Source organism: Lytechinus pictus, chromosome 5 (genome assembly GCF_037042905.1).
Source record: "Lytechinus pictus isolate F3 Inbred chromosome 5, Lp3.0, whole genome shotgun sequence".
Taxonomy (NCBI): domain Eukaryota; kingdom Metazoa; phylum Echinodermata; class Echinoidea; order Temnopleuroida; family Toxopneustidae; genus Lytechinus; species Lytechinus pictus.
In genome coordinates this window covers 51,825,849-51,897,937 of record NC_087249.1, presented here as the reverse complement: position 1 = coordinate 51,897,937, position 72,089 = coordinate 51,825,849, and the positions used below count along the sequence as shown (strand labels likewise).

Sequence of the window (72,089 nt, the reverse complement as noted above, 5' to 3'; positions counted from 1 at the left end):
AACCTGCCCGAAATGTCTAGTCTAATCTCCTGCTCCTGCTACTACATGTACTCCATTCGCCGACTCAAGCCAGCCTTCTCTCACCTACTCAAGCCTCTACTCCTCATATCTCAGTCCCTCCAGGACTTTACACATGGTGTACCATATTACAAATCTGCTTCAAAAGTACATCTTAAAAATATTTATGACCAATTGAGGATACCTTCTCTTTCCATTTTCTTTCAGCTGGGGCTGCTCGTGTGAACCTTACTAGGAATATGACCAATATCTCAACAGAAATGCCAAAAGGAAACCCAACTGTCTACTTGATTGGTGGTGTTACCGCCTTTCTTGTTGCTGCTTCACTGGTAAGGAAAGTTCTTTTTTGCAATTGAATATCAGAAACGTTAAAATATGGTCAGTCAGTAGTGCATTTTATTCCTATTGGGATTTTCACAAATAGTACAATGATCTGACATGAAAAAGAATTTTGTTAGTTTTAAAAGTGTGACTAAACCCGCATGTTTGGCACTCGGATCAGGGGCCTGTTTCATAAAGGACTTGCAACTGTTGTAACTTTGCCATTATGTCAACTACCATGGAAACCTTGATTTTGATTGGCTGATGAGCCCTGTTACCATGGTAGTTATAAGTTTAAGTCCTTTATGAAAACGGGCCCCAGGAGTATGTTCATGACTTTATGAATGACTCGAACTCAATAGTTGAGATGAAACATGAGATTGGCAATTTTATTTCCAATCTGCTGAAGTTATATTATCTTTTTTGTTGTTGTTACCAAGTATTTTATTGGAAATTTCACCATTTTGCCAAAAATTTTAAATAATATCGTTTAAGGAAGGGATGTAGTCAAGACCGTAGGAGAAAACCTACCATAGACTTTGACAAGGCCGGCAAAACATAGCCTTGGGGCCGACCTCAACTACATCTCTGGGTATTAACCTTAAAAGAGCTGGGTTATTTGGACCCCTTTCACAGCGGGGGAGGGGGGGATGGATTCAGCCCCCTTCTGAGATCTCGGCCTTCAATCGCGCGAGCGCCGCAAAAATTTGCACAGTGGTAGTTTGCAATAAAATCTATAAGGCTGTATGGTTAATTTTTTTGAAATAATGAATATTTTATTTAATTAATTAATATGCTAATTTATACATGAAATAAAACATTTGCTCTAATCAAGTATCATACGGCCCCCAAAACTGCTAATTTTTTATTTACAGACTCTTTGTAGGATCCCGATCAAATCTACTTTTTAAAAATTGGTTTTTGCAATTTTTTCTTATAACTGTATTTTATTGTGATTTTAACTTATGTATTTCTTTGTTTTTCAACATTTTGTTTTATTGTTTTTTGATGGAAATTGTTGCAGACTTCAATCTGATCATAAACAAGAAAAAATTAATTAAATTTAATCAGTAAAAGTTGAAATAATGATACATTTATGAATTTTGGCTATATACACAATTTGCATTGGATTTGTACATGAATTCACGTTTTTGAGCAATTTTGGGTCTGATATGGATAGTCCATCATGGACTTACATAATGTTGCGTAATTTCATAAATAACAGCGGACCCGGGCATCGCAAATTTTGTCTCAAAAGTTGTGCCAGATTTGAAAGTAAAAATTGAAAGTAAACGATTGAAAATTTTCTTGTGGCAGATTTATCGTGAAAAGTAAAGGGGACCCGCCCCCTGGGCCTTTTACGGTAAAAAGGAAATTCAGTTCCATTTTACACCAGAGTAAATGCTGTATCTAGTTCAGAGAACCTTTCCAGTCATTTGTATTGGTGTAATCTACATGTGCTGACAGCTTAATGATACATCCGCCAGCTTGGTTACTCTATACACAGTACATTGTCATGGAAGATTATTTCACATACATGTGTGATCTTTGAGTTCTGGGATAAGTGAAATGAATCAGAGAAAAAGAAAAAGAAAGCTCTAAAATCCAAGCTTCCCAGAACTGTCTACCCTTTTCAAAATTTTGTCAAGTTTAAAAAAAAATGTTTCTGTCTGCGCTGGAAAGTGGAAAATCATTAAAAAGTCAACATTCTATTACGTGTAGCCTGTACATAAATAAAGAAATTAATAATGAACGGCATAGAGAGAATGCAGTAAATATTCTCTCTTTTTTTTGCATTTAATAATCAGTACATTGTCAGATTGTACCTGAAAGACTTTGTAAATTTCTCTGTGGACTTGATCATATCCATTTTACCTCAAGTTCAAAGAACACTCTTTTTTTCGAATTTGCTCCCTTATCTATTTAAATGCTTGCCAGCAAGATAAAGTATTTTCCTGTAATCTTCTTAAAATATACAATAGGAGGAGAAAAGATTTCACACAAAAGTTCATTTTACTTCTCAACTTTCCAAATGATTATCATTTTTCCCTTTCGAATCAGGTTCAAGCTAATGGACTTGTCGTATGGGGAACTGCTCCAGACAGGAATTCAGCTGTGAAGAACTAGAACACATTAGATGTCAATTTATCAGAGTTTCTCTCCATGTTTTATAGGTCAGTAGAACCTCAGCTTATGTTTTATTGACTTATTTCTTTGTTATTATTTTTTTTTTTTCATTTTTGTAATTATTTTTTCTTTATGTGCACAATAAATGTATGTAATATACAGATTTTCCAAGCTTTTTTTTTTAAAGTAAAAGTAAGATTTTCTGGTCTATTTGTATATCCATGATTAAAGCTAGAATTCAAGGGAATTTTCTTCTGTCAATGTATATATATAATGCCACTCTGTCAGCACATTAGCAGGGATTTAAGATGGCACTGTAGGACATACATATCCAATGGACGACGCCAGCTGCCCATTGACACCACCGTAATAAGACCCTTATACAGATGTTTCTATACATCTGCCAAATTGTAGCAAGATAGGTATTGTGGAACAGGGGTTTCATACCAAACTTGTTAGTTCCGTTTATGCACATGCTGTGTTTGTAAATGTTTTCACATGAAAATTTGATAATTTTTTTTAGCTTTATATCTCAATAACTCTCCTGCAAGTCCATTTTTATGCAGGGTTCATCAATACAGCACAAAGTAGTCAAATTAAAAGCAGCACCAAAAAATTCAAGGCCAATAATTAGGGCTTTATTAAATGAAGCCTGGTCAACGGGGCATCCACAGCCGTGGCCTTGGATTTAAAAGCATTCAAACTCATCAAAACGAGAGAAAGTTTACTTTGTCAATGTCACAATGTCATTACTGCTGTGAATGCTGGCGAGACTTTTATGATATGTCAGTATACATCCAGTTCCCCTTTTGGTTGTTTCAGTTGTTCAAACAATCATAGCTAGTTGCTATTGTGTATTGGATGAAAAGTAGGTCATCATTTAAAAGTGTTATGTTGTAAGTTGTCCATTAAATGCAAAGTCCACCTCATCACCAAGTTTAATACTGAAATGAATAAAATGTAGCATTTAACAATTTAATCAGATGTAGAACAAGAAAGTATAATCAAGCATTTTAAAAATGATAATTTGATTATTTTAGAAAATATTTTCCTGGGATTGGCATTATGCAAATAGGGAGCTGATGTTTTTATATACTTACTTTTTTATGACAACAGTGTATATTAAATTGAATAGTGCAAAAAAATATGATCTGTACAAAAGAAAACTACGATGTTCTGGGCCATGTTTTACAAAGAGTTACGATTGATCCTACGAACGTCAAGTATATGGAAATCCATCAATATAATTTTTTCTTTAGGAAGTTTGCACGTTGTCCTTTGAAAACAAAGAGAAGCATAATGAGTTGTCAAGAAAACAATGATTCTGTGAATATACATCATATCTAGAAAATATTTTGAACACATGTCCATTTTAGATGTTGACTTTGCTGGCTTTTTTTAGTTGTGGTTGATCAGATCAATCGCAACTCTTTGTAAGACGGGCCCCTGATGTATTAAGCATGGAATTAAGTGCTCTAAATAGGATATGTCATTATTATTATCTTAACATGTACTTGACAATCCTTCAGCAAGTGATCAATATATTGCAATATATGGCATGCACAATTTTAAAGTGTCTTGCTCACAGGTCAGCCTATATACATTGTACAATACAAGTAACATTTTATGTTGCCTTCAGTCCTGGGTAGGAAATATTTTTTCATTTTTTAGGGGCCAGCTTTTTTTCCACATTGGGGCAATTTCAGAATTTTTTGGGCTACAATGTATCTCTTTCATTTTAAGGGCTACTTTTTATGGGTAGCAAGTAATTATGAAGTAAAAGCAAATATCAAATGCTCCCATAGTTGGAATATTATTTTCGACATAATCTTGATTTTTTTTTTGCAACAGATCTTGGGGCGACTCTAGAAAGAATGGTCGCCCCTAAATATGCATTTGGGGGAATTTTTAGGAGCAATTTTTGGCTGTTGTGAGTGTGAAATCGCCCTCATGTATTTCCTATGCTACTTCAGTCTGTTTTCATATCTGCATAGCTTTTGACTGTATAAATCTGCTACCCTGGGCAGGTCAAATCTCAAAAGCTTGACGGCATTTATTTTCCAATTAAATTGGCCTGGTGATCTCTGTTCTCACTGGAGATTATCATCATCTTTTATTGAATTCAAAGGTGAAGTCCACCCAAACAAAAATTTGATGTGAAATAAAAGGAGAGAGAAAAAAAAATTCATTCAAATCAGATTTAAAATATGAATTGTATGAAATTAAGCGTATTTTTCACAGAATAGTTATATATGCACAACACAGTGATATATATGCAAATGAGGGAGTTGATGATGTCACTCGCTCACTATTTCGTTTGTATTTTATTGTGTGGATACTATATTTACATTTCATTTGTGCAGATTTGACAAAGTCCTGAGACTGTAACATCTCAATACATTTAGATTACAACAATGGCAATTCAATTTCAATTCATATTTCATACATACACTGTAGATGTATAAATAAGTAACAAAAAAAATGTCAAAGCAATTTTCATATCAGATTATGCAAATTTAAGTCGTTTATAGAGAGCCAAGAGTCTTTAACCTACATGGATAGAAAAAGATACCCCCATTGACAAAAAGTGTGTCTGGGTCTACAATCTAGGATGCACTACATATGAAGAAAATAAAGTTGCAGCTGCAGAAATAATGGGTTGAATATTAATAGGTATGTGTAACTGTAATTGCTGCATTTGCCCATTTATTCCCATTTGGTTATAGCTAATTTCACTTAGTATCATCTTTTAAAAACAATCTATGAATTTAATTGGCATATCAGCTGGCAGGAAATAACAAAATCTAAGAAAAGGGCACCTGCAAGTACATATACATTTAGTAACCTGTCAAAGATTGTTTTCTCTTTAGGCTAGAGTTATCCCCCCCCCCCCCCCCCCCGTCTCTCCCCCTCTCTCCCTTTCTCCCTATCTCTCCCTTTCTCTCTTCCTATATTTCTCTTCATTCCCCCATGCAACGTTTCTCTTTTCCAATATATTTCCACAATGTCCTTTCTTTCTTTCTTTTTTTCTCTATTTCTTTCTTTCTCTATTTTTTTTCTTTCTGTCTTTCTTAATTTCCTTTCCTTTCTGTTTTTTTTTCTGTCTTTCGTTCATCTTTTTGTTGTGTGCCTTTTCTGGTGCTTGATTTGCATACGAGTCTTTCCTTTTTTGTTGTTTGTTTTGTTTGGAGTATTTTCAATCTCAAGTTGATTAACACCAATTTCCTATTTATTTTGTGCTTCTCTCTAACAGGAACTATACAAGGGCAGAAAACAACACAGCGCACCAACTCCAAACAAACGCTAACATGCGATATGTTCCGGATGATAATAATAATGTTTCTTTACCAGGCATTCAATAGAAAACAAACGAATCATAACAATTTATTGTACTTAATCCTTGACATTGAATTATCAGGGTCAAAACGTTGCGCACAATATCACAAGAATCAGTATTCAAAAGTTGACTAAGTACAGTAACACTTTTGCAGGGTTTTTGTTGTTTTCTTTAATCTTGTTAAGAAAGAAAGTATTTTTAAAAAATGTACTGCCATTTGCCTAAAATCATTACACACAGGGTGCAGGTATTTCTCATAGTATATTCAAAGAAGTGTAAAGCAATATGTTATTTCATATTTGAAAAGCACAAATCATGCTTATCCAAGAAGCATGATGCCAGATATTTCAACATGTCAGGAGCAATGTATTTTACAATACGAGTTACAGTCAATGTCACCTAGTCCAGTGAACCTTGCTTAAATTTGGATGCTGCTTATTTAATATTTAGATTTTGATCATGACCCTCAATTCAATCATGTATACATATGCTGTGAAGTATTGGAGAGTAACAATGAATTTATAACTGTACAGCTAATAATGTGGAATTTACACAAATTTTGGGGCATATTTATAGAGGGCTACCCTCCTAATTCTCGTGCAGTAAGTCAAGATTTGTTTTACCTGAATCATGATGTTGTTTTAATTGGAATGAAATGGAATAAATTTATGATTGTTTAAAAATACGAAACTACTTTCTTTATTTACTTGTTGTTATATTCTGTATATAATCATGCCTGCCAACTATGGCAATCAAGATATATGAACAAATTACTAAGAAAATTCCTGAAATAGGAGCAGTATAAAATCTCTTATATAATGCTACAGAGGCAAAAAACACCCAATGAAGTATAGGAACATTGAAAAAAATACATTTTTTCTTTCCCCCAAATGGGAATATTCCTAATTTAGGTCCCCATTCCACAGAATGGAGACCATTGAAAGACCACTGAAAGACTTAAAATTGGTGAGGTCTTACAGCGGTTGTCAAGATCACTGAAATTTGTCATCTCTGTGGAATGGCTCAGAAAGACCCCTCAAAGAACTCTGAAAGACTCATGGATATTTCTTATCTTAATGGTCTTAGAGTAGTCCTATAGAGATCTTTCAATGGTCTTTCAGAGATCTTTTATGCAACAAGTGATCTATCAGAATTCTTTCCATGGACTTTGCCTGGTCTTTCAATGATCTCTCATGAGTCTTACAGTGAACTCCGCAAAAATCTTGAGAGACTGCCGGAAGATCATTGAAAGACTAATAAGACTTTTGAATGTTCACCGAAAGACCGTTGTAAGACTGTTTCGAACCGTTTCAAAAGTTTTGGAGCCCATGAAGACCACGAAGACCACTGAAAGATTGGTCAGGACTAGTGTGAGGCCTCAAAGACCATTGTAGGTTCATTGAGAGACCTCTGAAAGATCGACCAGAATTCATGGTCTTTCAGCGGTCTTGTTCTCTGTGGAATGGGGGTTTAAGAACAATTGGCAGGTATGTACTATGTATGATAAGTATGCAGCTAAATTAATGAACATTTCTGTAACAATAAGATATAACAATACGTCTTGGTTGGGTTGGGTAGTTAGATGAATTGTAACTTCTATCAAAACATTTTTTTAAGTGGCACTAAAATTCTCAGAGTAGTCCTTTGAAATAGAGACTTCAAAGCTCCAGATTTCATTTTCTCCAAATATTTTTTAGGCTAGTCGTTTCAGATACCATGGTAATCGAAGCAGGGAAAGGGGAAGACAGACACGAGAGAGAGGGGAGGGGGTGGGATGTGCCCAGTGAGAGGGGAAGGGAGCGAAGAGAAGTGGAGGGGGAGGAGAAGAGGAGGAAAAGGGTGAACGGGGAGCAAGGAAAGAAGATAGATAGGGATTTTGAAGACAAAAGGGGGAAAGAAATAAAAAGACGAGAAAGCAGCGAAAGACTGAGGAGAGAAGAAGGGGAAGAGATAAGGAAAAGAACGGAAATGAGCATTGAATATTGAAAAAAAAGAGCTGAAGCACAGATTGAGGAAGATTAAGGTGAAAATATTAAAGGGAAAGCCCACCCAAGAAAAGGTTGAATTTGATTAACAGAGAGAATCAAACAGGCCAATATGTGTAAAATGTCATAATTATCAGATGTAAAATAAAGTAATGTTTCAAATGTCACCTATTTCACTAAAAGAAGAGAAAATGCATAGTACGGGTGATATGCAAATTAGAAGGTTGATAATGTACACTGTTTCTTTTATATTTCATTATATGAATTTATGGAATTTTCATCTTTTTGACAAGAAGGCCAATTGAATCGCAGTAGGTTACAAAAGCGCATTTTCAATGTTTGCGGCGTAATCAAACTCTGTTTCATATGATGAATCAAACATTAAAATGTTCCTTGTTTCATAATAAAATACAGAAGAAATTGTGATATCATCGACTCTCGTTTGCGCACATCTTGTGCATTTCTACTTTGTGAAAATAATCCAAAACACGATGTCTTTACTTTCATAATATTTACATCCGATTTTGATGTTATTTTCAGCATTTTGCTCGTTTGATTTTTTTCTTCTTACTTTTAATCCAATTCAATTGTTTTTCCGGGGGTGGTGTTAGACTTCCCCTTTAAATGTGTTCAGAGAAACAGAGTTGAGCAATAGCAATGTGAAAAAAAAACAGTTGGTAATGTCTTTGAGATGTGGAGATTTGGCGAGGGGGGGGGGGGTAAGCCTACATGAAAAAGGGGTCGGTAACATTAAACTTGACACATATACAGTATAACTGCTATTAAGTAAATGCTATCGCTCAGCCCCCCCCCCCTCATGTGGAAGGAAATAACCAGATACAACCTAATTTTCAGCTTAAACTTTAATCCTACACTTGAACATCTCGTCGTAATACTCCATTATCTCATCGGCACATCTGATGACATCGGGAGTAAGCAGGTCACGTGATGGCATCTCGTTCGCCGGTAAAAACGCTCTGCTTTCCATCGCCTTACTCGAAAAGGACGATACTGTCATTCGGAGTTCTTCAACTCCAATGGGCGACTTCCAGATTTTAAAGACGTCGAGGTCAGCCGAACAGCCGAACGTCAGAAGCGACTCGTCGTAAGGCAATCCTACCGCTTGGCAGTACTTCGACAAAACTTCGGCCGGTTTCGTCAACAGATCGTCAGCATCGATCACGACCGGGTCATCTTCGTAATTCTGTCGGCAATGTTGCCAGAGGTCGTACAGGTCCTTGAAGAGCAGTCCAGGACCTACGTAGGGGTCGTCGCGCTGGAGATCGAATTTGTTTTCGTCGGCTGCGTCGCCTTCTAGGGCCCCGATCATAGAGAGCTGCTCGAACATCGCCTTTCGGTTAGAGTGAAGGACGCGAAGGGGGTGGCGAATTAAGAAAGTGTGTTTAAATCCCAGAGGAATGAAAGGGAAGACATCTTTGTTGACGGCGAATCCCATGTCTTTCACAAATACATGCTTATTAGTGCTAGAAGATAGGTTGGTCTTCACGGCGGCATATCTGTTTAGAAAAGAATTGGGAGAGAATTTTTAAAGCGTATTTCACTTGCATGTCTTTCAACTGTCCGATATTGTTCAAAGAATGAACTCGCTTGCTAACCTTTGAAATTAGGCCCCTGCATGTAATGACCGTCCAAGAAATTGCGCTAAATATACCTGGGTCATCTTGTTATAATAGCAAAGTCAAGATTTCTACAATAAGATTACTATCAGTCAATGAAATTGAATAATTTCATTTTTTTTTACTACTTTTGCAAATTTGTTATTACAACAAGTTTTATGAGACACTCCTGGTGGATGTTTCATAAAGCTGTTCGTAAGATACGAATGACTTTACGCACGACTGGTGATCCTTTCTTGCGATAAATGATATCCCTGTTATTAGTATATATCTCTATGCCCTGTATAATTGATATATGACCTAAGAACACGTTCCAGTCGTGGATAAAGTTGTCCGTAACTTTACGAACAGCTTTATGAAACACCACCTGATCAGAATTCATCTCACACTAAATTTGATGTACTTGGTGAGGTCAAGAAATTTGTTTTCATCTATACTCTGTATATATGCAGTGGTGTAACAGGCGGGGGGCAAGCTGCCCCCCCCCCCCCTGGCGGAGCTCACCGGGAAAATAAAAGAAACGGGAAAAGAAAAAAAGGGGGAAGAAACGGAAAGGGATAGGAAAGAAAAAAGGGGAAGGGGAAAGGGAAAGGAAAAGGGAAAAGAAAACTAAGAAAAAACATAAAAAACGGAAAACGGAAAGATAACGGGAAAAGGAAGGAAAAAAAAAAACAAGTGAGAAAGAACAATTCGCCCCGATATACAAATACATTAGCATGATTAGTAAGACAGGGAAATAAATTAAAGATGACAAAAAGGCAAACAAAAGCGGGAAATAAAGGCAGAATGGAATTAGCAAAAATCAAATTGGAAAATAAAGAATAGGGACAAGATAACGTACACTACCGGGCTGCCGAGGATTGAGATAACGAGCGGGAAGAAAAATGAATGGTATATAGCATAATGTCGTATGAAAGTCTATCATAAACTTGCTAAATCTCCAAAGGCTCTGTCCAATAGTCAAGACCCCGTGCAGTGGGGGCTCTTCATCTGTAACCTTTAATGGGTTCTATAACGGGCCCCTATGTGGACCCTTCCTGCATTAAGCTTTACGTTGAAGCACTGGCGTACCGCGGATGGTTCCACAGCCAAGGGGAAATAAAAGAAAATAAAGGAGGCAGCGAAATGAGATGAATGGAAAAAAATACATGACATGATATTTGCTATAATGATGTAAAAATCTATCACATAATTAGAATTTCATTTTAAAAGGCCATTTTTTCTGGCTCGTTTCGCTCGCTGGCGACTTTTTACAAATTTTCCCGCATTTGCTATGGTGTGCCCCTCACAATATTTGGATGATTACGATACACAACTGCATTGAATTTATGTGTTGTGTTAAAGCTATATAAATAAGCACGCAATTTGATTAAAATAAGTGGCCATCTGTAAGGTTTAAAATGGCTTTGATATCAAGAGGTTCCGGGGCTCTGCCCTGGACCCCAGTGCACCCATAAAGCACTGTTATATGGATGAGTTTGGACCATGGCCCCCAAATGTTCTACAACCAAACAAAAAAAAAAATGAGGAAAGAAAAGTAAATGTGTATTATATTTTTCTGAATATCACGTTAAAATCTATCTTCATGTTAGATTCTCATGAAAAGGTGATTTTTTTTATCTCGCTCGCTTCGCCCCTCGAGCATATAGAGCTTCGCCCAGATGCTCACAATCATAACAAAAATCCTGTTCACCGTGGCGTACAAAAAAGAGAGAAAAAAGGAAAGAGAGGAGGGTGAAATATGATATCATCTTTTTAACATTATGTCAAAATCTATCACAAATTTGGATTTTTGCAATAAAAATGTCAAAATATTTTGCTCGCTCGCTTCGCTCACTCGCTTTTATATACACACACACACACATATATATATATATATTTGCCCGATACGCCATATCGCCCCCTCAAAATTTTTGCCTTATGACGCCATTGCCTGTTCCATGATATATATATGACCGGGAAATTTTTGGCTCTTGCCCCCCCTGGCCACCGACCCCTGTTACGCCGCTGTCTATATGTTATCAATTTTATGGTAGTTTGTTATGATTTTCTACTTACGGCAGCTGATCTGCTTTGAAATTAAAATGCGACACACTTTTCAGCATATCGGCCACTTTCTGGAACGTTTCTTCGTTTCCATCGTACGATGTCGGAAGATCAATTCCCAAGCGTCTCTTCGAATCGAGCTCGGCGACGAAACTGAAGAAGAAGGGTTCGTACCAGACTTCGATTCCGCCGATGGCGCTGAGGGATCTGGTGAATGCACAGGCGGTGGAGCGAGGAACACACCATAGGAAAGTTCGCGTCGTACCATCTTCCATATTCTTTGCTAATAATTCTATATGCGACACAAGAAAAGTGATCAGCTTATCGTTCGATCCCGAGTTTGATCAAGGCTTATGTCCAAAGTAAAAATGAATTTTAACAGCGATAGGTATGAATAAGCAAACTCTGGAATTGAATTAGTGACATGCAAATTGGGGCATCCAGCCGAAGAGGGATCCCAAATTCTCAAACATCAAAGTAGAAACCGATCATTTGCAATCTTTAGAAATATATAGGGCAGGTTAGATAATGTTTATTATCTTGAGTCGTATATGGTTATCTTGTTTTCTTAATATGAAAACACACGTTTAATTAGGGAAATGTCTAGATTGTCTTGCGTTTCCCGATGCTCTGCACTTTAAAACTAACTTTTACTTTGCTTTCTATTGGAATTCGGCCAATATGGCCAATGTAGTTATTTCTGCCCTCCCCCCAATAAAAATATTCTCTCGACGCCCCTGGGATGGCCATTAATCCGGAGATTGTTTAGCCCCCAAGAATAAATTTTACCCATTTTTCCCCTGTAAAGAGAGGACGCAAAATGGCCGCGTTCTGGCAAGGGTTGGAGCGCGTGAACATCACCATGAAATTTTGTCGATCTGTAGTGAATTCAGACCATTACTCGACAATAAAAATAATGACAGTTTGATGGTTGCGGTGGGAGGGGTTTTGGGAGAAGGTGGAGGTTTCTGTTGGCGTTGTCAATGATGAAGATGATGATGGTGTTGTTGATGACGATGGTGATGATGGTGGAGATAGTGATGATGATGGTTATGGCCTATAGCGATGATGATGATGGTGATGATGATGTTGATGATGATCCGCATAGGCGGATCCAGGGGGGCGAGGGGCCCGGGCCCCGGCCCCCCAATTGGCACCGCATTTATGACAGTTTATATAAAAAAAATCTGCTCGCGATTTGCGCTCGCTTTATTTGTTAAAAATATATCAACCCATGAATCCTTTTCATGATTACAAAAGTGCTTGAAATGTTCAGTTTTTAGGCCTCAATGTCAACAAATTTCACGCACTCATTATAGGCTTATTATTATAGATTGATAAATATAATTACATTTTTATGAAAAATTCCTAAACACTAAATTGTTTTTTTTCAGAAAGGAATATCGACAAGTTTCATATCAAGCTTAGGAAGAGAAATAGGAAGATATATAGATGATTACTTTTATATGATGGCAAAATGTCCTTACGCCTAGAATGTCCCGATCGTAGGTCAAAATGATTATAAAATATCAGCTCGCGCTTCGCGCTCGCATCATGTATTGAGTGCTATATCCACATCCACCTCACAATTTCCCTACACAGTGCTTTAAATAGTGATTAAATTTACCCTTTTCATATCGGAATATCAAATATTGGTTTTCATAATAAAAAAATATAATATATTCAGATACTAACACGCGAAAACAGTCACGTTTATTGAAATACGCAGCTTGATATTCATTCAAAATGTGCTAAAATTATCCAGTTTCAGATCAGAATAACAAAAATTTTCTGCTTGCACTTTGCGCTCGCATTATTAATGTAAAAATTATACTCATCCTTTTTCATGATTTACAAAACATGAATAGAGTGTTCCGTTTTTAGGTTTGAAATCTCAATTTTTCCGCTCGCGCTCGCGTCAATTGTTTTGTTATATACCAATAGCGTTCATGATTACAAAAAGTGCATAGAACGTCAATTTTGTTTAGGTCGGAATGTCAAAAATTTTCAGCTCGCGCTTCGCACTCGCATTTTATTCGGCTATCGTCTTAATTGCTAACTGCAAAACGTCCTTAACAGGTCCCTTTCCGGCAGGGCCAGAACGCATATTAAAAATTTCTGCTCGCGCTCCGCGCTCGCAGTAATACGCATTGTTCGAGTTCACAAACATTGCCCAGAATGTTCAATTTTTAGGACTAAAATACATGAAATTTCACTTTTTTTTTGCTCGCGCTATTTAAATAGGGCTTATATGTTGTTGATAAGAATAAAACTAAGAAATGGCTGTTAGGACATGGGTGTTTGCCCCCCCCCCCTCCCAATTTTTTACGACGAAGAAAAAAAAAGAGAAAAGGAAAAGGATGAGGGATGATAATATCATATTCCAAATATCATTTCAAAATCTATCACGAACTTGGATTTTTGTAATAAAACTGTCAAATTTTTTGCTCGCTCGTTTCGCTTGCTCGCAACTTCTTATTAATTTTACATGATACGCCATATTGAGCCCCCTCAAAATTGTAGGCTCATTACGCCACTGAGACAACCCCTTCAAAGAATCAAACAAAAATCAACTATAGGCCCTATATGAGCTATGAAAAAAAAATTCGCCCCCCCCCCCCTAATGGAGGAAGCTGGATCTGCCCCTGGCTATGGTGGTGCGTGACGATAATGATGATGATGACGCTAATGATGGTGATGATGACGACGATGAGGATGATGACGGTGATGATGATGATGATGACGACAATGATGATGATGCATGGTGGTGATTTGTAGTGGTGGTAACCTGTGGTGAAGATGCATGGTGATAAGAAGGATATCGAAGCAGAAAAGCGGATCTTGCATGTTTATGAATATTGTGGTCACGGTAAGTAAGACAATTAATAGTTGAGTTGGTGATGAAGACGAAGAGAGGATCGAGGATAAAGGATGTGATCTGGCGAGCGAGTAAGAGGAAAAGACTTGTCGGTATTATATCCGCCAGTACCATAGGCCCTTTGCTTCTCAGCCATTCAAAATTATGGAAATTTTTCGGGTTCGACTAAGTATTGATGAATTACCAATTGATGCGCTCTCATCTCGCTCTGGTTATATTTATTTACTTATTTTATTTTGTTTTGTTTAGGGGGTGCACCTCACGACCCAGATCGGCCTTTTGATACTCGAATTTCTTATTCTATCTTTCTTTTTCTCCTTTTTTTTTCTAGACTTTATAGATCTTTTTTTCTACTGGAAAACATTGCAACTATTACGCACGCTAGATGGCGCTGTTAATGAAAACATTTTCGCTGCACCGTACCAGTACCAGTGGTTGCAACAAACTCTGTAATCACTGTCACTCTATCGACCATCTGATCCTGACTGAAACTTCAATTTTGAAGGGCTGCCTTCGTTCGCTAAAGAGTCCAGGGACGGCAACTCTTTAATTTGGATTTCGAAAGAAGGTATGTAAGTATAATCGACTGAGTGGACGCTTCATTGACAAGTATGATACTGTTTGGGAGGTTGCCCTCCCAAAGGCAAAGCTAAGCCTAAGCAAGGCTAAGCTCAGTCGTATAAAATTAGGGGATCATTCATTATTTTTGAATGAGTGGGACTGAAGGAAGCTTGCAGTAGATCTAAATTCTAATTTAATTCATCAGCCTTGTGAGTGGATGTTGAACTTAATCTTATTTCATCTGTTATAGTGAGTGATTGTATTACTGACCGGCATTGTATTATCGAACGGGCGCATCATACGCCTCAGAAAATACGCTCAAAACTTTGCAACATCCTTCCAAAGCAAAGCCAAAGGCAAAGCAATTATACCCAGTTGTTGTGTGTCCGGACAGGTTGTGTGTCCGGACGATCAATTTTAGAAAGTCATTTGGAAAAAATTACAAGCGAAGTTTCATCCATTTTAGTACAAAATGTTAGGAAATATTATAAAGAACAAAACAGAAGATGATTACAAGTATTGAATTAATATTTTTAGTGTAAAGAAAAAGTGTCTGGACACCCGACCCCCCATCCTACCACTCATTCAATGAACAAGGTTATGATATAACTATTATTATTAGCAAAGGAAACTTGAAATAGAAAGATGATGAAAAATTGTCCAAAATACATTTTCAAAGTCTTTATATTCTCAAAATAATAAAATATTGTAAAAATAGCTTGTCATTGATTTTGTGTTTTCTCAACTTTTCCCATAGAAAACACACGTTCGCTAATCAGTGATCAAAATATTCACATGCGAAGAGGGGTCCAAGTTTACGAGTATGTTGGGTTCGATATGATTGAATTCATGAAAAGCGTTTAGTAATATATGATCCACTACCATACGTTGATCGACTTTGACTTTGTCATGTTTGTGCATGTCTTAATTTGAAAGTAGGATGGGGGTGGGGTGTGTGGACACTTTAAAACTTTGAAACCTTTTGTCTTTGGATTGCACAAAACTGATAATATGAATTCAGTAGACACTTGTTGTAATTTTCTTCAGTTTTTGCCTAACATTTTGTTCTAAAAAATGATGAAACCTTGCATTTTGCTCATTGATTTTTCCAAATGGCTGTAGTTTTCTTTTAACCACACAACCAGTAGATCTATATAGCACTTTTTGTTCCCTACCCTCTGTGTTATAACTGTTGTAGGGCAAACACATTCATCCAGTAATGAATTGAAATAGATGGTATGCACGAGAGTTTTGGGGTTTTACCAAATTTTAAAGTAGGCTGTAAGCTGAATTCCAGCATATACCATACCAGGATAGACGTACAAGTCTTGAAATATACTCCGTACACTTCAGATGGAAAGTAGGAAACATGATGAGGTCTTCAAAATTGTTGTAACACATTTGCCAATGCAGTCCCCAGTGCACATCTCGTCCCTGCTGTTCTTGTCTTAGAAAAGGACACCATCCAAATATGTGCGAGCAAAGATCTATCTATTTATATAGGTCTATAGATGCTGCCGATGCTGATGAGGATGATGATGATGGTGAATTTTGGTGATGGTGATGATGTTGATGATGATGATGATGATTATTATGATGATGATTATTATGATGATGATAATGATGATGATGATGATGATGATGATGATGATGATGATGATGATGATGATGGTGATGATGATGATGATGATGATGATGATGATGATGATGATGATGATGATGATGATGATGATGATGATGATGATGATGGTGGTGATGATGATGATGATTAAATTCATAAAAATATTGTAGGCTATAGAGTACCGAAGTGTGATTTTCACTTTTTGCATATCAGCGTTTTTGATACCACATTGTGATAGAGCATGATGAAAAAACCCTGCAACCCAAATTTGGTGGGAATCGGTCCATGGGGCCCCAAGATATGACCTCATGAATACATTATTAGCCCCATTGAAGTCAATGTATTATTGGCCTGGTTCCTAATATTTAGAACCAGGCCAATAATACATTGACTTCAATGGGGCTAATTACATGTATGTATTCATGAGTCATAATCTCAGGCCCCCATGGACCGATTCCAACCAAATTTTGGTAGTGGAGGTTTATCATCATGCTCTACCAAAATATGGTATCAAAATGCTGAAATGCTAAAAAGGTTTTTTGTGACATCATCACTTCAGTACTCTATAAACTAAGTAACCTAAGTAATTGCTGGTTTTGTTTCAGTTTGTTATAGATTTTGAAGATATTACTATTTACTAAGTACTTTTTATAAACATGCATAAAATATAGAGCCTTTTATTACATGATAGGTTTTGCTATTGTTCCTTTGGCTAGTGTTCGTTAGTGATAGCATGAGGTGATATCAAGCTGGACATCATTGATGAGGAACTAGCATGGACGAGGATCAGGAGAACCAGGGGAACGAGCTGCTAGCACTCGGCAGTATCTTTGAAGATGAGGAAACTTTTATGGCTCACGAGGACAAGTCTGGAGGTAGCTTCTATGCTGATGTAGAGCTTCCGTCTATCTTTGAAATTAAACTTGGTGGACAAATGTTACAGCAAGCGAGAACATTAGGTCAGTTCTATGATGACTGATTCTTTAGATAAAGTTAATTTTTAAGATGGATTATCGTGATTAGGGTATATTGATCACCGAAGACTAGTGCTTAAGTACTGTTAGTAGAGCAATTGCCTTGGAAACAGTCAAATAAGGTGTCACTTTTTCCGCACAAGAAATGCACAAGTTTGACCTGTTTTGTGTTCGTCTGTAGGTTAAAACATGCCTTTCAAATTTAGATAATGAGAAAATTAAGAGTTTCAGGGCCAAGAAAAGAGGAAACGAAAGGAAAAAAAGGATGAAGTATAAAATCGTTTTTCTGAACATAATGCCCAAATTTATTTCAAATTTTGTATCGAAAAGGTCCTAATTTTGCCCCGTATGCTACTAGTATATGGCACATCCAATCTGTGTGTGCAAATTGTTCATTGTGTGTTCTTTGATTGAATCATCTTTGTCCGAATCATTTGAAGAAAAAAAAAATGCAAATGTTATACTGCAACATAACTTTGAAAATCAACATCGTAGGGAATATTGAAAAAAATAGAAAAAGCAGCCCTTTCATATGTGATCTGTGTCTAAAGACTATTACGCACTAATAATTTGTATAATAATTTATTGCATTATTAGGAGCATTGATCCACGGTGAAGATGATGAAGAGAACCCGGCAAGGTTCATGCCAGTTAATTGGCTTCCACCGATAGAACTCAACTTCAAGTATCCCAGGGACTATCCTTCCAAGACTGCTCCTACCTTTACACTCTCCTGCAAGTGGCTCTCTGTAAAGCAGGTGAGAACAAAGGGACTTAATGTCTTTGCTTTTAGTGATTTGATATAATTTTGAAATATGGACTGAGTGCTCTGAAAACATGTACATGTACTTCAAAGTTGATGCTCTAAAGAAATTCATGTCAGAAGAATCATTGAGTGTTTCAAAGGATGTAAAGAAAAATGTGCAAGTGACGGGAACATCCAGTTAATTTTCCCTCTTTCTGTTTTCATTTTTTTTTAACAATCTTAAGGGTTGCAATGTTTTGAAGATGATTTTTCAAGTGTTTATACACTTCCATGAAAACTCATCACACACACGTACGTTGTCAGTTTAGCTGTTTTAATGCTAAATAATGTGTTAATGATGATCTACCTTTATATGGTTAAATGAATGTAAACCTACATTGAGTAGAGAATCATGTTTACGTTTTTAATGGTGTACTGTGTTATTTTCTCTTCTTTTTTTTGTTGATACAGCTGAATAGATTATGTGAAAAGCTTGATGAAATATGGACAGAAAATGAAGGTGAAGTTGTGGTGTTCTCTTGGGCCGAGTTCCTTAAGAACGCGACTTTCCCCTTCCTCAAACTCAGCTCACCATTAACCTTGGATACTTCTGATCTTCCCCGTACTCTAAGGATGAGGTCCACCCAACCGGGACCTGGAGGCGACGATGGCGGGAACCATCAAGGGGCTACGGGAGGCGTTGCTAGGTCGGATGCGGGCGTGGCCCATGACAGAGCGGTGCAGGACATCGCAGCGTTGCCAAACCTCATCCCAACAATCGTGCAGTACGACCATGAGCGGAGAGAGCATGCATTCAACACGTCTCCCAATTCCTGTGAAGTGTGCTATGAGGAGAAGTTTGGGACGGACTGTGTCAAGTTTAGCCCCTGTGGACATGTTTACTGCAAGGGGTGTATGAAAGAACATTTTAGGACAAAGATCAAGGATGGTGATGTTAAAGGATTGGCATGTCCAGAGACAAATTGTGAGACAATGGCTCAGCCAGGACAGGTTAGATTCCAACACAAGTTGGAAAATATATTGGAGCATATTTTGAACTAATTAGCTTTGGGAGATGTTTAATGATGTGAATTACATGTATGTTTGAGTTGGAGTATCATCAACATTCTAATCATGAAAACAAGTTTAAAGATCATTATCTTTTTTGTTCTGTGATATCTTGTTATAATTTTAATTTTATATTTTATGATATAATTTCTATTTTATTCCTGTTTCTACCCCACACATCCCCCTCCCCCTCTTTCTCACTGTAAGCTTCATTTGATAACTCCAAATCACAAAATTCATTTTGCGACAACCTTTTCAGACTTTTTCTTTGGAGGTTTGCACAACTTTTGATATGAAATTTGTGACACCCTAATAAACATTGTGACAGTTCTGAAGTTTTGTTAGTGCATGCCAGACTCAAAGGCCCGAATTCACAAAGGTGGTTTTGAAAACCCACGGTTAAATCCATGGTTTATGCAGATTTCCTGTATAAATTACGCTTAATTTATCGCGTATCGGGCGCGTGTATAAAAAATGTCCAATGCTGATGCGCGCTTTTGTCACAGTGCGCCAAGTTGACGCCTGTTGCCGTGGTTATCCACGCTATTTTATTCATGAGTCCACTGTTTTTATTCATGAGTCCACTCTTCAAACAGTGGACTCATGAATAAAATAGCTTATCTAACCATGGTAACAGGCGTCAATTTGGCGCACTGTGACAAAAGCGCGCATCAGCATTGGACATTTTTCATACACACGCCTGATACGCGCTAAATTAAGCGTAATTTATACAGGAAATCTGCATAAACCATGGATTCAACCATGGGTTTTCAAACCCACCTTTGTGAATTCGGGCCAAAATTGCCCAAAACATGATTTCTTCTTCAAATCCAGTGCAAATTCTGTTTCTATCCAACATCTTTGAATATTATTTTTACTTTTACTGACTAAAGTCAATTTGCTTCATGTTGTTTATGATTGGAACAGTGTTGCCAATAATTTCCATTATAAAGAAAATAGATAACGTAAAAGTTTAAAACAAAGAAACGCATACAAAATTTATAATATATTAGTCTTTTTTTTTTAATCAGAAAATGACAAGTAATGTATTGTTATTTACTTATTTTGTCAAATGGAAATTAATAGAACATTAATTATGTTATTTATCTACAGGTGAGGGAGCTTGTTGAGCCTGAATTGTTTGAGAAATACGACAAGGCCTTGCTAGATCTTTCATTGAGTGAGATGGGAGATATAGTCTACTGCCCTCGTGTGATTTGCCAGACCCCCGTTGTGAGGGAAGGGAATATGGGACAATGTGCTGCTTGTAGACTAGCTTTCTGTATCCTCTGCAAAAACACGTACCATGGATTAGCACCGTGCAAGGTTACAAGTGGTAGGTGATGTATGAGCATCTATCAATGCTTCCTTAAAGGGATGCTCCGGGCTGAAAATAGTTTTATCTATTTAAATAGAGTAAAATTCACAGAGCAAAATGCTGAAAATTTCATCAAAATTGGATGAAAAAAAAGTTATGGCATTTTAAAGATTTGCATTATTCTGGTAAAACAATTCCAGGCATGTCTTCATGAATATTCAATGAGCAAACTGATGATGTCATATCCCCACTTGTTCTTTTGTATTGTAATAACATAAGAAAAGGGAAAGTGGGGATGTGACATCATCAACCCATCTAATGAATATTCATGACAACGTGCATATAACTGTTTTCACAATATATTGCTAAACTTTAAAATTCAATATTTTTGCTATTTGTCATCAGATTTTGATGAAATTTTCAGCATTTTGCTTTGTGAATTTTACTCTATTTATTTAGATGTAAATATTTTCAGCCTGGACCATCCCTTTAAATTGGCAATAATGAGATACAAATGTGTAATATGTAGTACATATAAATTTTTTGACTCACTATTACCCGTTTCAACCAGAGAACAATAGATTCAGTCCACTTTTAATCTATTGTTCTCTGGTTTTAACAGGTAATAGTGATTCAGAGAATTGTGACTGGTAATGTACACATTTTAAAAAGTGTGTTCTATGGGCTTAAGAGCAGTGCGAGGTTTATGAAGGGTTGGTGACTTATCAACACTTCCTCAAAATGGCAATACGGAGGTCTGTATGTATAAACATTTTCATCATCTTAGAAATTTTATCCTATGGTTTAGTACTATGTAAGGTTATAATGGTAGGTGATGAATTGGTGCAAATCAAGTGCCAATCAGCACTTCAAAACTTCAAATTGGCAATAGGGCCGACTGAGTGTCTTATCAACACTTATGTATGAATCCTACATCCTACATAGTACACATTCAAAATCATTGAATGAATAATTGCTGGGCATTTGGAAAGTCGGGGGAGAGGGTAAATTTGGCCTCTTACTAAAAATCCTAAATAAGTGTTCTGCAAAATAAAATTTTGACTTGTCTATTACCTCATGATTTCTTGTCTACCAGAGCGATATAAGGAGATCATGGATGACTACGACAACGCCACTGATGACGAGAGAGCTCTAATGGAACAGCGGTATGGCAAGCACACCCTACGTCAGGTCATTGAAAACTGCAATAGTGAGGCATGGATCAATAAACACAGCAAGAAATGTCCAAATTGCCAGCGACCTATACAGGTATGTGAACACAGCATTTGACTGATGAATAGAGCAGTGCTATTGTAAAATCCTCCATTACTATTGGTTATCACAGATTTACAATTGACATTCCTAATCTACTGCAAATAAGCTTCTTGCAAAGCCCCACTGGTAATAATAATCATTTGTCCATTATTGCATTTTTGACAGAAATCTGATGGTTGTAACAAAATGACCTGCAGGAAATGTCGCTGTTACTTCTGCTGGCTGTGCCATGCGATTCTACCAAGATCGGACCCTTACAGCCATTATAGGAACACAGGAAGCTGTGCCAATCGTCTGTTTCAAGGCATGGATGGAGAGGAGGATGAAGAGGGTGATGATGTTCCAGTGGATGTTGTGAACATTGAAAATTGGTGGGAATTTGTTTGATAGATTGAATCATATGCTACAGTCCCACTCTCCAGACTGACATAAGCTTAAAGTTCTTTACCAACGACACACCATCGATCGCATTGGGATTCATTTCTTTAATGGGACTGTTGCGTAAGTCAATTGAGCCAGCCAATGAGAAGAAATTTAGGACAAATACGATGGCTGCATATACTTCATCAAAAGCCTATTTCATCCCATTTCGTTTTCGAAATAATGCATCTACAAGCCAAAGATGTTGTGTGAGATGGACAATGTGAGGGTTGAGCAATGTTCTCTGTTCTAACGTGATTGCAATCTTACAATTTTTTTATAACAGTATTTATGTGTATATGTGATATATAATGCTTTTATGATGAAAGTATGGGATTGAGTAAGGTAAGGTATTTCATATGTGACAGTAAGTACTTATTTTAAGAAAGATTTAAAATGTGTATGATCTCTTGCAATATTGGCCACCTGGAATAGTACCTGTAGAGTTTTAAAGGGGAAGTTTACCTGATAAATTGGTTTTGATAAAAGCAGAAAAAAAAAAAAAGGATTTGAGGGAAATGAGCCAAATATTTAATATTGATATAATTTTGCGATGTATTTTCCCCCTTCCAAAAATCTTTGGATATAACTTTTGTGCTAATATTAAGAGAAAGCTATTATTATTATTATGTTTTTTAATATGTTTCTCCTACAGCACAATACAGCATGAAATGGGGAATTATTAATTTATTTTGTTTACTTTTCTTTTATCAGCTTTTGCATTGTCATGTATGTAGTATACATGTACATGTACCGGTATATTGTAATATGTATAGTATTCATATTGCACAGTAGGTTAGCACTGGTAGAACTTGTTTCTTAGATGGCATCAGGAAATAATATACTGTATCACATTGAAAAAGAGTGTGTATACAGCAAGTGTTAAAATAGCATTTCCTCGTCATTCAGGAGTATGTAGCACTGAAAAATCAATGACACAAAACTTGAAAGTACTGTACTAATATTAGAGAAAGTAATTCTTCAAAGAATGGTGAGCACCGGAATTGGTAGACTAGCTTAGCCGGGGTAATATTGGAGCGCCTTGACCACCTAAAAAGGTGGATATATGTGCATTATACAAATTCCCTATGTTATTATATTGTTACCGGTACATGTATATTTAGAAATCTTTTGCATTTGATTATCTTTTTATAACATACATTACTATTTTTATAATCTGCTGTGATTCCCTTTTTTAACCCAAATGAATGAAGCCTGAAAAAATGAGTCTTTCATTATAATTTACATCCAGGCATAGCTACGGCAATGTTAAATGATCTGTTAGGTTCGGAGAGTACCTTTTTTTTATGAAATCACGGCAGATTATTCTTAATGGCAGTACTTTGGCAAACTTGGAATTATTTTTAAAAGAGAAAATAGTTTTATTCAAGAAGTACATGTAAAAAGCAATATGTTACATATGACATAGTATATTAAGCGTGTTATAGAACCATGAAGACAATGTTCCCACTTCATAGTATTTTTTAATATTTTGTTTTTATCAATATTGTTATTCAAATACATGTTTTATCATAATGATATTGCACATGAGTAATGCTTGACAACTTACTCTCCAAAAATTGGAGAAAAAATACGACAAGCTTCATGAATTGTTAATGTCCATCTCATCTCTGTTTGAAGTTCAAAAAGACAAATTTGTTTATATTTGTGAAATTTTGTAGAGAAATCTGTGCCTTTTTGTTCACAAATTCTTTGCTGTATAATCTGAATGTTTTGATGTTTTTCCCATGTCCTCGGATATGCTTACTCCTCAAAATGTGGAGATGATCAACTATCCATACCTAGTCATCTGGTCAAAGGTCAGAGCAGCATATTTCCTGTAGGAATCATGCAAGTAGCTTTCCATTACACATCATCACAGACACCATAGACAAAACAATGGAGACGACTTGAAAGCTGCGATGAAAAGACGCAAAGCATCCTTATACCTAGGATTTCTAGTATAGTGACACGACATTTGCTCTTATGACAGTTTTCTCCGAGCCTTAATTTCGTCTAATATGTAGGGTTAGGTTTGCAATAGGGCAATTCAGTAAAATAACCTTTTTGTACATTCGACCCCCCCCCCCCCCATTTTTTTCAAGTTTTTCTTTACTTCAAAAACTGACCAAGTCATGGTCATTTGAGAGCATTACAGACTGTCAAAAGAACCAGAAATCAGAGACAGTAAATTTCATGAAGGTCCCACATATATGGGGTCGGACATAGATATTTTTGGACTTGCACTGCAGGGTTTTATGTTAGGTTTAGGATAGGGTATAGTGTCAAACCCAGGGTTGAATTGGTCATTTGATTAGTGGGTGGAATAGAGTGGAGCAATGGTCGCCGGAGCAAATGTCATGGAACCTCCGAGTAAATGCAGCACAGACTTTTGATAACTTGCCTTAACTGCATGTAGGTGTGCTATACCATTGTGTGATTTCAAGTTTAGTGTTGACCTTTTGGTGTTTGTGTTGGGTCAATTTTTACAGGAGTACAACACCAAACATAAAATGAACATGGTCCTGAAAAGTCACTCACTAGTTGTTGAGGTGTCAATAATGTGATCTGGATCAGTTTTACAGACTCTGAATAGGTTTTCGAGCTAGGGGAAGCAATCCAAATTTTAACACCAACACCAAGGCCAACACCGGACTTGAAATCACCCATTGTCTATATTAGATGACAATGGGTAGCCAAGTGTTGCACAATTCTCTTAAACAGTAGATGTTCACTTTAGCAGTATTTACAAGTACCCACTGTTCTCGTCACCATTGACCCATGGTATGCTACACATATTTTATTAGGTCTAGATTAATGATTTGTGTTTGCTCCTCAAATTGGCAACTCAAAATTGGCAACAACCATGTTTCTTTGACAAACTTAATTGATATACTCTGTAATATGAGCCAGATGTATCATGATAGAAACGTAATGACAAATTGCCAATTTGCATTTTCCAAAAGTGATTTTTATTGTTTGTTCATCACATTGCCAATTTAGAGTATGTAATGATTAACACAAGTGATTGGCAGTGGGTGACCATTGCTCTGTGGAATGTGCTCACAACCAAACGCCCCAACATCTGTTGTTGAGACTTAGTAACCTTTTTTGACAGGGTATTCATTTTTTGTGATTAAGCAACTTAACAACTTATTGGAGAAAAGGAGATTTTGGGAGCACCTTATGAGACAAATAGTGATTTTCACTAACTATGTGTTTTAAGCTACTGAAATCCTGCATCTGATTGGCTCAGTGTGATGTAGTCAGCGAAAATCTTTTGTTCTGTTTCATGAAATGCATGGCCTCACTTTTAGTCATATTTCAGTGTGTGTTTCTTATGACTATGTCACACATGTTAGTTGTATCATTTCTTAGGAAATTCATCGCCAAAGCAAGTTGTCTAGGACTCAAAGATTGTATTGCATGTCATAAAACCTTTGTATTGCTTATCAATAGCAAGAAGGAACTTAGCTCATGTAAAGGTAGAAGTTTGTTTCCATCAATTACATTCAAAGGAATCATGTGTCTTAATTTTGTTTTGCATTGTTAATATGGGGGGGGGGGGGGTGTTGGAACTGAAAATATGCAAATGAGTATTCATCTCCTTTGGTTAAAAAAAAAAAACACAATTTGCTAATGTAGTGCCTTTTTAAGTTTACTATTTTCTTATTTAACTGTCTCTTTATTTGATTATTTGAGCTGTTCCTTTATTTGATAGTAACCTTCAGGAAGAAAATATTAATGATTTTTTCTTTGTTTACAACTCCTTATGATGTTCATATATTATTATTATTTAAAATGTTTATCACTTTTGTGAATAAGAGCTTCAGATATTATGATGGAAATAATATATCAATGATTATATACAATATGATGTATTCTCTTGTGTCTTGATGTGTTTTTTTTTTTACTATCTTTCAAAACATTTTCTTATCACTTTCCTTGATTATTTACATTTATCACTCATACATGATCACAGGTCCTGTTGCATTCATGATAGGTCATCACTATCATTGTTGCAATGATACAATATCATCCTGTTCCGTGTAGGCCGCCATATTTTATTTACAACTTTGCCTCTCCCCCAAGATAGCACTAAACTTAAAGTGTCATCGTATATGGCGTGGGGCTAAATTGTAAAAGCCTACGGATGATATCGGGTTTGCAAAGTCTGATTGTCTTCAGTTTAGTTTAATTTCTTTAATTCCAGGTGGCCATTTCATAAAGAATTATAAGTTGTAACTATACCATTATGGCAACTACCATGGTAACCTTGATTTTGATTGGCTGCTGAGCCCTATTGCCAAGGTAGTTGCCATGAATGGCCAAGTTACCATCATAGTTGTAATGCTTTATGATATGGAGCCCCAGGTTTGAAATTTAATTTTATGTGAAAATTGTAAATATGAATAGTAAAATCTATTGGTTTTTACCAGGTTTATAATTTTCAATTATATTTCTTTGATGCACTGGTTCTGACAAAGTCAAATTGCGTTCCGGTGTGTTTAACCATATCGACTTGGATCCGATGGCAAAATTATGTAAGTGTAATGCAACAGACCCATGTTCATAACACTCATCACATGCATTACTAACTTCACTAACAGAAAGTACTAACGTCTTAAACAAGTAGAGTTGACAAACAGAAGGACATAACTCAATTTTTTACGATTTTGAGACATAGGTACCAAAATATTCATTAACACCTACAGACTTTGAAAACTATTTAACTTTTTTCTTTTAAACTTTATCCATAAAGCAAAATAACACCAAACATCTCAATAGATATGCATTAAAAATATGTTGATGATTTTCTAACATATTTTTCCTTGAAAAAAAAGGTTTTCAGTTAGGTCTCTGTTTGTCAATCCTGAATGTATGTATCTAAGGAAGGGGAGCATTTCATGATACAAATGGAGGGTTGGATTTTCACTGACAACTGTTATAAGTTACTGAAATCCTTGCATCTGATTGGCTCATAGCAAATTATTCAGTGAAAACCGTCCGACAAGGGTCCTTAATGAAACATTCTCCAAAACTCTGCAAAAAAATGATGAAAGAGAAACAAGTCTGCAATGTACGTGTACACGTTATTGTATTTATTGGACACATCTCAGTATCTACAATGAAATGAACAAAATACAATAGTGCTACACAAAACCTTGCAAGAACAGAACATGTTTGGCGATATTTCAATAATAAAAAAACAAAAGAGAAACAAATGCTTCATACAATAAATCACAATTTCTGATGACATAAAACTATGCAAAAACTTTCATTTTTATTAAAAACACTGATTGTTTTTCACTTAAATTCATAAAGAAATTAGTGCTAAATGAGCCATACATACAACACAAAGGCAAAAATACATAATAAATTAAGGTACTTTTTTTCAACAAAAGGCTTAAATGTCTGAAGTATTCTTTTTAAATTTATTCTTATGCATATCGATATCTTAATTGCAGAAGTATAAATTACAATGGTAATGTACAATGAATAATGCATGCAATATCATGGAGTGGTAAAAAATGGAATCTCATTTACACCAGTTTGATACGTCAAATTTATTGAAGAAATTTGAAAATTTACTTTAAAGCAGATGCAAGATATAAACAGATCATTAATTTTGAGAGGAATGAATGACAAGCTAATCACTCCTTAACTCTGCAATACCTCTCTTGATACCAATCTCTTAATATATTGTCTTTATTGGATAAAGGTAAAATTGTAATATCCCTGAAGACTAAAAATAGAGGGATGCATTACGCTGAGAAGTACTGTAGGGAAGAATAACATTATTTCTCAAGACCAATAATATCTCGAGGAAAATGACTATATAAATAGATTGGAATATACAAGACAGACAAGCCTATTTGTAAGTACTATTGCAAACAATCAATACAAACTTATCACCATCATCATCATTATCATCCTACATTAAAAAATAAATCACATAAAGTAAGAAACGCTTTGGTGAAAATTTTCACAGCAGCAGAAAGCCGGTTCTGCCGATGCACATTTATAAAGACAGAGTTATCTACATGTTTTCAAAATGAAGAAAAAAAACCGGAGCCAGTAATCTGGAAGCATTTTTTTTTTGGTTGAACAATGAAAAAAAAAACACAAATTGTTAAAATGAATGATTTAACAATTATAGGAAAATAAGAATGATTGCCTTAAAAATCCAAAAAGGCTATTTCAAAAAAGGTGAGATTCACTTAAAAATAACTTAAGCTTAAAGAAGGTCCATGTCAAATGGATTTTGTGCAGTCGTATTCAAATAACAGGCATGATTAGGAGTTAAACAGAATACACACATTTTATAAGTTGATACTTGTGCATTGAAATGGCTAAGCTATTTGTCAATATCTCTTTTTCAGAGGAAAAAAAGATAAGGAGTCAAAAAGAATGGTGCGCAAGCTGATGACTAGAATGGTCCGGCCATAGAAGAACCATGTTAAAAGGGAAACAAAAAACACAGACGACTGTCCAGATTCAGGCATGGAAGAAAATGCTCAGTGAGAAAAATCAGTCAGCAGTCATAACTGTTCCCATGAATGCCCTCTTTAAGAAATTGCTATCGTCTCGAACAGATACTTTAAGCCAAACGCTTTATCTTGTAAGATATGTGACCTGTAAAATCGATGGAATACAACTGACATCAACAACTTTAGTACATGGTTTGCAAGGGCTTGCATTTATTCTAAAGTTTATTGTATGATTGATTGCAACATTTATGTTACAAGGCCTCCATACATAATACGCTTCAATTCCTTGAGCCCTATATTCACAAATCTTTAAGAGAAAAATACAGGTTGATTATCATGCAGATGACCTGATCACGATTCTCCGTTATTAAAACCCAAATGAATTTCAAATCTAAATAAGTCCCCCTAGTGAGTTAAGACAGGACAAGCAATTGACGTACCACTGCACTGTATATTGTTAGCTGTAACATTAGACATTAATAATCAAGTAGTTTGTTTGCATCCGCCATTTTTTATTGCTATGGCAACCAGCTGATTTGGAAGTGAAAATCTTGAAGCTTTCAAATGAATTTACAGGCAGAAGGGCACTACTGCTGGAATCTTGAGAGTTTTTTTTTTGCTGACTAGATATCTGAGGTATTTGTAACGTGAGCAGTGACGTCCCGAGGTGTAGCTGAGGGAAGAAAGCTAAAGAATGGAAGATTCGGTTGGTCAACCAAGCTGGGAAGCAATCTTGAATACTCTAATACTGAGTAAATAAAAACAAGCCATTGTGTTGGATAACAAAATATTGCTTCTATACAAATGAGATTATCACTAGTCTAGTTCAAGATATACCATAATGGCTCTCCATAAAATGTTCAAAATGAATACAATTTTCATGAATGATTATATATATCTTTTTATCTCCCAAATCCTGAATACAATAAGTGAAATGTGATTGTGGACATCAATCGTCACTTTGAATTGTCATTACCGCTGAATACAATTATTTCCTGATATATATTTTTTTATATTTTATACATAAACACTGGTGGCAGCTATTTTATAATTGTGACTACTTAAGACTTCAGTATTGGCCCCGTTCTCTACTTACACATGTACATGTATTAAACTAATGGACTATTCATACAGCAATATCATTCAAGTTAAAACAAATCACCAAGTAGTTTTTTTTTCTGAAATTATGCAATCATCAATAAAATCAATAACATGACAATTCAAGATGAATAAAATGCTGCTGGGTTAATAATCTGATAATGAAACAGGATGAATGCTGCTTGGTTTGACAAAAAAAAGAAGAAAGTATGGAAAATGCAAACTCAGGAATAGATGGGGGTATATATTGCATCCTTTTTTTTAATGAAAATGCTTCATACATTACACCATCAAAAAAGTGTAAAATTATTTTATTTTACTGGTATATATACCCAACATCCAGGTGACATCAATATAATAGAATGTATGAAATAAGGGAAAGTTTCAAATATTTGAATGAGAAAAAATATAGAATCAGTGACAATATAAATCACATCACTTCAAAATACAACTGAAAAACCAGCATTTGAATGATAACCTGATATGCTTCTAGGACCAAGTATCACTGAACACCACTTTGTTCTTAAAATACAAAAATAGCAAAATGTAGTACAACCTTGCGGGTGATTCACTTCCATGGTAAATTGAAGAGGTGTATTGTGAGAATGTGGCTGTGTATGCTGCCATTGTGAACAATGCTATTAACCTTGTTCAAGATGTGCTTTTAATTAAGATTTACTACTTTATTCAGAGCAGGAGGTCCATACATGTACATGTAGATGACAACCAAATTGGAGATAAAAGGAACTACACCTGCCGCGAGTTCCTATGTTCATGATGACCGAAATAGTTAGCAAGCAAAAGAGACAACAGCAATTTTTGCATAACATTTTCAGAGTGACTGTGCTATTGATGTATGGTCCACAAAATCTAACCAAGTACTATCCAAATGGATATATTAAGAAGTAGTTTCAAGTGATGTCATTTTATCGTCACTAAGTTTATCTTTAACCGATAAAAAGTTGCGCTTCCCCTGTTCCTATAAACTCAAATGACATAAAGTTGCCAAGTCACTGGAGCAAGTTCTTTCTTCACATTCAAAAATAATATTCTCAGATTAAAGGAAGTACATGGTATGTGTTAAAAAAAAAAAAATTTGAGGGGGAAAGAACTCCTTTCCTGAAAAAAAAGTATGAAGTTTGAGAACAAAATAGAATGATAGTCACGCTTTAAATCACATCCCTGAACAAAAAAAATATAGAATGTTCTGAAGGTGATGAAAATCGGCTCAAAAACATTAAAAAATCTACTACACAGTATCGAGACTAAACATGAACATCTGCTATACATTGCTCTAACAATACAAAGAAGCCCTATTCCAAATACTCACATTACAATATAGCCACCATTATTTCAATAAATCATTAGAAAAGTAGTCATTATCATGCACCCACGATTGTCATTATTTGCATAAGATTAAAAACAAAATAAATCATCATGATTATGTCTTCTCAGAAAACAGAGAAGGAAATTATAAAAGATAAATCATCCTAAAAAGTGAAAACAATCAGTGTACGCTCCTTGCCACAACAGAGGCAATCGCTGGTAAAAACAAATATTAAAAGAGACAAACCTGCTTTTAAGCTGAATTTGACTTGGTATCATACATCCCATAGCAGATATATACATACAGCAGTCAGAATTTCATCCTGAACAGAGAGTACTAGAGAAGAATCACATCAAAAACAATAATAATAATCTTTTATTCATCATTCAAGAAATAAGTGAATTTTTAGATCACAAAGTTGTACTGAGAGCTTATATATACAAAAACATAACATAAGAAAAACAAAATTGTACTATGTTCTTTCTTGCATATACACAAGCAAGGTACTGAGAGTGTTTGTGTGTGTTATAAACATGCAGATAAGCATGATTAAAGATATTTTCTTCATATTTAAAGAAAATATAAAAAAACAAAATGTATATATTTTCTTTTTTTTTAACAAATAATATAAATATACTTCAAATGAGGAATAAATTGTCAAAGTAACAATCTGATGCAATTCCAGTACAAGACTGTATCATATAACTTTACCATCAATATCCTACGTTACGGTTCTACAACAAATATGTTCTCAGCCAATTGGATGGCACGATTTCAGTAGCTTGTAACGTGCAATTGATAATGGGTTCCATGGAACAGGACCTAATTCTGTTCTAATGCTTAATCTTCTAATTTGTTGTCAATTCTTACGAGTGGTGAATTCATATATGAAATCGGTTTCAAAATTACTAAATAGTCTTGACACAACATTTCAGCTCATCTCTATATCAATACAATACAATATACATCATCCTATAACATATTGAACACTAATTCGAACGTGCAAGTATTTTTTGTATCTTTTTCATATAAATATATATGTCAATACCTTGTTTTGTGATACAAGATTAAGTATGTAAAATCATTGAATACTTTGAGCCGTCTGTACATTTTTTTTTTTACTAAATAATATCCAAATATACATACATATCTTACGAGCTTTCATGTACATGAATTTCTAGACAAATTTTGAAAGTATTTAAATTTGGGGTTTCACTTTTTGAAGATCAGTGATATTCCAGTGACTAGAATCCCCAAGTATTTTATGAAACATTAAGCAGCGGAAGTACCGTTGACATGAATCTAAAGTCTGATAAATCTTAATGGTATTTCATTGATCAAGTCATCACGAGATATGCAAAGAAGACAAGAAAAGGATGCAAGCTCATAATGCACTACAAAATGTTAGTATGCAAATGGTATTGGATGTTACTTCCAGTAAGCTTCGTGTATAACACTGTCTCCATAGCCTTGTATATGATCACATGGTCTTGAGAAGCATAGGCCAATGCATTCCTTCAGTTTTAGTCTTTAGATAATTCCCCGTCAATCAGCTTCATCCTACACATCAGTACTTGTTTGTAGATTTGTCAAATGGTCCTCAATGTCAAACTCAAATTCACTTAAATTAATCTCACTGTCCGGCTCTAGAGCCGACACGTCGGAGCAAGACGCGTTTGTCGACGTGTACATCGACATGGAGAGCGCATCTTGCGAAATGTCACTGATTGGTCGGCGGTAGTCCGGCCCCCTTGCCAGGTGATTCCTCTGCGGGACTAAGAACGGGGTGGTCTCGTGGTCCAGTGAGCCTCCGGTGCCCTCGTAGTCCGGCGGGACCTCCAAAGTGCTACCTCCGTGGGATGGCAAGTAATGACCCGGGTGCATGTTGATGGCGTTCAACGGCAACCCGTTGTAATCGTCCATTGGTGGGTAGTTCTCCAGCTCGCGCCGGAAGTGCTGGGCCGCTCTGGCGATGGGCATGTCGTCGTTTTCCGGTGGGTAGTCGGTGTCGTCCCCGCCCACGTACTCGTCTTCATCGTCCTCTGTCTCGTAGTCATCGTCTTCGTTGATGTGGGATGTGGTGGTGGAGACGTTGGTGGGGCTGTCTCTGGGAGCTCTAGGGGGGATCTCAGGAATGTTGTTGAGGGCTTCAGGATGCTGAACCCAGTCACTGTAATCCCACTGAAATCCTGAAGAAATAATCAAAATACAAAACAATTAACAATCCTGTTCTATGCTCCAGGTCAAATACATATGTGATATTAGAGCAGATATGAATATCAAACAAACGCAAGCAACAGAACGGAATACTAAACCCTGCCAGCAGCCATACCAATAATGATATACGAACATTCATTACGATAAATAATTAATCACAATTGACAGGATAAGAGTACCAAATTTTGTTCTTGGTTTTTCAAATATTTTCAAAGATACATAAACTGATGCCTTTGTACTAAAAGCAATAGAACAAAAAAAAACAGGATTCTGAAGTAGATCATAAAAGGGCATCCAAAATAGATTTACCAATTCTGTAAGAAAAAGATCTTATTCATTTTTAAATGTGTAGGGTGGGGAAGGGGTGCAGATATTAAGCAAGTATTTAATGCTATCCTCCTATGTTCCTTTTTCAATAAATGATAAAAATAACATCAGGTGGTAAATTCTATCTATGGAATATCCTGTAGAAATTTCAAATAAAACAATAATACATCCTAAAGTACAATACAATTAGACATTGAAAACTCACAAATCTTAGGAGTTTAAAACTCAAAATGGGTATACAGATACTACTAACGGTCACAGATAAAGCTAAATTATACAAAATTTCTAGGATCTATTGCATCTCTAACTCAATAACTGAGTAGCATTAGTGCATTGACAAATATTGCACTGACATTAAACCACCCCAACACAAAGATTACTACAATACCCAAGACACAAATCAGGCATGTGTTCAAATTTCAATTCGGATTGGCTGGGGTTAGGAAGTCTTTACAACTAGGAGGCGCCGATATGAAAATGAATCCAGGGCATTATGTAATAGTTTAATTTGAATTCTTCCGAAATTATCAGAGTTTAATATTATTAACTAAAATGACCACTTTTAAATTGCCCCATCACCATTGTTTTATTAATAGTATACTGCCCCCTTGTGCTTAGGAGTGCTGTTGCATTAATGAAAGCAATATGCCAGTGTCCTGTATTTAAAGGCATCTGTACCTATAGATTATTTCACAGTTCAAGAAACTGACTAAGTCAGATACAACAACAAAATTCCCTGCAACATTTTTTCAAAGAATTAAAATGAAAAATCAGTATCGAAATTGCATATCATACCCACAAATAATCATTTTAAAAATAAATGAATGACACGTTTCAAAATATGAATTCATAAATTTGAATTGAAGTTAGTAAATATGCCGGGGTGGGGGGGGGATATGTAAGGAAAGGATCATGTGCTTGGAAGTTTGGATTTCTAATTTGGTAGTGCTAAGATCTGAAATGGGGGTCATTTTCTTGAGCTTAGTTGTCATTCTTGCATCCCCTTTAAAATGAACAACACTCTTCTATATCACACAAAATATGTGTTATTAATAATAAGAGTTGAAAGAGAATAACCATTGAAAAGTTTCATAACCACAAGATCTAGAACATACAGAATATATCAATCGATCATACTTCATTTCATATATCAATAAAACCATGCAATATTATGAACATTCATCATCATGCATGTAAGTTATGATTAATTCACGAGACAAGAATAATGGTGTCAGCAGGCCCAGGACTCCCAGTTGCAAAATACTGAAATTTTTCTTCAAATATGTTTTTTTTTTTCCCAAATGTTTTGGGGTAAAAATATCAACATTGACAAAATGTGAAACATGGCATCGAATAACCATATCACCCAATTTTCTTCTTGATATCATTAAATAAAAATATGTTGTACAGTTGTTGAATCAGAGGATTTTTTTTTTTTGCATTTTGGTAATAAAAAATTCAAAAGTTCAGAACTTATTATATCATTTGATCATTCTAAAAGTAAAACATATGTAGAAATACATGTAAGTTTTCATTACAATCCATACAAGTATGAATTAAAAGAAAAGAAACATTTTTTAATCATTTTTTAAACATTCAATATATACATGTATACATACATATGTACATGTACAATAAATATATATATACCACGCAAGATGCACAATCTAATGGTATAGAACATATCAACCATACCAAATGTAAATTGTTGCATCTAACCTGTGACGAAGTCTAATTAACTTCATCAATCTTTGTGCAATGCAATGCAAAAGAGAGATGGAAAATAAAAACAAGTCAGATGGAATGAAAAAAATAAACATTGCATCGTCATGGAGAAATCGAGAGATACCACAGGCACAAGCTGGATGATTGTAAGCAAATTAATATCAGATCTCATGCTCGATTGTTAGAATGGCATCATGTTAATGGTCAGTTAACAACAGAAATCATATCTATTCTTCAAGAAAATGTGTTTGCAATCTCATACATTCTTTAATTGCATGCAATACATTACAGCTCCATACATTTAGTAAAACTCAAAGTCATACAGTAATAAAAATAAATCAGCCTGAAAAAAATTAAATTGCTAGCAGCTTAAAATAAGGGCCGTATATTGTGATACAGAGGAAAAAAACTGTACATACAAGTGTACTGTATATATAGTGTTTTCTGAAAATGATATGTTATTCTACTAGGAAGGATAAACCATGTAGGTATTGATGGGTTCTATCTATTCGTGTAGTGTGAATGTGAGCAATAAATTGAATATAAGGAGACAGTCTGAGTATAGGGTTCCTGAAAAGACAATAGTCTACAAATTGTCATAATGTGTAAGATATTCAAGCAGAAGAACACTACTTGAAATGGACAAGGAATAGAAAATTGTGGTGATTGATAGTAAGACAATGCCGGAGAGAGAGTGTGTGTGGGGAGTGGGGGAGACATATAATAGATATGATGTAATTGGGTCAGAAAATAAAAAGAACAAAAACTTATTACAGATGATTAGTAGGGTCAAGAAAAATATGCCCCAAGACAGTAGGTTAAAACATGAAAGGTATATACAATTTAAACATGAAAAGTAGGGGTGGGTTATCTTATGAGAGACCATAAAGACCAAAATATAAAATGCTGGGGAATTTTATTCCAAGAAAAAAAACAACCCAATATGAGAAATACATGGGACAAGAGACATTGAAGATGGGAAGAAAAGAAATAAAAAGTTTGATGATAAAAGAAATAATAGGTGACATGGGAAGGGTCTGTGTCATTCCTATATTGAGACTGTGTACTCGGGAATTCACACTGTGAAATATGCATGTGTGTGAAATGTACATGTCCAGATGTTCATTTACAGTGCAAAATAAAATAGTACAATCATTTTCAATACACAAATTTAAAGCAAATCTTGTCTTTCTCTCTAAATTGGAAAAAAAAACTAAAGCTCTAAACTATCAATAGTTTGATTTTATTTTTGCATTCAGAAGTGATGATAAAAGAATTTCATATTCATAAAATTCTGCCCATATTTATTAGCATGCTTTAGACTTGCTTCATTCACCAGGATTGAAATAGAAAATAATGAAAGATTCTATAAAAAAAAAATCTAATCTAGTACCACTGATTCAAGCAGATCCGACTTAAAAAAAAATAATCTCAATTTTGTTAATTTCAAATCAGTGACACTTTGGAATGAGAAAGAGAAGATCCAATGGATGGAATGTGAACTTAAGTTAAAGCTGATTTACTTTCTGCAGCAAAATAATAAGTCAAAATGCATTCAAAAAGATGATTTAGGGTTTTGTGCATTTTCTTACATTATTTTTTTTTTGGGGGGGGGGGGTGGCGGGGTCACTTTTTACTGGATAATCCCTTCTCAAATCATATTCAACTTCCAGTACAACCATGATATTAGCTGCATCTCATAAGAGAGGGGAAAAAATCTAAAATCATAGCTTTGCAGAAGTTGCCATCATGCCTGCATGCACCAAGTAGCCTACTCCCTGTGAAATGTCTGAAACTAGATGGCATCTGTGAAGGCATCCCCACCAAAAGCTTGCAAAGAATCTACCAAAGTGTTTATATTTGCTGTTTGAAACAATAAAAATAGAATACTATACATGGTACCTGCGAGTGAATGTAAGTTTAACTAGACTTGACTGAATAACTATACTAGCATATATATACTTTCATTTAATACTACAGACTTTCCATTTTTGTAAATTTTGTTTTCTATTGAAGCAAACATATCCAACTGAAAATATCTAGCAGAGTACTTGATGGCATTCTCCACCATACTAAGCTTTCTTTCTTAATTTTTTATTTTATTTTTTATTTTACTGTAGTGGGCGCACTGTAAACAAACCCTGATAATTAAACCAATGCTGATGTATGCAAGTATTAAACTGGTGATATGTTGGTGTATGTGTGTAACTCGTTATCATACTGTATATTAAAGAGTTTCATACAAAGCGGCTCAAATAAGAATCCAAAATACCTTTCTTTCCCCGCTGCGGACCATGGGCTGTAGGATATAAATACAATACGCAAAAGATGAAATAACATGGAGATTAAAGGTCAAGGCATAGCGAATAGACAGAGGGGGCGCTTTTCAACACCCGATAGTTTATTTGATTCATGCCGTGCATCTTGGGATATCCGAGAGGGGGAAAGAGAGCATGTAAGAGCTCAGAACACGATGGCACATTATCATCAGCCTTTATGCATGCAGAATATAAATATTCAACAACAGTGCGATCTGAAATTGAGTGAAATGCAATTTGTTGCCAACAAGAGCAGCAAAGTTGCTCCAAAGTGGGTCCTAACTAGAGCCCGTTATTTGAAGGCATGACGTTGAAGATATTAAGCAGCTATAAAACAGAATGCAAGGCAGGACAGCCATCTTGAAATATCCCATGATGCATTGCATTCAAAACAATTCTATAAAGCAGAAACAAGCACTGTGAATAATATACCTTGAACAATATAGAAGTAAATGTATGAATAAGATAAAACTATACAAGGGGGAGTCCAATAGTAGTTTGGTTGACTGGCATTAACAAAGCAGAAAAAACAGGAGAAACATGTTCCCAAAAGTTACAGTAACATTCATCAAAAAGTAGAAAAGTTTATAAATTTCAAAAGTTGTTGTTACCGGTACTGAAAATTGAATATACATGTAGCTCTATCAGCTTTCTCTATATATTACCGTTCCATACAGGACTTGCAAAGAAATAAATTAACTAGAGTGCATTTAAGATTGTAGTCTGTAAACGAGGAAATATAGGAAAAAGTTCATGATTTTAGTTCAAATCGATCACAAGGAATGTGGACAAGATATGTCAAAATAGTTTACATTTTTTTCTGATATCCTCTTTGGTCTGTTTAATGTCATATACCACAAAACTTTTTACCAGTTCCTTTATATTTCTGCTTTGATTAATACCAGATTAATATTAAGGCTAGTTCCCTTTTACTACAAAGTATGAACACAAGACTTCTACAAAAGTAGAAAATGAACATGTCCAAATGATAGCATCAGCAATAATCCTATGCTGATCAGAAGTAAATTGGAGTTCAGAAATGGACAAGCATGTCATACAATATGATAAGTATAAAACAATTCTAACATTTTCACCCCCCCCCCTCCTTCATATCAAAGAGAATATATTTTCATTTCTACTTGCCAACTTCATAATTGATTGATAACCCAAGTGGGATTGCATAAGGAAAAATAGAACAACAAAAAAACATTTTAAATAACTACAACATTAGACACAAGAACAAACACTTATAATAGATAACTGAAAATATATCAAAGTCTTAATTGACGTTTCTTCAATGAAGATAAATGGCAATATGAGAAAATTCATAATCATGCAGACACAGAATACAGAATTCACACTTTAAGGTAATAGTGAATTTGTTCATGGAAAATACAATTTACCAAGCCTTCCTCCTTGGCAAAATAAAACTTGAAAAACCTTGAAGGATCTTTAATTTAATTATTTAGTTTCTATACTGATTAATTGGATCATGAATGCCAAGTGATTTGAATGTTGAATTGGGAGAGTAGAAGTGTTGTTGTTTTTATTTGACAACAAATAATAAAGTGGTACAAATTCTTCATTTCCCACCAATCAATTATTCATTTTCTTGTATAATGTAAACTAATCAATTTACTTTTTTTTCAATTCTTCTTTATCACCAAAGTGTCAATTCTGCACAGATGTCAACCATTTAAGTATATCAGGATATGAAATTATATACCAAACAAACATATACATTGTTATGAATGAATCATGTGAAATATGAAAATATATACATCATAGATACAATATAAATACTTGATTCATGCAATTTTACAGACATTTAACTGTTCACAAGTTGTTACATGATATATGTAGATTTCAAACACTATTACAAATGACCATTCAGGTAGTAAATGAGAATATAGTCATGACAAAAATAATAATAACCCATGCAGACTACAAAAGATAAATATATCACATTTATCACACATGAAGTACCATGTTTTTCTAGAGTATGATGACGTTATGTTCAGATGAATGTAGTTCAGTCTACTATACATGTAGGCAAGAATACATGATTGTGATAATCTTATAACTCTCAAGGATATTAGCTTGTCTTAATTAGGTTTGTGGAATATGAATATGAACTTAGAGTTAATAATAAATAAATAAATTTGAATAGACATCTTACAAAATTGGGAATGGATATTATTCAACATAACTCATTTGGGTGATGAATTATTTGAAAATTTATCTAATCATATTTACTCATAAAATTGGCAACCTAGGTATTTTCTTGCATTGCTAAATTGTTCCCTTAATAGTTTTATCCATCAGAAAAGAATATACATTGAGAAAGAATATCTTTTGAAGGGTAAAATATTGCCTATAAACATTGAAAACCATTAATTTTCAAGTTTCAGCCGTGTTGCCAATTTAGGGACTTGGTGATTATTTTTGTTCAATTTTCTTTAAGCATTGAACAAGATACTGATGCAATATAGATGTCGAACTTTTATTTCTTCTTCTGATGAAAATGTATTTTTTTTTCGATTTCTTGGGTGTTATTGGGCCTAACCAAAACATATTGTCAATTTTTGCTGAATGAGGCCAAAGCAGTAACTTAACTCAAAATATTAATTCTATTCATTAATGACCTGCACCAAATGACTTCAACTGAACATACCCTTGACACAGAGATAATCATTAATGTATGTTGAGGCGAGTTTAGACATGGGATAATGTACCAAATGACTTCATCTGAACACACCCTTGACACAGAAATAACCATTAATGTGTGTTGAAGTTTAAACAAGGGGTAATGTACCAAACAATTTCATCGACACAGAAGTTAACTATTAATGTGTTGAACTGGGTTAAGACAAGAGGTAGATGTACGATTTGATAAAATTACAAGATGTTACATGTTGGTATGTTAGGTTCACACTTGAAAGGGGAAAAGAAAACTGATGAAAGGAAAAGGGGCTTTTGAAATAGATGATGTTTACACATAAGCTCACATGTTCTGAAATATATATCTATTATCTTTATGACTGAATAATATTTTGTTAAATACATAAGCCCTTACAGTTGTGATAAAATAATGCATTTATGACACTTACATGTAAGTCAATACTTCTACTTTATATGATTTTGGTAAACTTGCAAATACATGAACTATTCAGAGGAAATAGGTTATATAATATGATATCAACTTATTTCTAAAAGGGATAATAAGGGAGGGGTGTATTTTTTCTAACAGGGATTTGTTTTGATGGAAACGGAAATGAAAAGAAAACAGGGTGATAGCTATAAGAACTCTTGTATTGGGGGTGTTAACAATACATTCAGTTTGGACTAACTTGACTGACTACAGTTTGATAAAAATTATCATTTAAGAACTCAAATATAGAGTATGTAGTTTACTTTGACCTTATATGATGTCTCAAATATTTTTCCACTGACTGGATGTTGTCATGTTGTTTATCAACTGAATCAAATTAGTAATGTACTGAATTGTTTAAATCTAAAAATGCAGAAAAATTATTCAAGATTTTCCCCACTTTAAACACAGGAGACAATAGCATGCAATCGGAAGAGGAAGAGAAAACAAGATTTATTTTCTTCTAATTACAATAAAATTGTTTCTATTTCTACAAAAATAACTCTAGATATTGAAAAAAATCTTAAGCAAAACATAATTATCATAACTGAGTGGCTGTGTGTGTGACATGTATATGAAGTGCACTACAGTATAATTCCTTCATTAAAAATATACTAAGGTTTGTGAACAATCACTGAAAGATGCAAATGTAAACATAAAACTGACAATGGTGCAGTGAGTGAAATTTCATCGCAAATAGGGCTGTTATGTTTCATTTATAGCAAGATCATTTTTTTTAATGTTCTTGTCTTGTACCCTTCTCCATGTCTGGCTATTATATATATATAAATACAAAGGATATTTTGTCTAATACCAATTGCACTTCCATCTTATTGCATTGTTTTCTTTTACTAGAAATGAAATGTGTAAAATAAAATAAATGAAAAAGACCAACATACTTGACTATAGAGTAGTGATAAAATAAAGAATAGTGTTGACAGTACACATAAGTAAATTCAGGAACAAAAAAAAAATGCACTGACATTCTCTACGAATACACTATGTGCAAGACAATACACAAAAAATACTGAAGGAATATATTTATATGGACAAGGGTCTATTGATATGGCATGCTTCCTCACTATGTGGTTGCGGATGCGTTTGAGTATTGATAGAATGATTGCCTCCTCTCTCTTCTTCTGGAGAACTCTGAGGTGATCTATGGATGTAAACTGTCTGATGGGTGTCGTGAAACTCTGTGGTGGTCTCCAGAGGGCTTCCTGCTGGTAGGAAAGGATCATTCTCCCCAGCTTCATCGTCATCGTCAAGTTCATCGTCCGTCTGGCAGCTTACATCAGCGACAACAAGGACAGGTCCATCCACGCCAAACTCCGTAGGATCTACATTAGTGTTCATATCAACCGGCTGCTGCTCAACCTCCATGGGTCCACCGCTTCGTCGCAGCGACTGATCACGTTCCACATACGGACGCTCACTTTCCGAATCTGTAGGTGCTTCAGACTGCGAGCTTAGAACTTCAAACTGGTTTATCTCCGGTTCCATGTTGAAGCGCACGCACTTGACGCTGGTCGTGACTACGGGCTCAGGCTCGCCTCCCTCCGAATGCTGCGAGTTACGCTTCGACGAGTTCTCATCCTCCATGGAGAAGGTGGAGTTTCGCTTTGACGCCAGAGCAGCCATCTGCTCCAGGTCATTGAGTCCGATGATCTCGCCCTCGTTGCTTGTATTGTGAACATCCTCCGATCCATCAGTGTCATTGTCTGTGCTTATGTCCTTCTCGGTGACCTTATCAGGGTTCTTGTCATCTTTGATCACCTTCGTCTTACCTGGCTTCACCAAGGCGGATCCCTTGGGTTTATTGCTTGATTTTAACCCTCCTACACATTCCAAACAGTACACATAATAATTACCAGTATGATTTCATATTTATTTGTATGTTCATTCAGACCATTCCGTCATGCGAGCAATAGGAGATAGAAAAAAAAATGTTAGATGAGAAGAAAAAAAGATGAAAGATGTCATTAGTATTTAGGTGTGAACATTCAGAGAATATGGTGCAGGAATGGAGGGTGGTTAAAAGGATCAAAAGTTTGGTATCACTATGTAATGGAACACATGGATATGGATATGTATGAATCCATGCAAAATATGATTGTGGGTTAGAATATAATTCGAAAGCAGATTATGATCCTCAAACATTAGGTATTTTTTCAATATATGTATATATAATATATGCATTGGAGTAATACTGTATTGTAATGTGCTTCATTAAATGAAAATTTACACACAGAACATGCAATAATATGCTCCCCAACACCAAATCTACAGATGAAAAAAAAAATCAATTCAATTTCAGCAATCGTGATGAGTGATAACTATATGGTGATTGAATATTATACTTTAAAATAAATCTATTTATATAATTATCCACAAGGACCCAATAATAATTTTTTCTTGATAATGGTGCAACTGCATGACATACATGCTTCAATAAAAAAAATTGAGTATAGAAATAGCATATTTGGTTAATTTAAGATAAATTGGTTTGTAACTGATCTTTAGATTAAATTGATTGTCCATTGTATGTTAAATAGCTAAATTATCAAAGATTCTATAATCCTCGTTTAAGACACTAATGAAAATGTTTATTTCAGAATATCTTATATGATAACCTATTACATTTAATCAGAATGAGAATATCTTATATTTATTATACCCGAGTATATATATCTTAAAATAACATCATTGATCTCAATTTTCAGTATGCATTTTTTTATACAATTCAACAGTCTGCTCATTTTGGGGAAACATGACTGTGCTCCTTCAAAAGATGACTTAGTTATAGAGTTAAGTGCTCCACCAAATATGTAGACAAAAGGGTGCTTTGACAGTTAAAGAAATACCACACTCCAACTCCCAAATTGCCAAATCATTACATTTTTTCATCTTTTCTGTTGCAAAAGAAAGGGTGAATCATACCTCTAAGGCCGTCATCTTCATTCTCTGTATTAACGGAGCTCATAGAGACCATATCAGCCTGGTTGGGATTGACGGCCCGGTAGGCAGGGGGGCTCTCCACCGGTGGATGACGGATGTTCATGGGCGTATTCAGGCCACGCCTAACAGGTGGTAGTATGCTAGGTTGAGAATGCTGCATGGGGTGGGGGCTAAGACCCTTATTGCTGTCACGCCCTGAAAGGAAAGGAAAACAGCAGAAATTGATTTTAATTGGGAAGACAACTTGGCTTCAGTCTTACCAATTACAACTACAAGACCAGTGATTACGAGTTCTAAATTTAATGTTACTTTCCCCATTTTTACATAAAATTTGACCAGAGGAACCAAAGAAAAACTTTCTACCATGAATCAGAAAATAAAGGATGCAATTAACTTTGGCGATGTAAAAAAGTTGAAAATGTGCCAATATTACAACAATCTGATATCACAGGAGTGAAAAAGAGACATTAACATCTTAGGCGCCTACATTCACGATTTTTTTTCCCAAAACTATTCACAAAAGGAGATGTCATCTTGAACTCACCATCGATAAAACTATTGTGCGTACTTGGAGTATCAAACTCCCATGTCGGTTTGGCAATGGAGTCACTGTCCGAAGCAGAGTTTGATGGAACAGGAGCTAGAGAGGGCGGCATACTGATTGGCTGTCCATGGTAAGGTATGTCATCATGACGGTCACGATCCAGATTGTTCAATGAATTATGGTTGCTACGGGTGTACGATGCTGGGCGTGTAGGTAGCGGAGGAGGCGTTGGACTTGGTGGGGTGGCGATCGGGTTGAGCGGCAAATTCAGTGGGTAATCCGAATCCGACAGCTTACTGTCCCGCTTGTAATCATCATCATAACTCCGGCCCATTCCGTCACGAGGCGGGTAACGTGATCGTCTCCTCTTATTGCGATGATAACGGCAGGCAGCAAGGATGAAGACGATGATGATTATAGCAACCAGGACACTAATGATAATGATGATAAGGTGCAAGGGGAACCCACTGGTGATTGTTGGATACTCTTCACAGTCGACATCATCTTGGCAATTCTTGATCTCACATCTCTCTCCGGACCAGTTATGAAGGCAATCACAGGTGATACTGTACCCATAGTCCAGACAGTTCCCGTCGTTCTCACAAGGATTTGGGCTACAGTCCATAGGCCACCTACGCTGGCACTTGCCAATGTTGTGCGGTTGGACGGAATCACCCAGGAGGGGTAACGGGGAATTGTCAAGACTCAGCCCACCCATGCATCCAGTAAAGCCAACATCTGCGGAACGGCGAGCCCTACCCTTGGCAGGTGGAGTGGAGCCGATGCTGATGGTGTCAATGTTCAGGTCTTGGTTTTCACCAGGTGCTGTGCCTTCCGCTGTGTACTGACCATCGAGGGTTAGCACAGCATGGTTTTTCTCCCGGTTGATTGAGATCTTGTGCCAGCCAAAGTCATTGACCTTCTTCTGAGTGATGCGAATCTTTGCTTCTCCTGTACCACAGTTCAAACGATACGTCAGGTATCCATTCTCAATCTACATAAGGAAAGAAAGAATCAAACAGACATGATAAAAAGATATCAATATAATTTGTATTGATCTAAACTCCACACACACATTAGCGGAAATTCAACATACACTGTAATACCCATGACCAACTCGACCAAGCAACTGCTATCAGGCACATAAAACAAGATAGACCTCAAAATGAAGAGGTTTTTTTTACACATTTGTAGTGCCCCTTATGGTTACGTATGCAAGTCTAAATCATTAGCACATGCAATCCAATACAAAAGTTTAATGTAAAAAAAGACAGATTAAAAGTCTATCACTTCTTTAGTGATGAAATCATGTAAAACATATAAGAAGTGGCACAATTTAACATTTCATTCAAAACTGTGATTTTAACTGCAGGACATGAATTTACAGCAGAAAAGTTTCCCAGGGGTAATACAGTATTATCACATGCTCTTTATGTTCTTTGACTAGCTTTCTGACAAGGAATATGAACATACCTCTAGAACGCTGTAGTCAAATTCACCAGCACCGTCCATGATGACACCATTGGGACGATCAGTGTTGATACTTGCTGAGAACAGAGTGGACGATGTAGACAGTACGAGGTCGGTGTAGGTCACATAGCTCTGGCCATTGAAATTCATTGCCTCGTCAGGTCCAGCTAAAGAAAGAGGGAGGAGAATAATTGAGGATGTTGATAATGCTAGAGCTATATAAACAATCGAAGAATGCCAATATCAACAATTAATGCTGTTAATATACACTCGGCAAAAAAAGTTCTTGGACACTTAGAAAACTTAATATATTTCATATAGATATTTGATTAAAGGCAAATTATTGTATGTCAACATGACCAGACAATATTCCTCTTCCAGTATGACATGACATTTTCATGTTAACAGTCATGCATGTGCATGGGTGGTTAAATGCTTTAAACAATAGAAATGTCAGTAAAAGAAAATTGCAAGAAATGGACCATTCAAAAGCTAATGATCATGGCCATCCTGTAGGCATACATTCAACAATTTCAACAGGGGGTTGTCCCCATCGAGCGAACATTGTCCAAAGATCTCTGGATGACCACAATGTTCAGCGCTTGGATCCATGGCCCGCTTGTTCACCAGACATGAACCCGATTGAACACTTGTGTGATCAGCTAGGAAAAATCGGTCAATCAAAGAATTCAACCAGGAGACACTCTTCAAGATGTCCGGCGTTATCTTCTGGAAGAATGGGACAACATCACCCCAGAGCAAATTCGCCAAACTTGTGACAAGCATGCGACGTCGATGTGCTGCACTCATTCAGAGCCAGGGTGGACAAACGAGATATTGAATTTTCTTTTGCTTATGCCAAGATACTGAAATTTGACATTTTTTTCATCGACTAACTTTCGACTTAAAATTCCAGTGGAATAGTGATGCATCCAAGGTGGATAACTTTCACTTCTCTTTTATCATTTAATGGATATTTATGCCACATAAACTTTCACAACTGAGAGAGTGACTGATCGTTTTATTGCAATTTTCTTTTACTGACATTGCTATTGTTTAAAGCCTGTAACCAGCCATGCACTGACTGATCCATTTCTTGCAATTTTATTTTACTGACATTGATATTGTTTAAAGCATTAAACCGCCCATGCATGACTGTTAACATGAAAATGTCAAGTCATACTGGAAGAGGAATATTGCCTGGTCATGTTGACATACAATAATTTGCCTTTAATCAAATATCTATATGAAATATTTTAAGTTTTCTAAGTGTCCAAGAACTTTTTTTGCCGAGTGTACAATCTGGATCACATACCAAGTTGAAATTATAGATGATAAGAATAATAATCAAGAACCACATGAAGGAATCTTTTAAGATTTTAAGAGAATTTTCATAGTTGTTTCAGATTACCTGTAGTACACACACACATGTATGTAATCACTTAAATGCAAAACATTTAGTTTCTAATCCAGTATTGAGCTCTTGTAATGCAAAAGACATCAAAGAATTAGAGTAACTTGTCAACACTTACGAAGGCAAGACAAAGAATCATCCATGCATTCACAGACATAGCCACTGTAGCCATCCCTGCGGCAGTTCATGTTGGCATGGCAGGGATTGCTTGCACAAGGATCATTGATCACAGACGGCGTGCGAGGCTTGGGGGTTGTCGTCGTTGTCGCCTTGGTTGTGGTCGGCTTCTTGGTGGTCGTCACACAGGAATCTAAAAACGAAGACAAAAAATGACAGATGTTTACAGGAGATGCCTCAATTGGATTGTGAGACTGGTGGACACAATTCACTTTTTCCAAATGGGCTAAAAGATACTTTGACATTCTTGTAACCAATGAGAATATGATAATATATAAGTCATGAAAACTTTTTAAAATGTAGTGGGGGGTCAGGTCCTACAATCTGGAAACACCTTCAACAAACATCTCCTAACAAGAAAAAATAAATAAAAAGAACTCATATTGTGCACAAGTTCAGCCAAACAATGTAACTGATACTCATAACAAAATTCTTAGAAAAGGACTCAATTGAAACTAACGCTGTATAAAGCTATCACAAAACAATTCAACAGGTATGTCTACAATACCTGATCACTCATTTTCTATCGATTTTGTTGCCAATGCAATTTGATTTCTGTCAATCAGAATGTTACTTTTTATGGAGTGGTCCACTTACCTACAACACAGGTGCAGGTGAAGTCCCTGTAGAGTCTGGAAGACACAAAACTCTCATCATCGGTTGTGAATGTTAAGATGTCAGAGAAGTCTAACCTAACAATGTTATTGCAGATGTAACTCTCCTCGCAAGAGTCTGCTGTACACAGGTCACTGACAGCTGATACCACGTCATGCTTCATACGCTCATGAAGAGCAGCACTGAGGGACTCCATCTGTCTCTGGATCTGCTTGGGTTTGAAGAAACTCTCCCTGCTCTTGCTGCGATGGATGGAGAAGACAACATCGGTATTGTCATTGTTTTCAGCCGATGGGTGGAAGGTGATGATGGTAACATCCTCAGGGGTTGCCCCTGAAAAGTGGTTGGCCACAGTGTACATGAAGATGCCAGAGTTTGGTAGAAATTCTTCAGGCGTGACATCGGCAAAGGTGATGGTGACGCTGTTGTTCAGCATGGCTTGGTTGAGCATCTGAACGGTAACATTCGCTTCAGCATAAACAGTGAACTGTCCGTCACTGACACTGGCATTGATGTGGTAAAAACCTTCGTCTAAATCTGGTGGCGCAATGATGAGGCCATCATCTCGACCAATGCGGAAGACATTGTCATTTTGAAGCTCAAAGACAAGCTCATCATAGGGATCAGCGTCGGAGGCAGAGATCTGTCCAATCCATCCACCAGGGAAGGTCTCCTCAAAGGAATTGATGGATATCTTAACAGGAGTGACAACCTCCGGCATATTCATTGGATCGATGATGATGATCGTGATGTAGGATAGAGAGTAAAGTGGTGACCGAGCACTGTCAGACACCTTTATCGTCAGGTTGTACTGTGTCTCGATGTCCCTGTTGAACCAGATCCTGTTCCTCAGCATATTTGTGGAAGTGATGAAGAATGCTCCATTGTCGTTGCCTCTGACGATCTCAAAGATGAACGGAGGACCATTTGCTTGTGTGTCAAGGTCTGTGGCATTCAGCTGAAGCAGATCAGCCTCCACCGCGGTGTCTTCCTGTTGTATTATGGTATAGTTCTGTCTTGGAAGAAGAGGAGGGTTGTCGTTGATATCATCAACAATGATCTGGACGGTGACATCAGTGTACCTTGGTTCTTCACCGGCATCACTGGCTCTCACTCCCAAGGAGTACGATGAGATCTGTGAGGGGTAAAATCAAAGTGAGTAATTGGTGATCTTTTCAATTGGCATATCACAGGTGAATGTAAAACATAACATTGAAATTATATTCTTGACGACTGTAGACTGATATCTTGCCATAAAGTGCTGGTGTATACATAACAGCTACAAGACCCAACTCCAACATATCTTAAAATCTAAAGTAGAAGTTTTATAATTTTTACAAATGACTCACAACATAATATTTCACACAGTAGAATACTCATATACTCATATTACCATTCACAAAATATCTTTTAATGAACAAGAGTAGCATTTGCAAAACTGTCTGGGCATACATATTTTGTTTTTTTAGGCCAGAACCACTTACCTGTTCTCTGTCCAGCTCTGCGGCCAGGCTGACCAGTCCATTGTCAGGATTGATGGTGAATTGATTGAAGAGGTTACCGTGAACAATAGAGTAGGACACCCTGCCGTTATCTCCACTGTCCGCATCTGTAGCCATTACCTGGTGAAGGAAAAGAATGACATATCTTCATCAGTATATTGCAGATTGGTCTACATGTATATGCACTTTGTCTAATTTCTGTTTGGCCTCATCCCACATAAAGCTAATCCCACTTCATCTACAAAAAGTTCAACACTAACCATTTGGTCTGTTGATCCATTTTTCACAAATCGTGAAATCAATTAAGGAACCCTCACCAAAAAAACAAAGCAATTTCTATGAACTATCTTTACCAGGGTATAACGTTTGATTACCCCTCGTCCATTTGGTATTGGACGAACATTATTTCACTAATTTGTTTCCATACTCCCTCATAAATCTTTTGGTTTAGAGAAATGAGCTTCAGATTTTATCAAGACATGCCTTGATCAATCACCTACAAGAGATGGGATTGGGACCATGACCCTAATATTCTAGACCAAGTACACTAACCACTACACCACATCACCTACCTGGATGACATCCCCTTCAACCCTTGCTGCTTCGTTGACCGAGATGCTATAGATGTCCTCACTGAAAACTGGGGAATTGTCATTGGCATCGGTGATAAAGATGTTGATCGTGGTGGTGTCAGAGAGAGGGTTGGTGCCCATGTCAGTGGCTTTTACAGTCAGGTAATACTTGTTGGACATCTCAAAGTCCAGCTCGAAAGCAACGCTGATCTCACCTGATAAAAAACACATGATAAAATCTTAAGAGTTAATGCTGTCCTACCATCCAAAGTATTGTGGAAAAAAACAACGATAAGCAATGCATTTTCAGTTTTCACAAACGTGATTTGCTATTCCTTCAATCCATAATTTTTAAACAAAGACTTTGATAAAATTTCAATTGACTTATGGAAATCTCTTAATACTCATCTCTTAATACAGGAAACAAAGGCTTCTTGTATAACATGATTAAGCCTCCAATCATCACATCCTTCAACTCACCTGTGGTGCTGTCGATCTTGAACTTCCCATGCTCATTGCCGGAGACAATCTGGTACATGATCTCAGCGTTGAGTCCTACATCCTGGCTGATAGCAAGCACTGTGACAACAATGCTTCCTATCTCTGCATCCTCAGTGATAGAAGCATTGTAGAGATCACTCTCAAACTGGGGCTCATTGTCGTTCTCATCCAGGACGTTGACGATGAGCTGTGCTGAGGTGGTCAGACTTGCCTGGAGGATATCAGTGACTCCAAGGGTCAGGTTGTAATGGCTGCGGAGTTCCCGATCCAAGGGCTGTATCAGGGTCAAGATGCCAGACTCATCGTCCAGTGAGAAGGTCGCTTCGCTATTGCCATCACTGATGCTGAACCGATGCCTCCTGTTGGCATCTGAAATTAAATTTTAGGTGTACCGTTAATTGTCATCCAAAACTGACTGTTGTTCAAAAATCATCATAGACACAAAAATGCTGCAATTAATGGACACTTTTTGGAAGGGGAAAAAATTATCAAAAGGAACAAAAAGAGTGGCAATAAAACAATTACATTAAATAGTACTCTGCATTAAAAACATAAGTTAAGTAATGCAAGTAGCAAGCTATTCACTGACACAAACACTGCGATGGAAACCTAAAAATCTATTTCTTCAACCTACCTTTATCTGGATCGATAGCCTGTACTCTGGTTAGCAGCGTGTTGACAGTCGTGTTCTCACTCACGCTGACATTGTAGATCAGTTGCGAGAATGCAGGTGGGTTATCATTCACATCTAGCAAACCAATGGAGATATCTGATGAGCAGGACAGTCCACCACCATCGCTCGCGATCACCTGGAAGCGATAAAACTGCTGGGCCTCGTAGTCAAGGGCGCCAGAGGTACGGACGGTGCCAGTGTTTTGGTCTGTAATTTAAGAGAAAGGATCAAAGATCATTAAGTCTCATGCTCATGGTTGCAAGTAAAAAGGGAAATTCATAATAAATAGCAAATACATCCATGTTCACAGCATGAAAATGCATGCATTGTGCACATACTGAATGACCTGGGAGGATAGTGTTAGTTAGGGTGCAACTCACTGGCCCGTATTCTGAACTCAGGTTTAAATTAAACCCTGGTTTAAAGTTGTGGTTTAACTATGGAGAGCCAGTTGGGGCACAAATCCCTATAACCAGTACACATCCAATTTATTAACTAATTTGACACTCAAATCGTCTGTGAATGATAAATGGAGTATTTTCTTCATTATGAAAGCAACAAGAAACGAAATAGTAAACATCATAAATATACAATATAAGCAGAATTTTTTAATTTTTGGCTCCCCATATTTTTAGCACAGAGTTAGACCGTGGTCTAAGTTAAACCTGACTTCAGAATACGGGCCTATGAGTTCAATTCATTTCTTGATTAGTCCGCTGAGTTTAACACTAAAGCAAACAGGTAGTCATTTATTTATTGTTGTAAATCAGCAAATATAGTAAATGTTAACAATACAAAAACTTGTTTTCAAAAGGTTTTCTGGACAGAATCATTCTAAAATTACTTGCTAAGATTGCAAATGTTACAATCAACAACAAGCATATCCCTTGTTATTCAGAAATTTAAGATAAATGATTTCTCCTTCTTACCTTGGTCTTTCTCAATGGTGAATAACTCTGACCCTTCACCTTCCAGAGAAAAGGTTATCTCAGCGTTGCTACCAATGTCTGCATCCGATGCTGTTACATGCAGGATGTAATGGCCCGATGCAAGGTTCTCACGGATGTTCTCAGTGTACAAGGTCTACAAAAAGTGAAATACATCAAAAAAAAATTAAAATATCATAATATTTGTATAACATTTAGTCATCATTAAAGTAATAAAATTCTGATAAAGAGCATTTGCATTTTGAATGTCCTGATTGGGCATGGATGCTCGTCGATTTTTTAAAAAGCAAATCAATCAATATCCTGCATTATCAAAACTATGACTTATTTCTTCACTAATAATAGAAGCCAAACAAAAGCACAATGAATATTGCAAGAAACTAAGATTGAAATTGAAACTGGTTGTAAGATATTTCTATCATGAACAATTTTTTGAGAGAGTGCATTAAAATCATCAATGATCAAACTTTAGTTAGGAGGTACACATTAAAATAGAGAGGGTATTTGATGAAAAATATAAGTTTTAATCCTACCTGTGCACAGACAGGAGAGTTATCATTGATGTCTTGTACTGAGATCACAACCTGAGCAGTGTCAGAGAAAAGACCATCAGTGGCTGTCACATTCAGACGATAGGTATCCTTCAACTCCCGATCCAGAGGGTTGGTCACATAGATCATGCCAGAGTTGCTCTCGATGGCAAAATGATTGAAAGGATCTCCCGATGTGATGTAGTAGACAACTTGAGCATTGGCACCAATGTCACCATCAACTGCCTCGATGGAGACTGTGACCGTCCCGATGGGATCGCTCTCCAGGACCTCACCAGGGTAGACCTTCTGAGTGAATCGCGGGGGCGAGTCGTTGAAATCCATCACTGTGACGTGAACTGTTGCGGTGGATGTGAAATCCTCGTTGGTGACATCCCTGGCTAAGATAAGGATGTCATACGTGATGGCTGTCTCCCGGTCAAGGCCCTCTTGGATGGTCAAGATACCGGTCATCTCGTTGAGCTCAAACTTCTCAAACACTTCCAGGTCGTTCTCCACATCAAGGTAGTAAAGGACTTGGCCATTGGAGCCAGCGTCAGCATCCCTTGCAACAACCTTCAATATGGCATCATCCACCGGAGTGTTCTCTGGAACCTTGATGTTGTACGTCACGTCTTCAAACACCGGCATGTTGTCATTGACATCGGTCACTGTCACTAGGACAGTGAAGTATGCTGATATAGAAGGCTCCGTGTTTGTGCTGGCCTTGATGATCAGCTTGTACCACGAGACAGATTCAAAGTCCAAGGCACTCACCAATGTCAGGTTACCGTGTTCATCGATTGAGAAGTGCGATGGATCGTTGGTGTGCACTTCATTACCCGGTACCAAGGAATATGTCAGGGACGAATTGCTATGAGCTAGGAAGCTAGAGAGGACCGTTCCAACGGGTGTATTCTCAGCGACATCAATGTCAGGTTCGTTGACCAGCCCATCAAAGACTGGCAGTTCATCATCTTCAGAGAGGACATAGATCTCTGCTGCCGTCACCCAGTTCAGTGGAGGATTGCCACTATCGGTCACACCAACAAAGAATTGGAAGGTAGATCCTTCTGTATAGTGGCAAATAAAAAACAAGGAATGAATTAATTAAAGATATATATATACTTTTATGATCCACTTCTCATATATATATCTTTGCGATAATATTTCCGGACGTTGTTTAGAATTTATTTAACTTACAGCTCATGCTAGTACAGCAGCACTAAACAGGTTAAATAACCAATCAAGAACTTTAATCCAACCAATCTTTCTCTTGTTGACAATGTGAGGCAAATTACAAGATACACTTTAAAGTTAAACACCAAAATACTACATTCATTTGACCAGCAATACAATCATTTTAAAGTGGTGTGAGTTGGCTCACGACCTACACAACAAGACTTAATGGTAAGAGAACAAGCAGCTAGAGGGTAGCAAGCCTAACCAGGTGGAGTCAAGGATCAAAACAGACAATAAATATCTTGCATAATTGTTTTGAATTCTGAAAGTAATAAATTAAAATACTTCTTCGAACCATTTTCTTCTCCACAAGTATTATAGTGAACTCTTGATTGGCAAGCGTCATGAGTGTTTCCTGACTGTGCGCGCATGCTCACTTGCACTTTTGATATCATGATCATAAAAAGACAATTGCTCACCTTCTCCTTGAAGAGATGATGACGCCGAGATGCTTCCAGTCTTAGGATCAATCTCAAAGAGATCTAATGCAGACTGAGCAGTACCACTCTCAAACGAGTACGTCAACAAAGCATTGCTACCAGAGTCTACATCTGTCGCAGTCACCTAGTGATTTAAAGACAGAATTCAAGAGTCAAAACATTTTGAATATCAGTATCTACTTCCTTTATATATTTACTCGTAATGGTAAAAAGGAGTATGCTTCCAGTTTACAAATTTATGGCTGCAGTACAACGTGTGGGTGAAGTAATGGTCAATTCTGATTTTCAAAAAAAAAATAATCAATGGAATATGACAAATCAGTCAACTCTCTTTTGCAATATTTGAATGTTCAATTGATAGGGCAGAGATATTCCCATTATTGAGTGTATCCCACGACTTCAGAAAGGATTTAAACTTTAATACTGAATCATAGTCATTCAGAGAAGATAATAAAGTGACAAAGCGACATAAAGGATGCGTTACCAAATAAACTATGCCTGGATATTCCTTAAAACAGCATTCTTACCACTAAAATGGGGACATCGATTTCCATGTTGGATCTAGTGAACGCCTTGTATTCCCTCATCTCAAAGCGTGGTACATTATCATTCCTGTCATTGAGGATGACATTGACGGTGGTGTACGCAGTCTTTCCTCCACCGTCGACTGCCATAATGGGTACAGGTAGCATCCTGTCACTGACAGACTCTAGATCAAGAAGCATTCTGCTGTGAATCTCCCCTGTAGGTCAAAGACAAGGTCAAGTCGTTAGATAGACATACATACTTAGTAATGGAAGTAGTTATGGATCTAGTTAGTATGGGGCACATGGGTTATTCAGCAACTCTTTATAGGGGATGGAGATTAATTTCCTAATACCTTGATTGAGAATAATAGATCACAAAATGTCTCTTTTTCTGTAAGAGGGCAAATCTAAAGGTGCTGCATTAAGTCATGCATAAAGTCATGTGTAAATTATGAACAGCTTAATGTCTCATGATATCTCTGTCCAATATCTAACTTTGATCAGAATCATAATTCACATTTGTTTATATGTGGGGATAAAAGGTACACTTAATACCTACAATTTATGTAACTTTTCATACATGGCTTGCCATAGATTTTCATTTATGTTTAATTGTAATAATTGTTTATATCTTTAAGTTTCAAGGCACTGGAGTTGCTTTGAGGTGTAAAATGTAAAAATTTTGCATGGCCTTGTCAATTACAAATATACTCGTATCCTGTTGCTAATATCACTAATCGATTTCATACAATGATATGTACCTATTATAAATATTGGAGAATTTACTTCAAATTCAAAGCCAAAATTTAGGCTTGAAAATGTCACAGCAATCACAATTGAAAAAAAAAGTAACTCCCATTTTATTATTTAAAAGTTGTTTGTTAGTTGTTAAGGTCTTATTATGCATCAAATTTTCATTCCCTGAAAATTCCCAACTTACGAAAAAATAGAATAAATAAACAAGCAAATCATAAAGATTAAGCAAAAATATCAAAAATAAAACATGTCAAATTGTAGAGTATGTTATAAATGTACTTAATAAAGTACATGTTTATAAAATTCTATTCTGGAGATTTAAGTACTCTTAATTTTACACACACACAACAATGAAAACATATTTTAGCCAAAATGTATATACATACTATTAAGTGTTTGTTTTGTATTATTTCCCATACAATGTTTGGCAGATCCCACTGGTATTCAATAATCAAGAAAGCATTTTCAGAAATAAAAAATCTTGAAACACCCCCTCCCCCTCTCTTCTCTACTCTGTCACATGTCTACTGGTCCTTGTTTGTTTATTTGAGATTCTGTGAAATAGGTGTGTCAAGTTGGCAAACAGATCCCACATCATCCCTAATCTTCAGTCTGATCCAATTATATGCTACATGTTTTACTGAAATTAATATGACAACCTTGATATTACACCTGACAGAATCGAACATAGTCTGCCAAATCACTTCAAATCCATTGTCAAGACGCGTTCATGTCAAGGGCAAAGTTACACGTTTTCAGGCATGTCATCAAAATTGGCAAAATAAATAAAATCAAAATCAAACATAAGTGCATAAATTCACAGCAATCTGCATAAAACGGTGATAATGAAATAAAAATTTGGGGAAATAATATTTCACACAATGTTTTTTTCACAACATACTTGAGTCTCCCTCTATAGGCATCTCTGACATAAGAACACCTACGACACATGGTATTAGGTGAGGAGGAATGGAAAGAGAAGGGGGGAAATCCATGCAGGGTTAAAAACAATTAATTTTATGTGAGCTAGGATGGGTTAAAACAATTGTGAATTGAATCATGCGGTGATTTGAACAGATAGAACTAAGAACATATCAATACAGATGCTTCAAAATATGTAATATTTGGTCTCATATCTTCAAAAATTTTAATGAATTTAGTCATGCCATGGGTAAAATAACTGTATCAGGTTTAGTGCAAACACCTAAGAAGGAACAATCTGAATTTCATTATAATGATAAATAATAATTCATACATATCAAATAAGCATACATTACAAAAATCTTATTGATAGTAAATCATCTATTATGGGTATTTTCCCATTCATGCAAAAATTCACAATAAATGGCTCAGGCTAAATAAGGTGCCAGAAGGATGAAATGTTATATCACTCATCAGCATTCATTTGGGTGAGAAATAAATTGGAAAAAGAATGCTGTCAAAATGAACAAATGCATATAGCCTTCAATTTTTACTAGATATATAAAAAATAATGTATAGAAATGCAAGACTCAACATATCATGGGATACATCAATTCATCACCAAAGTTATGCATACATTGGCTATGACAGTCCAAACTTTATCATTCTAAACCATTAAATCTTGGGTTTGAAAAGACATTACAGTGTCGTCTAATTAATTGCACTAATACACAATATGTGATTCTGAGGCAAGGTTTGATTACTGTTCATATAAATATATGGGCAATTCCATAGGTTGGTGGACATGAGCTTATAAATTCAAATTCAATATAAAGCCCATCTGAACTGCACATTTTAATTATACTAATTGCTGGTTCTTTAATTGATGTTGAGGGCTTGAGGCAAGAAATGGAATGCATTTGTGTTACATTTTTTGATTTACACAGCCCAAGCCAGATCTCTTTCAGTTTAGTGAATACATTACCCATAAACTGACCAATAAGTAAAAGAGAGGAGGAAACTTATTCAGAATGTTACCTTTAAACATAAACTGGTGTCTGAAATCCTACTCATATTATTACAGAAACAGAAACATGAATCTTACACACATTATTGAATTTTTAGTGACATTTATGTTGTTGACCATACATGGACAAAATGTAATGTGAGTAACCGTAACGTGAGTAACCACTTTATCTGCACCCCTATTAAAAACCATGTGTTCTTTATTTTTTGAATTATATACAAAGTTTGTCTCCCTAATATACTTCTTTGAAATGGATATAATCAACTTTCATAAAAGCCTTGTATGAGGACACTTTTCACTGATGTCGACTTTTCATTTTATGCATGTCCAAATCATGTAACATGAGTAACCGACACATTTCAAAGATTTGCCAGGAGCATAATAAAATTTCCCAAGTTTTGTTTTTATACAAAGGATAGTCAGACTGCATACTATGTTGTGATAAAGAGATGTTTAGTTCCTATCAATAATAATGGAGTTACAGCTCCAAGTATGAGTCAAGGTGTCTCCAAATGTAACGTGGGTAACCGTGGAATAGCCCATATCAAAACTAATTTTAAAAAGATTAATTCATTCAAGTTACCACTGCTGGGAATACAACAGGAAAATCTACAACGGTGTACACCACCTATATATATTTCAATGAATAATGCCTATTATTTGAGGTGAAGGTAAAAAGCATACCTGTTTCACTGTCGATATCAAACATCCGTCTAGCCTCAGCACTAATGATAGAGTAAGTGACAACACCATTGTCACCGCTGTCATCATCAGAAGCCACAACCTGATAAACAAAAAGAAAAAGTTTCAAGAATGAAGCCGAATCTGAAATTTTGAAATTTCACAAAACCATGACCAATTCAAATAATACATTGGGTTCTTACCCCACCCCAACTGCATTTTTGGAGAGAAAAAAAAGTTGGAGAAACTTGATCTGAAGCAAAGGCAGGATCTTGCAATATGTATTCTCTCATTCACATGGCAAAATATTGGTAATCCAGATCGGCAGATAAGTCAATGGACGCTTTAAGGATCACATCAAGAATTCAAGTCCTGATAATATTCTAGCTTCTTTGATCTATTATTTGCAACATATCATATGGGTTCCCGGGAAGATGGAAAGTCAAGGAAGTCCTCAGTGATGTCAGGCACCTAGCAGGAATATTCCCCAGGGTGTGGAAAATGTACATACACTGTTTGCAGGCAAGCCATAATCCTTCTCAAGGAAATAACTGCAGGAACATCAGAGACATCACCAATATATTATGATACAGGCAAGATAAAATCTTCAATATTTAGGGTATATCTATAGGAACATCAGAGACATCAACAAAGTGGAAAGTGCTGTTTTAGAATGGAATACTATTACCTGAAAGACCACTTCTCCGGCGGTACCATTCTCCATGAAGTCAGTGATGTATTCCTCCTGGCTGAAGACCGGAGGATGGCGGTTGACCCTGGTGACGTTGATATGGACGGTAGCTGAACTGGTGAAGACGTGGTCCGAGGTGGACACGTTCAGCTGGTGGTAGCCGCGCCCCGTCATCAGCTGAGGCTTCTGGGAGTTGGAGAGGCTGATGATGCCTGTTAGCAAATGGGAATTCAGGATAGAAATAATCAACCGAGTTCTGTTGAAATAGGAAATATCCCAAAAGTGCAATACCTACTCCTAAGTTATAAATGTTCATTTTGACTCCTGATAATACTCATGAATTATCCACAATTAGTTCTGACTAGATAGAAGAAATCTAGAGTGAATTCATAATCTATGATTCTTCCTAATATAATACAATGAATTAAATTCAGTATAGTTTCTTGTTTTTGGTACAAGGTGTAATCCATACATATTCATATGTACTACTATGAGAGATTCCACAGAAAATCAATCAATTACCTGTTTTCTTATTGATGGTGAATGTCATATCCTCATTTCCTGACACAATGGAGTAGGTCAGCTGATCCATGTCAGAGATATCCCTGTCTGTTGCTGACACTGCCGTCACAAAGGCACCCCTTTCTGCAATCTCGCTCACTGAACAGTAATAATCCCGGTGGACAAACTGCGGAGGGTTGTCGTTCATGTCGGTGATTCGGATACTGACTCTCGTCTCGCTTCTCAGCGGTGGCATCCCACTGTCCGTTGCCACGACAAGAAAGTTGTGCTTCTTGTGTTCTTCATAATCGAGCACATGCGAGGTGAGGATGAGTCCGCTGTTGGCTGCAATGTGGAAGTGTCCCGTCTGGTTGTCACTCTGGACAATCTGGTAGCGGACACCGCTGTTCTTGGGTGAATCCTGATCAGTGGTGCTGATTTGGAGGACTGTAGAGCCGACCGGGACTGCCTCAGACAGCACTGCCTGGTAGATCTTCTGGTTGAAGCTGGGCATCACATCGTTGACGTCGCTGATGGTGATGTCCACAGTGACCATAGCCGATGCTCCTGTCAGGGTGTCGCTTGCTAGGACCTCAAGGCTGTAGAGTTGACGGGTCTCGTAGTCTACAGTTCCAATCAGGTTAATCACTCCTGAAGTGAGATGAATTATTGAAAAGATTAGTGCAACAAATTTTACTATGAAGTGCCAATTGATTGGTTCATGCGAGCTAACCGAAAAAAGTTGCATCAAGACATAGAAAGGTGATTCATCTCTTTTCATCAATATACTCATCAATAAAGGTTGATTCTGGTAAAAGATTACCAACTATGAGCTAAAAATTATGTTAAGTATAAAACTACACAGCCCAGATTAAAAGAAAAGAAACGTGATCATCTCAAATGTTCAAACATAATGCATTATAGGAAAGTTTTAGAGGGGTGAGAGTTCAAGAACTTTGGAATAGAATTGCCTCAAACCTACCTGTTAGAGGATTTATATCAAACTGGTTGAACTCATCTCCTTCACCAATGCTGTAGATGAGATCCCTTCCATGGGGTGAGATGGCTTGGATCTGCAGCACGGCAGAGTGTAGCTCTAGATCTTCAGGGATGGTTGAGCGGTAGTACTGCTCCTCAAAGACTGGCATGGCCTTGTTGCGGACTGTGATCGGAACATTCACCACTGTACTGTGGTTGGGCTTGCCTGCATCAACGAGAAATGTCAAAGAATGTTGTTGTGACATCTGTATTCCTTATGAAGGATTATCAACTCTTACTAAGCATTGGTAGCAGTATAATATTATGTATGGATTAGATAGTGAGTAAAGGACTATATCACTTGACTAAGAAACAATATTCTAGATCACTATTTGACGCTTAAATAATGTACTGACGCAGATGAACTTAGAAACTTCTGATAGACATGGAAAACTTACCAAATGAAACAATAGAACACATGAAACAATTATACACTACAGGAACACCTTCAAATTAGTTGACTATGACTGTACAAATCTATTCATAATCAACAGAAATATCATCCATAAGCCAAGGAAACAATCATTCAAATGCCTATTTTCAAGTTTCTTTGAAACAACAGAAGGCCACACTGCTACTTTACAGAAGTGCTTCACTTACCTCTATCGCTCGCCTTGATCTTGAGTGTAAAATTCTTGTTCTGTGAGTTGGCGCCAATCTTCTGAAGTACTGTGATGACACCAGTGTTGGAATCAATGGCAAAGTGACCTTCACCACCTTCTACCAGGGTGTACTGAACCTCACCATTCTTGCTTACATCTCTGTCAATAGCTGTAACCTAGGGGTGGAAGAAGATAAAGAGTGAGATACAAAGATTTGCAATTAATTCTGAAGTAGTAACGCCATTCTGATTGGTCATTAGTCAGTCCTGTGAACAAATGGTCAATGCAACAATAATTTTGATTGACATACGGAAATTTATGATTGACTGTTACTGGTTGTGGAAAGTGCTCAAAAGCTTAGAACCTTTCCCAATATATGTCTTCTTCCTGGAAAGCTCTTTGAAATTTCCAGAACTGTACTGTACGTGTGCATATACATCTTCCATAACAAGAGTATCAATCAATAATAATAGTGGGTAAATAAATTTGGGTTAAAAATGATGGAATCACTTGCTTTTTCAATCTAACTCTTTTCATAATGCAAGGAAATGAAAATTTTTAAAAAATGCATCATAGTATTGGTTTCTGTCCAATCCAAACAAAGAATTTTCCTTCTTGATCACCTGCCCATAATCACCTGACTTATGAACCTACACATGCTTAAATCTTACCTGTCGTACAACCTCTCCAACATTGGCATCCACCTGGACAATGGCATTGTACTGATGATGGATGAAGATTGGTGGGTTGTCATTGATGTCCAGGATCTCAACATTGACGATGATGTGGGCTACTCTGGGTGGATCACGTCTGTCTCTGGCCTCAACCACAATGTGATAGCTGTCCTGCTCCTCCCTGTCGAAGGGAATGCCGGTATTTCGTACAATCCCTGACGTAGGCTTGATGGAGAACATTGGTGAAGGGTTCAGGATGGTGTAGGTGAGTGGTTCATTGAGGGTGCTGCCTATGACGGAGAGAACGGCTACGTCGTGGACAGTACTGGAGTTTTCACGGATGATCGCGTAGCACTCGTTGGCTGGGAAGCGCAAGCTGGAGGTGGGGCGAGCTTCAACATGGATCAGAACCTGGGCATGGTTGATATTGAGGCCATCGGTGACGCGGACAGTCAGGTCGTAATCGCTGTTCAGGTTTGTGCTATTTGCAACAAAGATATCCCCAGACCTTGGATCAATACTGAAGTGGTGACTGCGGTCACCTTCGTGAATTGAGTATTCCAGCTGAGACATGCTGACTTCGTCATCATCAACAGCCGTTACCGTCAAAACATACACTCCAGCGTAGGTTGGCAGTAGGAGCTGTGCTTCAAAGACTGCCTTGACAAACTGTGGCATTGAGTCGTTGATATCGATAATAGTGATCCTTACCCTAGCAGGCTTGTCAGCCATCATCTGAGGACTGCCTGTGTCATGGACCTGGACAGAGAACTCAAACTCAGGGATACGCTCATGATCCAGAGGCATCTTGGTACGGATGGCTCCAGTGCTTTCATCAATACTGAAGTACATCTGTGCATCTCTATCAATGATCTCATAGACCAGATGAGCATTGGGACCCGAATCTGCATCCTCTGCGCTGATAACCAATGGACGACTGTCATCATCCAAGACCACACTCTTGAGCGACGCCGATTCAGAGATGCTACCCACATACTCAACGGAACTGAACACGGGTGAGTTATCATTGACATCCTGGACATGGATCACAAGACAAGTATTAGTACGAAGTCCCACCATATTGGTTGCCTGTACTGTCAGGTTGTACATGCTGACTTCTTCGTAATCCAGAGGCATCGCTGTTGTGATGATACCGGAGTTGGAGTTGATATCGAAGCGCCTGTCATCATTACCTCTGGTGATCTCGTAATAGACTGATGAGCGACTGACGGCTGAAATCTGGGCCACAAACTGATTCCCAAGGAGATTCTCAGCAACTTCCCTGATGTATTCTTCTTCTCTGAACCTCGGTGGAGCGTTGTTGGAGAGCGTGACGGTAACATTGACGAAGCAGACATTGCTGAGAGGTTGGACACCATGGTCAGTAGCTCGCACCACCAGGGCATATTTGGCCTCCTGTTCAATGTCCAGCTCATGTCCGACAGTCACTGTCCCAAGGATTGGGTCAATGTTGAAGGCTTGACCAATGTTTCCTGTGATAAAGGAATACAGAAGAGATTTAAATAATGCACATATTCCCCAATCAATCAATCATCAATAGGAAATCTACATTTTAACCTGATGATATAACCAACTTATCAATGTTTTCTTATCTTGTAATCTCTTTTACAGTATGCAGTTTCATTCAGCAGACTACCAATGTTGTTACACTAATGGATTCATTTTAGGCTACAAGAGAAAGAGCAGATTATGTGAAGAACAGATCATTCGAAAATAAAATTATAATAAACTTTATAAGTTCCAGTTGATCCTAATAAAGAACAGACTAAGAGCACTATATCTAAAAAGCTAATATTACATATATAAGTTGGTAATTTGATAGATTATCTATCCTCTGCATCATTAGCATACATATCTATGGTTTCTGAGAATTAATAGTAAAACAATATTAAGTTATATACAGGTTAGGTGCAATACGATATTCTATTTGAATTTACAAATCACATGCATTATTACGATATTAGAGAATGGATATACATGTACCGTAGTAAGACTGAAAATATTGATGTGAAGAAATATTTAATTGTAGTATAAGATGAGAGCATCTTTTTACAAAACGATAAATGCTCTTGACTAAAATGTTAATGCAATGAATGTTATTTTTCTACATAAATATCCATACTAAAATTACTAATGCATATATATTAATGCAAGATTAGTCATTGGAAAAGATGAATATTGTCTATTTCATGCTGTTATTTCATTTATATCATCACCGTGTAAGGTGATTCTATAATTCTAATTGCAAATATGATGACTACATACAAGAATATTAACATTATTTTCATTTTCTATTTTCTAATCTGAAGATGCATACATTTTCAATAATATTTTCCCCAAGAGAAAATTTCATTTAATGGTGCAATGTATGCACATAACGTACATCATGAATAATGCAAAATCATTTCAATGGGATATAAAACTCATTCATTCTAACGTCAGTCAGGCTCATGTGTTAGTTATTGTCAAAATATACAGGCAAGTATACTGTCACCCCTGGAAAACATATTCAGCAATAATCATTCAAACATGCAAAATTCACTGCAATGTAATATTGCATTAGTAAATATATTTCGAAAATGGCCACATTTTATAGAAGGGTGCCACACTGCCACTTGAACTTTAAAAAAAGAATAAAACGTGATCATCTACAGTGTGTCCTCTTGTACACAAAATAGATTTTTTTTTTAACAGAAAATATGTTAGAAAAGTAGGAATTGCTACTTTTGGCATATAAGTGGCATCTCTCTAATACAGTATGCGGCATTTGAGAATTTAGCACTTTGAGTGTACTACAGCTAGAACTCCTTATTTTGAAAGACTTGTCTAGTCTTACCAGAAAGTTACTCAATTTTCACAAATAAGGGCTCTTCGGTTTGATAATAATTTACATCAATGAATACAGGCTTGAAGAAGCTAAAGGTTGCAATCAATAGATTCAATTTATAGCCATGGTTTAGATTCTAAAATTGTAGGAATATAATTTTCACTTCTGAGTGCTTGTTTCTTGCATAACATCATAACTTTTGTTTAAAGAAACAAATGCAATTACTTGACAAATTCTGCAGGGAAAGTGAAAGGCAAGGAATTTCTCACTCACAAAATTAGCAAACATAGCTTTAATAAATTTGTACTCCTCAAAACGTTAAGTAGAGATAATGTTTAGATTCTTACTACTTTAATATTTTGGTAATCAAAATATGCTGTTGAGGTAAGTTCACCAATTAGGATACGTGCAAGTGGGAATATTGTTGATATAATGTATATTTTTTTCAGGCAAGACGTACAATGGTATGAAAAAATACCCATTCAGACATGAAGGGGGGGGGACAAAATCACAACAGCAAAACTATGCATGTTTACTCAAAGCCAAAAATACATGGGTGCTTTTCTATTTTGCAGGTTTTTTCTAATTGTTTTGTCTGTTTTTCTTGGTTTTTTTTACATAGCATATAAAGAAACAAACCACTGCTGATAAATACTCAATCAATACTAAATGATCAAATTAACTTAAAGGCACTCTATACTGGTATTAAAAAAAATTATTATGTGGCCTTTCATTTTGTTTAAAATAGGTTTTTAGCAATTTTTGCTTGGAGTCTAGTCTGAATGGGTATTAAGGGGGGTGCAAGATGCAGAGGGGGGCAATATGCAATGGGGGGGGGGGGTAATATAACGATTCAATAATCAGCCAACCTCTGAGATCGCCGTGCCTTGTCGCTGGATAGAAGAATAAAACCAAGGTAAGGGGTTGGACATTGGAGGTACGGGTGGTCGGGGAGGGTGAGGGTGATGGTGGTCGGGGGTAACAAGAAAAATGATAGATGGTTCAAATTGGAAAGCAATCTCCAGTTTGAAACAAAAGATGTTTTCATATCATATCATATACAAAATCAACTAAACATCACTTCACACAAATAAATGATCTCTTCACATTTTCAGTTGCAAATGACTGGAAAACTTACATTCAGCATACTTTTTTCTTATATTTATTCAGGGAGTAAACATATTATGATTTCTATGCCCCATTCCCCTTAAGGGCTCAAAATCTCAAATTTAAAACATTCCACAGCGAGGTTGTTTGTTGTTTGTAAAATTACTTGCGACATCCCAAATGGCTTATATATGGCAAGCTTATAATGTGTCTCATACATCTAAATTGCATTCGCTTTGAGTTAAAATATACAGCTGTTAACATTATTAGCTCCTAAGGGTTTTTTAAATATATATTTTTATTTTAATATAGGGTAGTGTTCTATCAAATTAAAGACTTAAATTACACTTTTGTGGAATGCATGTTCCAAAGTTCCAAACTCATCCAAGACTTCGAAGTATAGATTACATCAATCCTGCATCAAATTGATTCTTTTTCAGTGAAAAAATGAGAAAAAGATAATAGGAATATAAACCCAATTTGACTTTGACCTGTCATATTAATAAAGAGGAAGAAATCTAGCATTCCACAAAATTTGACAAAAACTCTTGAATAGTCTGGAATTCAACCTGGCTTAACTTATGAAATAGCATGCACAAGGTTCTGCCACCCATCTGTGACATGATGCTTTTAAACAGTTTCCATGCACCACAATATGATAACAGCCTGATCTTATGCAATTATAAACAATATTATTATTTATCCACCCTTAACCGAGTGCCTTTTCAAATAATGAAACCACAAGATGTGGTACATAATGCCGTTTTGAGGGTACACATGAACATGATTTTTGCAGATGATGAGCCGAGAATACTTTCCTTTTACTGATGGATTGGTTTAAACCATTGCGATAATGAATTATGGAAAATGCCAGCAGCAAATCATGAACGTGATCGATCATATGAGGTTCAAAATTGTAGAAACAACATGATCATGATACATGTATATGGATAGTGCTAGGAGTGAATTTTGAAAGTGAACATAAATTGAATTCTTGATCATTGTGTGAAGATTTTGATTATCTAAAGATGTAATCTGTATACTTCTAAAGACATTACACATTGCTGGATCTCAAGGAAGGATATGATTCTCTATCGAAAGGTAATGAAATAGATATATATATTTATTTACAATGAAACAAGATGATTAGTTTGGGGGTATTGAAAGAGGGAATAATTACCTTGAACAATGGAATAAGTGAGCTCCGCATTTGAACCCTGATCCCTATCAAACGCAAAGACATCAACCACACGAGTCCCAACAGCCGCGGTTTCGAACACCTTCCCCTCGTAGCTCTCGGCGCTGAACTCCGGCATGTGATCGTTAGAATCCATCACGTTGACGACCACCCTGGCGTAGGTCCGATGGGTGCCGTAGTTGTAATCCTTGACCTCCACGTTGAGCACGTGCTGCCGCTGGGACTCGTGGTCCAGGCTCTCGTTGAGGTAGATGACGCCATTGTGGTTGTCGATGCGGAAGCGGTAGCGACTGGCCGGGTCAGAGGTGCTCGGGAGGGTGAAGACAAGGCGGTCGGTGGCGTCGTTGTCGGTGGCCATGATCTGGAGGACTGGGCTGTTGACCCGGGTGTTCTCTGGTATGTTGATCTCGTACAGCTCTTGCTCGAGGATGGGGGGATTGTCATTGACATCAGTAACTAGGATGTGAATCTGGAACAAAACCATCACAGCAAATTATTATTTTCTGATTTAATGTCTACAAGTACTCAACAGGTGACATGATAATTTCCAATATTGTCAAACATCACATCATTGTTTAATAGCTCACCTTCATGATCGAAAAGAATTACAATGCTGTCTACTGTTTCATTTGATTACATAAGTAAATATACAATTTAAAAAATGAGAAAATATTAAAATGGACATAACCAAAGAGCCAATCATCTGTGCAAATGGCACTATCAGAAAAAGAATAAAGAAAAGGTGGATATCATTTACCAACAAATAATGCACGGGTAAATTAATACCGTTTCCTGTATTTCTCAGTATTGCAAAATTAGTGTCTAAAGGAACAGTGGAGATCATTTACCAATAAATCATCCACATTCTTCACTTGATTAATTCACTTACCATAGTTGTAGCTTCATTGAATCCATCTGAAGCTGAGATGGTGAGATTATAAGAAGACTTTGTCTCACTATCCAGGGGCTGGGCTATCAAGATAAAACCACCCTGAGGATCAATGAAGAATGCTCCATCCTCATTACCATCTAAAAAAGGAAAGAAAGATCAAGAATTTGATGTCAAAATGTGCTATTCAATGTACAGGATTGGTCAAGTTGCTATGTCACAAGAAAGCAGATCTTCAATCAGGGTGGATCACAAGAAAGCAGATCTTCAGTCAGTGGATCACAAGAAAGCAGAACTTCAGTCGGAGTGGATCACAAAAATGTAGTTCTTCAGTCAGAGTGGATCACAAGAATGCAGATCTTCAGTCAGAGTTGATCACAAGAATGCAGATCTTCAGTTGGAGTGGAGAGGTTATTGCAAGCTGTATGTACATCTTCACACTCTCCATCAAAGTTGTGGGAGGTAATACCTGGAAGTGCAGCTAAAAGTCAGGGTAACATGCTTGCAAAGCTGTGAGATATGGAACATTGTGTCTCGACTACTTTTTGAAAAATGAAGTGGACAACTTTGACTGTTATAGTCCCTTTGGAAAGATATTTAACTAACAGCACTGGCATCAAACATTTTCAAGTTGCTGTGGGGCATTTAAAATACTTTTTTTCTTGGACACATTGCTTTCAGGAGCCAGGTAGGCCAAGTGCAACATCAATAGGAATTCCAGAATTCAATAGTCAGCAGGGACCACTTTCATAAAACCTTGATAAGTCTAGGAATCACCCAATTGTATACTGTGGCCTATATAATTAGGTAATAACTAGACTTATTCAGGTTTTGTGAATGTGGGCCCAGGTCAATAGACTACATAAGTAACCTGCCACAAGAGCTTACCATTTATGGCATATCTGACTTCATCACCATCAGGATCAATGGCAAAGACATAGTTGATGAAGCTTCCTACTGCATCACTCTCTGTGATCCGAGTCTCCGTCTCCATCAGTGTGTCAAATATTGGGGCATTGGAGGACTCCACTGGGGCAGTGGTTACTACAATAGGGAGTCTCGCGATGTCGCTACGTCGACGGCTCGGGCCATTGTCTTTCACTTCAATCTGAAAATGAATTACACCGTTGAAATTGATTATCATTATATTGAAATTACTATGAGAAATTTGTCATAATAACGATAAGAAGTCTATTCTACTGAGACCTCTTTCTGTGTCTTCCTTTAATGATATTTTTACACATGGGTCACTGTTGAAGAATTCTTTGGGTGCCATAATCTTTGCAACATTAAATTGGCAACATTGATATAATACTCACTTGAAGAACGTATCTCTCCCCTTCACTGAGGGTCTTACTGCATGTCACAACCCCTGTTGTCGCATCGATATAGAAGCGAGATTGCGTATTCCCATCCCTGATGAAGTAGCTCAGGTCAGAATTGGAACCCACGTCCTTGTCTATTGCCATCATGCGGGAGATGAAGCGTCGTTCCCCAGGCTCGCTGATTGCCGGGATGGTAACAGTAGAGGCAGGGATGAACTTGGGGTCGTTGTCGTTCTCGTCTTCAATGGTGACCACTACTTTGGCAATCGACTTGAGGGATGGGCTCCCATTGTCTGACACCTCAACCTGTTAAAGACAAAAAAAAAGAAGATTTAATAACATTTAAAATGAAAGTAGAATAAATAGCATATATATCTCTGAATACAAAAACTTTCCTCCATAACAGGACAATTTCCGTGGATCAGCAACTCCCGAAGCTCGACTCTCACATGGACATTCTGCGAGAGCACATCTCTTGCACCATTATTCCAGAGCTTTATAGAACAGCATTACGCAAATGAAAATTCCTACAATGATAAATTCCAAGTCAAAGGGAGAGTTGTCCTCGGGGGGGGGGGGGGGGGGGGGTGTTCTCCACGGGGGAGGTGTCCTAGCACCAGATTTTTATGTCATTACCGTTAGAACATGTGTTCATTCTTTTATTTTTTTCATTCAAACCATCCAATTCAAATGTACATGATTACCCAAGATTGACCAAATCAGATCAAATTGATTGTCTCGACTTAACTATGCTGAATACCCAAAGGAAATAAGGAAAATCCAAAGGATTTGAAATAAAAGTGGAAATTAAATTTCTCTAGACTTGGGAATTAGGGACCAATTTGTCTTGAAGCATATTCGACGAAGTACAGAAACAAAGGTCATTTATGACGAGACATATTTGTGTTTATTTCTAGGGGTCCTTGGTGGATTGGTCAGTCCCACATAAAGACTTTCCGCCACGGTTTTGTTTTCCTGTAAATAATCTAGGAAGGTGTGGAATGTCACTTTGGGTCACTTCTCTTGCTGGCCCTGTCAGGACCCTAAACTCTAAACCACCTCTGGGAGACCATCGGGAGGACTCATATCAAATAAGAAATTGAAGAATATGACCCAATTATAACCCTGGAACAATAAACTTTGACCACTCCAAAGAACAAAATCCATGGTATTTTCATTCAAAGGTCGCATCTCCAGGGCCATGGTATTTTCAAGAATAAAATCCTTTTCTGAGACTCTGATAAGGAGACATTTTCACGTATCCCTCCCCCAAGTTTTAATAATGTCCAACGAGTGCTATCATATAGTAAAGTTCATACTGAAATAAATTGAGAATCATTATAATTACATACACATTTTCATGTTACAATCAAGCATCACCACCACCTCGCAGAGAGGCTCGGGAGGGGGGAGGGAGTTTTCATAGATAATAATGTTTTATTTACCCAGGGTAGCCACTTCAGTTAGGAAACTGTTCTACCAGCGGGCCCTGCATAACATAACATGTTATTATTACCCTTCTCCGATCTAAATGCTGAGCGCCTAACAAGAAGGCAGAAGGTCCCTTTTTTATAAGTCTTTGGAATGACTCGGCCAAGGATCGAACCCACGACCTCCCGTTCATGAGGCGGACGCTCTACCACTGAGCCACCATGACCGGTAAATATATAGATCAATAGATATTGATATTGATATTATTATCAAGTTAAACTGTAATTGCACACCAATGTGTGTAGAGAGAGAGCAAACACTTATTCACAATGAGAAATGGGTCATACCATTATAGTGACCATTTCATCAAATAAATAGAGCCTAGCCATTGCTTTTTAAAAACTGACAACTGACAACTGAAATCCTTGCATCTGATTGGCTCAAGAACATATAAATCAAAATTACTGACTAATTGCTTCATGAAACACTCTCCAAAAGTGCCATGACAGTATCTTAATAACCAGCCTCTCAACCACTTTACAGAACTTGAGAGGGTCGCAAGAACAAGGGAGCATTCTCTATGTTATCCAAGTAAACTACTCAACATTAGATAGAATGAATCCCATCTTGAGCAATGAGATAGAGACGATCCTACTAGTATTTGCTACCAAACTTATAACCACTGCATCCACCTCCACACAGAGCTAATAAATAAGAGGGTCAGGGAACAAGTGTTACATTTTCTCGGATGTTATCCAGTTAAACTATTATTGCATATGGACAAAACAGACCATTTCATCTTTATCTCTGACTTGAAACCTGCCCCACAAAGTCACTTTCCAGATCTCCCAAGGTTAACCTTTTGACATGTTCATGAGAAGAGCAGGCATGATGGACGCCTGAACTTGACGTTCAGCCAACAAGGGCAACACGTTGGCTGGGCCAAAATAACAGGATGATTGTTAAATCATAGTTATCATTTAAAGGGAAATTCCTTTTGTTGGTAACATGAAAGTGATCACAATTTTTTTGTTTGTTTGTTGTTTTTTCATGTCATTCTGGAAGAACACATGGGCGAAAAGTTCATCTGTGTAGGCTTGTTCTTCAGATACCTGGACATTCAAAATATAGAAACCATTGAACTCCTAAAAGAAGCTGAACTGTTCAATTCTATCATTTGTGTGTAGTCCCATACAAGCTGTTTTTTGTGCAGTGCATGTGACTAGCAGCAAAAAAAAATTAATAAATCTGATCACATTAACAATTCCCAAATCTTACTGCAATACATTTTTCTTGCTATAAT

General features: G+C 36.7%; 3 protein-coding genes across 6 annotated transcripts; 1 reads left to right on the top strand and 2 right to left on the bottom strand.

The window, feature by feature from the left end:
- Positions 1-6,217: 6,217 nt before the first annotated feature.
- Positions 6,218-12,264, bottom strand: LOC129261289 (uncharacterized). The gene is made up of 3 exons (XM_054899348.2): positions 12,261-12,264; positions 11,484-11,763; positions 6,218-9,305 (listed from the first exon to the last, which is right to left on the bottom strand). The coding sequence occupies exons 1-3, from the start codon at positions 12,262-12,264 to the stop codon at positions 8,645-8,647; spliced, it is 945 nt and encodes a 314-aa protein (XP_054755323.2). The 3' UTR covers positions 6,218-8,644.
- A 2,508-nt stretch (positions 12,265-14,772) lies between these two features.
- Positions 14,773-26,203, top strand: LOC129261114 (E3 ubiquitin-protein ligase RNF14-like). Of its 3 annotated transcripts, none has more exons than XM_054899159.2 (7): positions 14,773-14,917; positions 17,248-17,490; positions 18,103-18,263; positions 18,722-19,261; positions 20,432-20,654; positions 21,733-21,905; positions 22,077-26,203. In XM_054899159.2, the coding sequence occupies exons 2-7, from the start codon at positions 17,307-17,309 to the stop codon at positions 22,296-22,298; spliced, it is 1,503 nt and encodes a 500-aa protein (XP_054755134.2). In that variant the 5' UTR covers positions 14,773-14,917; positions 17,248-17,306; the 3' UTR covers positions 22,299-26,203. The 3 variants fall into 3 exon arrangements, with proteins under 3 accessions (XP_054755134.2, XP_063955290.1, XP_054755135.2); XM_064099220.1 differs by having other exon boundaries at positions 14,787-14,917; positions 17,223-17,490; XM_054899160.2 differs by having other exon boundaries at positions 14,805-14,921.
- Positions 26,204-27,412: 1,209 nt separating this feature from the next.
- On the bottom strand, positions 27,413-69,657 carry LOC129261115 (protocadherin Fat 1-like). 2 transcript variants are annotated; one of them, XM_064099217.1, is made up of 26 exons: positions 69,350-69,657; positions 68,919-69,138; positions 68,031-68,170; positions 67,124-67,610; positions 61,986-63,481; positions 61,313-61,490; positions 60,657-60,878; positions 59,696-60,325; positions 59,171-59,385; positions 58,486-58,585; positions 55,098-55,312; positions 54,550-54,694; positions 52,892-53,961; positions 52,341-52,494; positions 51,373-51,618; positions 50,718-51,107; positions 50,238-50,452; positions 49,648-49,785; positions 48,146-49,298; positions 47,490-47,681; positions 45,961-46,124; positions 44,488-45,481; positions 43,926-44,138; positions 42,068-42,823; positions 37,789-37,815; positions 27,413-33,436 (listed from the first exon to the last, which is right to left on the bottom strand). In XM_064099217.1, exons 1-26 carry the CDS (start codon positions 69,500-69,502, stop codon positions 32,808-32,810), a joined length of 10,542 nt encoding a protein of 3,513 aa, XP_063955287.1. In that variant the 5' UTR covers positions 69,503-69,657; the 3' UTR covers positions 27,413-32,807. The 2 variants fall into 2 exon arrangements, with proteins under 2 accessions (XP_063955287.1, XP_063955288.1); XM_064099218.1 differs by lacking the exon at positions 42,068-42,823.
- Between the last annotated feature and the right edge of the window lie 2,432 nt (positions 69,658-72,089).

Excerpts from the sequence above, each read along its gene's own strand:
- LOC129261114 (XM_054899159.2), top strand. The coding sequence starts at position 17,307 with ATGGACGAGGATCAGGAGAACCAGGGGAACGAGCTGCTAGCACTCGGC. Across the intron at positions 17,491-18,102 it reads ACAGCAAGCGAGAACATTAG|GAGCATTGATCCACGGTGAA; the intron begins GTCAGTTCTATG and ends TTGCATTATTAG. Across the intron at positions 20,655-21,732 it reads ACCGTGCAAGGTTACAAGTG|AGCGATATAAGGAGATCATG; the intron begins GTAGGTGATGTA and ends CTTGTCTACCAG.
- LOC129261289 (XM_054899348.2), bottom strand. Across the intron at positions 9,306-11,483 it reads TTCAAAGCAGATCAGCTGCC|ATATGCCGCCGTGAAGACCA; the intron begins GTAAGTAGAAAA and ends TTTTCTAAACAG.
- LOC129261115 (XM_064099217.1), bottom strand. The coding sequence starts at position 69,502 with ATGATGGCAATAGACAAGGACGTGGGTTCCAATTCTGACCTGAGCTAC. Across the intron at positions 61,491-61,985 it reads TTGGAGAGGTTGTACGACAG|GTTACAGCTATTGACAGAGA; the intron begins GTAAGATTTAAG and ends TTCCACCCCTAG. Across the intron at positions 60,879-61,312 it reads GATCAAGGCGAGCGATAGAG|GCAAGCCCAACCACAGTACA; the intron begins GTAAGTGAAGCA and ends TCGTTGATGCAG.